Source organism: Gymnodraco acuticeps, unplaced genomic scaffold, assembly GCF_902827175.1.
Source record: "Gymnodraco acuticeps unplaced genomic scaffold, fGymAcu1.1, whole genome shotgun sequence".
NCBI classification, from domain to species: domain Eukaryota; kingdom Metazoa; phylum Chordata; class Actinopteri; order Perciformes; family Bathydraconidae; genus Gymnodraco; species Gymnodraco acuticeps.
In genome coordinates, this window is record NW_022992232.1 from 1,335,193 (window position 1) to 1,407,281 (window position 72,089).

Sequence of the window (72,089 nt, forward strand, 5' to 3'; positions counted from 1 at the left end):
CTCTGTTGCTTTACATCAAAAACATTGTCAAAAAGAAATTTAAAAAAGGCAAACGAGCACCACATCATGTTCACACTCCCACACCCACACTACTGATCTTACGGATTAACACATCCCATTGTGGTAGCTCTTTAGTTCAGTTGAGTTAATATAATAAAGATCGTTCCTTAAACCGTGTCCTTTCCACATTCTTTGTTATGGCCAAGAGCCAGGCCATGACATCACAAACACAGACCCTTAGTGGAGATTTGTGCAATGGACTGCCTTTTCACTTCTTATTTGTACAATTAACATTAAGATGTTAACATGTTAAGACATGTGCTGTGCATAGTATAAACCACATGCGTAACTCCACAGAGCATGCAAAAAAAACAACTTGATTAATTCTTAATTTATGCGTTTCACATTTTAAGTTTCATATTTTATTTGCTACTCCATATTTATAGTAATCTGCTCTGTGTGTTGGACAATTGTATTGCCCGGGGGGGGCGCCAGAGAGCTTCAGGGGAGGCGCAGCGTAAGAAACAAATAACGAGAAACAGTGAAATCTAGCTAGTTAACTTCAGCTAACTTTATGCGAGCGGCAACATGGATCGATTTTCTGTGAAGTGAGCTAAAGTGAGAGAGGAGACAGCATCTGGCAGAAAACGTCACTTGCACACTTTTGGCTGTCTGTGGAGACCGAGTTCCCCCACCTCGCCATGTGCTCATTCCCTTCACCTCCTCCACCTACCTGTGTGAGTGCGGGTTTTCCGCATTGACTTTGATCAAAAGCAAGTGCCGGTCAAGGCTGGAGCCAGAGGATGATCTGCGTTTATTCCTGTCTACATTGCATTCCCTCATGACCCGCCTGTGCGCATCAAAGACGCAGACTCATTGTTCACTAAAGTAGGGGTGAGTGTAATAAGGAGGCAAAGTTGACGTTCAGTGTGTTGCTGGGAGCATATAAGGATTTATCCACGATGTTGAAAATGTTAAAAAAAAAAAATTAAAACATAAAGATAAAAAGGTTGCAATCAGTGAGTCAGCACGGTAGATTCAAACACACACCGGAGACGAGACAAGAAGAGAGAATCAGTCGAGTCATTTCAAATGGCGTGCTCAAAAAAGAGAAAGGTAGACAGCGAAAACAGAGCATTTAATGACGTTTTCTCTTACTGGACCTATTTGAAATGCAATTAAATACCCCTGCATTATAGCAACAGCAACAACAACAACAACAACAATAATAATAATAATAATAATAGCAACAATAATTGTGAGGGGGGGCGCGGCTGTTCTTATGTTCTCTGAGGGGATGCTCACCTTCCCACACTTTGAAAACCCCTGCTCTAAAGGGATGCTATCCTAAATAAGTAAAAAAAACGCAATATCAAAATAACTATCTTCCAGGTTTTTCCAACAGTTCATGCATTCCAGGCTTTGGCCTCAGAAATAAAGATACATGTGAAAATTAAAATGTAAGACTTCCAGCAACCAAGTTGTCGTTTCCATCTCTACAACTGAGCTTTTCCTGTACGCTTTACCCGAGTAGATGCAAGATGATTGTACTTGCCTGTATTGAATCCTTGGTGTCAATTAATAAATGTAAACTAACTATATGCACTCCTTACCAGTAGATTTTGGTCCGTCAGTTGTCTTCTACACTCATCCACGCTGGAGCCTTCCCTGCATGAAAGTGGTGAGAGGTCTTAAGAAGTGCGTCCATCACAGGAAGATGGACAACTGAAAGCAGAAATGAGACAAAATCTAGAGGGGGAACTTTAAGGACACAATAAAAAATGTGAAAGGTTCATGTCCAGAACACAAGCCAGAGTTCAAGTCATAGAAACACTTTAAAATGCTTTATTTTACATATAATGAAATAGGTAGTCTTAGGGTAGCTCCCTTCTTATTTCTCAGAAATACTTTACTTTAGTTATTTTCAACAAATCACAAAACATTTTTTGACTTGAGGTTTAGAATTACAAACCATGAGTAGAAATATCTAGCTACTTTTTGAAGGAGTATTTACGGAAAACGATAAGGGCCACTATTTTTTCTCAGAATTCTGACTTTAATCTCAGAAAAAAATATGTTCACTCTTGGTAAGATCTCATGTGGTCACACGTGGTCCTAATTGACCTTCATAGAAATCAATTGCGAATTTTTGAAACTTTTAAAAATAAGTTGCTGTTTTTTTCCTGGTCGGGTCCAACATTTCAGAAGCTGTTAACTCGAGCAGCAGAGAAGAAATGCAACAAGAGGAGTGGAGGTTTGTGGCGGGGGGGGGTGTAGTGGAGGGTGGTGGGAACTGAGAAACGAGCGTAAATCCAGTAGGGGCGATGGAGCCTGGCTGGCCACAGGGGCTGTTGTTTTAACCGTCAGATGCAGGAGGGGGTGGTGCAGAGGTTGTAGGTGGGATTTGGAGGGGAAAGGGGGGGGTGTGTCCCTCTCGGGTTGCTGCTGTCCCCAAGCTGTCCTGAGGGAGCACCCCCAGCCAGCCTCTCTGTCGCTGTCTGCCCCCCCCCCCCCACCACCACCACCAGCACCCAGCATGGGGCCCCCACCATCCCTCCACATGAGGGGCCAGAAGACAACCTCACGCTGGCTTTACTCACCCTCCTTTGTGCACTTTCAACACAGGGATACCAGACAAATTATGCTTAATGACCGGCGGTGGTTGCCAGAGGAATGGCTGCTTTGTTGCCAGTGCCAAGTGTGTAAATGTTAGAGTGCAGCCTCATACAGCCACCCTGGTCCCACTGAGCAGATGCCCTTTCTGTCTCCACTTAACAGGCTGGACCGGGACTTCGAGTGCATCATGATGATCCTGAGTATGTTTCCAAAATGGCTGCCTCTCAGCTCAGCTAACCAGTGTGTGATATTTACAGCCAAGAGATGGGGCATCTTTTAAACCTACTCTTAGTAATAGTTTCACTCCTTAGACTTTAGATACAATTCATACTTACAAACATAAAATAAAACTCATCTTCACTCATATCACGTACAATGTGTTGGAACTATAGCCAATAGAAGCGCAAGTGTTACACAATGATGTTACTACGTTATGGAAGTAAACAAAGCAGCTAATGAAGGTGTTTCAGGCAGGCGGGTGGGGGGGGGGGGGGGGGCGGGGGGGGGGGGGGTGGGAGAGAACCTCCTTCTCGAGGGAACTTTTGTGTGCATGTAAATGGTCTGCAAAGGCTAAAATCTCAATAGGCGCATTCACACTGCAGTACTTTTCCCACAAAGGTTCATGTGAACTTAGTTCATGTGAACTCTTTTATCGCGTTCACACCAAAAAGAGCCGGTACTAAAATTAGTTCATGTGAACCTTTTTACCCCCTCGAAAGTCCCTGCTAGAGAGCAGGGACTTTCGAGCGGCTCTTTTGTGAGAAAATAGCTACATTTCTGATTGGCTGGAAGGATTGCAAACCACGCCCCGCAAAACTCCCAAAAAGTTTTGTGAAGCCGCCATTTTATTATCCTCGCATTAGCATTATTAGCATTAGCATTAGCCCAGCGCAGAAACGCAGAGAAACTAACTTATGGCAACACAAAATAAAACATGGGAGTGGTGGAAATGAGGAGGTGTCGGCGTTCTGGCGATTTACTCGGAAGGCTTCAGTAGAAGCTGCTGGGAGTCCCAGCAGCTTCTACTGAAGCCAGTCCCCAACTCCGGGGACTTCCGGCCGGGGACTTTGGGCGGCAGTATACGCCGTGAAGTGGTTTGCGGCCTGCCAGTAAGCCCAAAGCAGAAGAAGAACAAGTGACGTCAGCGGCTTAATTTGCCTAATCCACCCCCAGGGACTTTTTCCAGTGTGAACGCGATCTGTACTTAGTTCATGCGAACTAAAGAGTTCACATGAACTAAGTTCACATGAACCTTTGTGGGAAAAGTACCGCAGTGTGAATGCGCCTATTGAGATTTTAGCCTTTGCAGACCATTTACATGCACACAAACCTACAGAACACACTAAAGGCAAGGGAAAACCCCAAAGAGCTTTAAAAGTAATACCTAGTATATGTATTGATTATTTATCCTTGAATTCTTGAGGAAAATTGTGATTTTCACTCATGCTGCCTCTGTTGTTCATTTACATACAAATAATCCTTTCAGACAATATGTTCCAATTCAGTGAAGGTGTTGTTGTTGTGACTACGCTGCCTTCTTGATGTTTTGAGCTTAATGGTTTCATTGTGACTCACTTTAACTTTTGTTTTAGTACTACAGACTATGGTTGATCTCACTCACTTATGGGGATAAAAAGACATTAACGTTCCGCCTGGATGGTGGTTGATGGCTATTTGAAACTGTTTGCACATTAGAAATCAGGAGGAAATCTGTTGTCTGGAACAAAGACAGACCGAGCTAGCAGATTAAGTTTGTTTTGCTTCGATGTGCCTTAATATCAAACACATTGGGAAAGGATTACTACTTTTACTACATCTTAGCTGCTTGCTATTTGGAGTCTGTGATGACGTAATGTGGACTGCTTGTAAACAAAACAGAACAAATCATATTGAGCCATAAAGCTCTATTGATGTCACAAAAACTATTAAGAACACATCAATGAGTCACACTTTTGCACTCGGTGACGTCTTCCTTCATTACCATGAACACACACTACTATTTATTTATATTTGAATCAATCACACACATATCGTCCTGCTGCCATAAATACTCACCAGAACACCAAATGTGGATTCATCTGCCGCTGAAAATAGCCCCGAGCAAATGGTCTTTTACTGTTGTTTTTGAGTCAAACGTACTAAAAGCTACAGCGCCTATCCCCACTGTGATGGGATAACCGTGCCTTTTTCTAAATAGATTTATTTGTGAGCAAGTTTTAAATACATTTGTCTTCAGTAAAAAAAATATTGGGAGTCGGATTGAGAGAGGAACTCCTTTCGTTGGCTTTGCTCTTTTTATGGGATTCGTTGACAACAGGAAATATACAATAACACCAACTTATTTTACTTTTTGTTATCGTTTGTTTTTTTCCTAAAATGGGGAAAGGTAAGCTTTATAAGTCTGGTGCTTCTTGACCTCTCCTGTCCCTTTTGTGTTCACTGTCTGGATTAGACCAGTCTTGTGTAAATGCAAATACAATTTAAATAAAAACGTCATCCATTAAAGAATTTGGAAATGTTTGCAAAAAAATAGGTGCAACATGTTCAAATTCTGTATATATATGTTTCAATAAAGAAATAAGTGTTTTCAATTTGCTTAATTCGAATGACTGCTTATCCATATATGTAAGAATTGTCACTCTTTTACTTAATTGTGTTTTAAATTGTTTAATGCAAAAACATGACCTCCTTTGGGACAATAAAGATATGTACTGAACTACTATTTTGCTTTAGTTGTTATTTGTATTCAACTTTAGAGCAAACCAAAAAAAAGTGTTGCAGAGTTTTCCTGAGGAGAAATGATCCGAGTTCTGATTTATCTGCAGTGGAGTTAAATTACAAAAGCGACTCTCAGAACAGGAAAATGTGAATGGATTTCTAATCAATGTAACTGAGCTGTGTGGGGAAGGCAAATGCTGCAAGCTTGGATTTCGCCTAATTCCAGGAGTCTGAAAAATGAGGAGTGACAGAGAGGAGACTTTTTTAAAAGCTGGAGTCAGTCTGATTGCTCCCCAGGGAGACATTTCCACCCCAGTGTCCCACAAATGACATGTTTGTATGTAACGTAATACGCTTTCTTTAAGAGGTGACGCTTTAGTGGGAGACACATTCTTCCCAAGGGCCCTGCAGTCAAACACTAAAAAATGTGTTGCTTGTTCTACTTTATCCGTCTTTTGTCACACATAAAAATACTAGTGAGAATTCATACCTGCTCAGGTAGCTGATTAAGTTTGATTTATCGCCGTGCAGATTCCCACAAATCCCGGATAGTCTGCAAGAACAAGAAAGAAGGCACAGCTTGTAGAAATGTAAGAAACAATAAACTATCTTTAAAGTGGAATTCAAGCACATTTTTGAAAAACTTTTTTTTAAGTGATAATCAGTGTAGTGTTTATGGATGTTTGTCAACTTAATCTCTTCTTATAGGCACCTAAAAGTGTTAAACATATTGAAAATGTCTTCATAGAACTTGTTATTGTTGAGAAACACTGCACCTTAATGTGCTTTTATACATTAAAGTGTGTTAAAAGGACCATGAATCAAATGTATACACTGCTTATACATTTTTTATATCAGCACTTTAGTTTAAGTGTTACCCTGATTTTTTTCCCGCAGGATTCTTGTGGGCAGATGTATTGGACTATGATATCGTACATCTGTTGTGCACACAAGCAAATTAACAGGCAATTTGTACCAATGCGATCTGTTTTAGTTTAAATTAGACCGTCACATAAACACAGGCAGAAAGACATTTCCCACTGCTGTGGGCTGTTTGTTTTCTGAAGCATTTTTCTCACGCAGAATGAAATATAAAGACTTCCACAGAGACCCAGCATGGCACCTACGACGCTCAGCAGCAGACTCAATAGGCGCGTTCACACCGGAGTACTTTTACCCGTACTTTTCCCGTTTAGTTCCGTTAGTGCCTGGAATGTTGCGTTCACACCAAAAAGAGTACTTAGTTCAGAGAACTGTTACTCTCATTTGTAGTGCCTGCTAGAGAGGTGGGACTATCCTGGGGAGAAAAAGTACCAATTTCCATTGGCTGGGCGGATTGCAAACCACGCCCCGTAAAACTCTGAAAAGTTATGTGAAGCCGCCATTGTATTTGCCGCCATTGTATTTGCTGGCATTAGCATTATTAGCATTAGCATTAGTCCCGCGCACCAACGGAGAGAGAATAACTTATGGCAACACAAATAAAAACATGGGAGTGGTGGAGATGAGGAGGCAGGCCCGGACTGGCCATCGGGAGGACCGGGAGGTTTCCCGATGGCCTGGCCTGTTAAGTGGCCTGCTGGCCTGAGGAATTTTTTTTATGTATTGTGAACGCAACGCTGCGCAAATGTGGGTCTGACTCTGCCTCACAGAGGGTGACTGGCTGTCTTCATGATGTGGCCTGCCGACATGGCCACTTTCATACAGATCATACACTAATGCCCTTGATTGGTCTCGTGTCATTCAAGCTCGGGAGGGTGTGTATGTGTGGCGCGAGCAAGCGAGAGAGAAAGCGCGTGCACTGGTTACGTGTATTGTTGTTGTTAGCATCCGGTGCTAGCTAGCGGCGCTAACGGAATGAGCTGTCAACAAGGTGGAGGAGAGTCCTCTGCTGTCAGACTGAGAGGCTGATAACTACAGCTCAGGTGAGGTAAAGGACTTTAGAGTGTTTAGATAGTTAACTTAGTCTAAGTTCACTGTGGGTCTCAAACGGTTTGGTCACCATTTATGTAAACACATATTTCCATTTGAAGGGGGAGTGATTAGTAAAATATAGATGAATAATACAAAAAAAAAAGTTAACTAGGTGAAAAAAGGTAGGATAAACTTTAAAAACTTGTTGAGAGCTAAAACTAGTCTTTGCTGCTGCCTCAAAGAGGAGCAGGGGGAGAGGAGGGAGACAGGAGAGGCTGGTTCAGGAGCACAGACACACTATGCCATGCTAACTATAAATGAACCAAAAACAAATAAATAAACAAGTTTCAATGTTTTTCCATATTGGATATGGTATGTTATTGGTTATGGCCATGTTCTTATGATTATTTAAATGTATACAGTTCTGTTTCATATGGGTGTAGTCTCTTTATTTCCTCCTCAAAGTGCACCAGATTGATGCATTTAAGTCCAACATTTAAAAAAAAATCTTCCGCGGGGAGCATGCCCCCGGACCCCCCTAGAGGATTTGAGGTCCACCTCCACTTAAAATATGTTCACATGGATAGGTTCCTAAATAGATTTGCACTTTTAAAAAAAAATAGTAACCCATGTCCATATGTTTATTCTGGGGTAGTTTTAAAGTTTAGGGCTATCACTATGGGCAGCAACGCTGTAAATATTGACAAATAAATCCAGGAAAATTACACAAAATAAAACTGGTAGTGGCCTGGTTGGGTGTATAATTCCCGGCCTGACTTATTGTCCCAGTCCGGCCCTGTGAGGAGGTGTCGGCGTTCTGGCGATTTACTCGGAAGGCTTCAGTAGAAGCTGCTGGAAGTCCCAGCAGCTTCTACTGAAGCCAGTCCCCAACTCCGGGGACTTCCGTCCGGGGACTCCGGGTGGCAGTATACGCCGTGAAGTTGTTTGCGGCCTGCCAATAAACCCAAAGCAGAAGAAGAAGAAGTGACGTCAGCGGCTTCATTTGCCTAATCCTTGTGATCTGTACTTAGTTCCATGGGGGAACTAAGTGACTGGCACTAAGTGCTGGGCACTAATGCCCCGGCCACACGAGGACGAAAACGGCTAAACGCATAGGATTAACGCAAACGCAAAAAAGCTTACGTCCACACGCAATAGTTATCCGGATAGTGTCTGTCCACACGAGACAGCTCCGTTTAGCTCCAACCGCTGGAGAAGCTGCAGTACATATGCAGGAGCCTGTACGTGGCGCTGTAACTTCCTCCACAAAAGCAGCGAAGAAGCATGGTTGTCATGGTTGCCCTTCTGTTTATTCTCCGCGGTGGGGGCCGAGGGAACCGGGCAGAGTTTCTCGCCAGTCAACGTGTATTAAAGTTTAAATCTTCCGACAAAATTATAAAAGTGCCGGTCAAAGGTCTTCTTTGTTATTTATTGAGCTTTAAAACAAATGAATAACGACTCTATATATTATAATAATAAAATACACGGAGCCTCTCTTTTTCCACCCTCTCTTTGGACAGCGCCAGTGTCTGTTTCATGCAGCAGCTGATCCAGTAATGAGTGACCCGGCCGACAGTAAAAATAAACATATTTATAACTAGGTAGTTTGAGAGGTGTCTCCGTCCTGTCAGATTAGACTTCACTCGCGTTTATGTCCATATCGAGAGAAAGATAAATAATCTGAATTCAGTGTGCAGTTTACTTTGACGCGGGGGTGAGCAGCAGAGGTGGGGAGAGGCGGGGCTATTGCCTCATCATTATCAGAAAATGATCGTATAGGGCATACACACGGAGCCGTTGGACCCCCCAGAGCGTTGCGTATGCCGTTCTATCCACCTTGGGACCCGTTATCGTTTCCGCTGTCGTTTAGTGCCGTATTCGGTCGTCCTCGTGTGGCCGAACGGTCTATATGACACTAAACAGTAACGCAAACGACCGTTTTCGTCCTCGTGTGGCCGGGGCATCAGTGCGGCAAAGTACTTGGTGTGAAAGCGGTTATTGCTTCCCCAAACCTCAAACAGGAGCAGAGCAGATAATAAGAAGTGAAAAAAACAGAGGAGAGTAGCTCGTCTTTACATTTTTCTGAGACATGATATCCACGCATGGTAAATATTTAAGCGTTGGATAAGATCAAGTATGTGCTGTTTGTTGATGTGTGTTGTTGTTCATTTATTGTTGAACTGTAGATGTCCTACTTGAACTCGGTCATTCATTTTCAGGAGGAAGTTTGCGTCAGAATTTTGTCACTAATTAAAAAATAATAATTTCAATGTTCAACCCTTTTTGCAAAAATGTATCTACGAAGTAAAAAAACGGAAGAAAAGATGACTTGTAAAAGGAATGTCAATCAAAAAATGCATCACACAGTATGTATCATTTAGGGTTGCATCATTATATATTATCATTTCTAAAGTGTGATGAATAATCCAGGGCTCCCAAACCTTTATAAACATCAAATTCATGGACGTTTTTGATACGTCTCAATTTCCTCAAATTCAAAGACTCGCGAGATGTTGTTTAAGACATGGATGTTAGTTTCTGTATCAACATTAAGAATTGTTCTAATGAAAAATAAAAGGTTTTACTAAAGCTCACAGGAGAAAATATACAAATAACTTGAAAGAGGACATATAATGCTCATTTTCAGGTTTCATGATTGTATTGAGTGTCTCTACTGTGACATGTCTCCATGCTTTAATGTTCAAAAAGCTCTTTATTTTTCTCATACTGCCTGTGCTGCAGCACCTCTTTTCACCCTCTGTCTGAAACCAGAGCCCAGTCTGCTCTGATTGGTTAGCTGGCAGACTCTGTTGTATTTGGCCAACCACTTAGAGATGTCCCGCCCCTTAGCAAATCATGTACAATGTGTTAGAGCACTAGCCAATAGAAGCATGAGTTTTACACACAAACCTAAAGCACAGTAAAGGGGGCCTTATTATGCCTGGCCTCTTTCATTTAAGTATAAACGGGAGAAGAAAGATAATTAGCAACCCAGTGAGCACGTTGGACCCTCAATAAACCCTAATATGGTTCAATGTGATATTTAACCTGAAATTGTAATAAGAGATGTTGGCAGTGTATCAAAGAAAAGACTCATTAAACTGAAATGTAATAATGGCTATGTTAAAAGATTAAGACGTTAAGATATTCTTTCTTTCAAATGACCTAATTAGTTATTTGTCATCAAAACTGTTAAGAAATCTCTGTATTTACTAATAAATGATTGGACTAATGGTTTAAGCACCGTTTCTAAACACACGTGCCGCAGAGCTGCGTGTCTTCTAATGGCATTTGAAATGTGCTGCAGATAAATGTTGTTTCTCAGGAGGAAAATCTAGATTGATAGATGGTCTGCCATGTTGTGGCATGGCAATTTGGCATGGAAGGGTGCACTGTCACCAGGGTCCAGTGATCAAAGGGGTCACCGAGTTCAGCAGGACAGTTCACAGTCTCACACCCAGACCAGAATCACTGCAGACCTCTGCATCGTATCCCCTGCCGTGTGAACTCTGGAGATCTGACTTTAGGCTGCCAGACAACCCATTTCTGGAAACACTTTAAGCTTTCTTTTAGTGTCCATAAGTTGTATATAAACATTTAATAAATAGGGTAATAACAGAAATTAAGTGTTAATTAATGTATTTGTCAATAACTCCTCCTGTGGGGATTCATATGTAGAGGCTTGTTTAAAACAGAAACCGTGACTCATGACATTTCCGTAAAACTAAACCGCATGAGTTTATAGCGATAACGGTACTAAAGACGTGGTTAAAGTTGTACAATTTTAACAGATTTAACCCTAACCCTAATAACAAAGCAATGAACCCAACAAAACGACTTGGTTAGGTTAAGGATTTAGATCGTGGTTTGGCTTCAAATGTGTTATTTTAATTCATTGTTAAAAGGAGTTTTCAATGGAAAAATGCAGTTTTCAGCGTCTGTAATATGGAGATATCCTGCTTCCCCCTGTTTTATGTCATATTAAACTGAGTATCTTTGAGTTTATGACTGACAAAAGATATTAAAAGACATCACCTTTAATTTGGTGAAACTGGGGTGTATATTTGTCACTATTTCCTGACATTTTGTAAAACCGAACATTCAATGGATGAAAAAATCATTATTTGAAACCCTAGTTGATATTAATAAAGATCATGTTTTAAAAGTATATATGCTGCTTATAAATGCTAAATTAGGGGACTTCAAATAAAGTGTTCAGTAGTTGTATTTTTGTTAAATTCTCCACGTTGTAGGATATCTTCAGGATAGGGGGTAAAGTTGTGTGCTATTGTAGCAGCTTAACAGATACTTGGCTATTTAAAACTATTGATTTTTCCTTTCTTGATGTTAGTTTTAAGTTAAGTGCACGTCATTAACCTGGCAGAGGGAGGTTGTTCAGTAGCTCCATCAGATACGAGCTCTTTGGGGATCAAAGAGATTCTCAGCCAGCATGGGTGCTGTTTGACTGTGAAAACTCAACGTTGTGCCCCTGACGAGAAGGGATTCACTGCCAGATAGAGACAAAGAGGGGATCAGTGGCCTGCCATAGGGGGGGGGGGGGGTTGAAAGCAAACAGCCTGCTGCCAGTGTGATATATGTTTAAGCCCACTGGGTGGAGAGCACAGACACCCAGCTTAAGATCTTTAACTCGTCTCAGTAGCCGGGATGGTCGATCCTGCCGACTCTGCAACTCAAGCTGCTGCTTTATTAAAGAAAAACACAAGCTGTGCTCAAATGCCCATATGAAGGCAAAGACGAGAGCATTGTCTCCATTTAAAAGTGGTTTTATTCTAGAAAATAAAACGTATTGTTGGATACAAGTATAAGTTTGTACAACCTTTTTTATTCTACCCTAAAAACTCAATTGAGTCTCTTTGAAACTATAAAATAACTTTTACCAGGCAACATTCCTTAGAGCATTTGAAAGGGTTAAATGATGTGACTTCTGCAGAGGGATTTTACTGCTAAAAAAGTCCTACCTCTAAAAAAGATATTTTCAGACTGGAAAAGAGTGTGCTTACAAAGTAAAAATAAAGCATGTTAAGGTTTCAGTGAGTGTGTATCGTGTGGAGTTATATAACAAATAATATAATGGATTTTAGGATAGGACTTGGCAAAAAGATCAAATCCTTTATCATAGTATTTGCAATTATAAATCTTGTTGTTATATTTCATCTTGTCTTGCTTATGTTTATGGTGTCGTAACTGTAATCGAGACGATACAACTCCATAATAAAGACTGCTCAAATGCTCGTTTAGCTGTCAGACAGAAATAATCTTTTTGGTATAAAATTAATAAATTCCTCCGGAGATCAACTGATTCAGTTTCAATGCTCTTTAGTTTAAAGTGTTGCACGAACAAGTTTTAGAACAAGTTTTAGAACAGTGAGTAAACACGCCATATAATGCTTGTGGTGACGTCCAGGTAAATGTATAATTTGTGGGTTTGAAATATATAGTGATATTTCATCAAAGCATATCAACTGTTTTATGGTGTCATAACTGAGAAATTGCTATGAATAATATACTCAAATTACAAAATAGTGGCTGAGTGGAGGAAAAGAAAATGCCTGGGGTTACATTAGAAGTATAAGTTATGAACTAAATATGATTAAATATATATTTGGTGTCATATGGAAAACTATATGATGACCAAACAATAAAAGGCTCAGTAAACTAGGAAAATTATCTTTTGGTCAAGATGGTACAACATTCTGGACTTAAAGGTGGGGTAGGTAAGTTTGAGAAACCGGCTCGAGATACACTTTTTGTTATATTCCATGGAATGCTCTTAACATCCCGATAGCAATGAATATCTGAAGTGCTTTGACAAAAAATCCATAAAAAAATGTCACTGTGGAAGCCGTGGTACTGTAAAAAGCACGACCAATCATTTTAGCCGGCCCGGCTAAAGTAACTGGATGGCCTACCTGCCTGTCAGCCTTCCATCTGTGCACAAACTTATCTTGTGCCCTCATTGGTCATGTGCGCGTTCGTGTGTGTTGGAGGAGGGGCTCTGTAAGGAAGTGGCAGATTTGTTCCGGCTGTGTATTTTCTAATTCTAGCGCACTCGAGCTGGTTTCTCCAAAATTACCTACCTCACCTTTAATTCCTCCTTCTATTCACTAGGTTGATGACATTTTAAAAAGGGTCCCTATTCTCTTTTTTGGGGTTATCCCATTTGGGTCGTGTGTTATACAGTAGGTTTTGGTGCATGGGGGAGTTTCTCTCCCCCACCGCCCACGTGAATCGCCTCCAATGGACTCCTTTGTTTACTATTGACATCACTACGTAACACTCACCCTTCTATTGGCTAAAGCACATTGTACGTGTGAAGGGGCAGGAAATCTCAAGCGGTTGTCCAATCAAGCCAGAGCCGGCCAGCTAACCAATCAGAGCGGACTGGGCTCTGGTTTCAGACAGAGGGTGAAAAGAGGTGCTGCAGCACAGGCAGTATGAGAAAAATAAAGAGCTTTTGAACAATAAAGCATGGAGATATGTCACAGGGGAGACACAAACTACAAATATGAACCTGAAAATGAACTGAATAGGCCCCCTTTAATGTCCCCTAGTTAATCATTGTAAACTGATGGAGAAACTGTACATTTATTTGACAAGAAAGACAATGTGTCTTTGTGATAAATACGACATGAATCCACCATCATCAGCCTGCATCTGTTTTTACATTCAGCTCTGTCCAGCTGCTCTGACCCGTTTTAAACTGCGTCTATGAAACATTTACTGCTCTAATTCAGCGTCCCAGACACTGAAGAATGAAAATAGTGGCTCTGAGACCCGACCCTGACTCAGTTACAATTTTCTACTTTTCCCTCTTCTTTAAATGTCAGTCTGACGCCAACCGAGGTCTGCAAGTAAAGACGAGGGGGGACCGCTATTTGCCATGCTGTAACAATTAATTAGGAGTCACTCAAATTACCTAAGGAGTCAACCGAGAAGCTCCCACAAAGGAAGAAGATCAGCTCAGACCACCCAGATCCCTCGGAGAGCACTGCTGCAGCCAATGTCAATCATTTTTGGAATAATAGCAAATAATATTGTGACAAAAGCACGCAGCTTGAAAAACCCTAAAAAAAACTAGCTAATGCGGCATTAAATCCAAATATAAGGGGCTTTGAGATGATTTAACAACAATTTGAGCAGCTTTTGATACATTATAAGCATAGTAAAAACTTGCCTTCTTTTCCCTGAGGAGTTTTTTTAAATAACAATGGGACTGGGTCTTTGCTGAGTGTGCAGGAGAATGATGACGCTGAAGACAGACAGCAACGTGACATCCTGGTCTCCAACCCAGCTGATTTATTTAATATTGTAAACCATTTCACAGAATGTTCTGCAGCAACAAACAGCTGATGGGGTGAGGTCGGATAGGGAAGTGTTGACAGTGAAAGCTGAGGAGTCTGTGGTCGGGTTGTTTTTAGTGTTTCTCTGATTCTGCTTGGCAGGGAGCCGGCTTCTGTACGGACTGATATGTCTTCCGCTGTGCTTCTCTACCCTTGCATGGCGAGGTAAAGTCTGCACACACCGTTACACTTTATCCATTCAAGGTGTTTTGAAGGTTGATTTCATGACCACCTCAGGTCACAGAGAAAACATTTAGTTTACAACCTATGAATTTATATCTTTACGGTCCAGCTCATGAAACTCGTGTCAAATAGACCGACGGCTTTGTTTTTAAGGAGCTCCGACGTGGCGTTGTTGTTTACATCTGCGGCGCCATCTTGTATACTGCATGTTTTTGCGAGAATTTATATATCTTATACAAGATCAGCACCCTCATACTATAAAACCCTGGATAGTTTATATTTCTCAGAAAACTTGACAAAAACTAAAGAAGATTCTCTATATTTTGGTGTTGGTTTAATTTTGTTGAGAAAGAGATCTGGCTTTTGGTTTGAACTATATAATATTATGTATTTTACTAATTCATCTGACAGCTAGTTACAAGTGAGTTATCACACTAATGCCTCAGTAATGGAACTCTATAAATAGTACATTTTTGAATGCTTCACTTTTGTAGCTCAAGTAGTACTGAATAATAGTTTCTTAGCTTAATTATGACAGGCAAAACCCACCAATTAACATCAAATGAGAATAAGTTAGCATTAAACACTATTTCATCTTACTATCAGAAAGTTACAGCATTGAGTGCTTCAGTTCTCCTAATCAAGTTACATTTCGACAGCAGAAGTTTTTTTCATAGTGCGCTACCTTTACATGAATGAAGGATCTAAAAACGTTACACACTGTTGCAACATGGCATCATTTGCTATAAACACTTCCTGTCTGATGATGACTTTAATATCTGAGATATGAAACCGATATCCCACCTACAAATACAAGCACAATTTACACAATCACATTTTGTGTCTTTTTTGTATACTTGTATTCTTATTTTTATTATATCCCATTCTTTAATTTTGCCAACACTATTACGTTTTGTAATCTTGGGTATGCCATTACAATGCCATCGGCCTCTTCCTGGGTATATATATGATTTGTTATATTTTGTTTTATTATGCATTTTTAAACTGTGGATGTACGTACAAAGTTGTTAACCACAACATTTTAGAGATGTAAACTGTTAAACTCCATTTCAGAATGATGGTAAGTCATCAGCCAGAAGTTAGAGCCAAATTGAATGATCATTTCTTCTTAATAAATTATCAAACCATTCTTAAAGTGAAATGTCTTCAACATGAAGTGAGGACGAATTGAACCAGATGATGCCGCTATAAGAGCAATGTCTGTCCATGGCTGAGGGTTATAGGACATTGTCGCTGGTGGAGAGAGTATAGATAAGGCTGTGCGGAGCCGACAGTGAGTGATGTGCTGCCGGTCATTCAGACACTCGGAGATTGGCGTCTCCAAAGGCTTAAGGAGCAGAAGGAGCACGCAGGGGTTAGACTAAACAAAGCCCTGTCCACCCCAGGCCTCTCTGGGGACTACAAAGCTGAAGCTGCTCCTCTCAATACTCCCAGAATCCAGAGCAGCGCTCGGAGTAGGAGGCAGGTAAAGAGTTCAGATTATAAACTAACACGTATAATCACTGCCGTATTTTCTTTGAGGAGATGATCAACATCCTGTCACTACAAAGAGGGACTGATCCCCCACAAACTAGTCCTGATTAAAAGCAATCCACTAAAGCACAAATAACTTATTCAACATCACTTACTTGTTTTCACCTCACAGTATTTCCATGTTTTTACCTTACATCTTTTGGAAACTTTTCTTCTGGTTATATTTCAGTAAAACATTGATTTTTATTTCCAAATGCCTTCCTGGTACTAATACAAAGATATCTCTAGCATCTACATCAATTCATCTTCACTCATTCTCTGATCAGATCATGTATTCATATTAACCAAGGCAAAGTTGTTGCAAGCTTTTCTGTGTTAAGACATCATTTTGGAAAATGTTGGAATCTTTTGACGAAAAAAAAACAAGCTTTGTAGAAATCATCCATTTTTTTCCGCAAGGTAAGGTACGGAAATTGCTAATATTTTCTATCAACAAAAACCAGGCATGTATTTGGCACCAATATGAAACTAAATGTAAAATGATACTTAGCCCTAGGTATGTTTCTTGATAATAATTGACTAGTGTGAGAGCCAAAAAGGGTATCGTATAAATTGAATAGACTTAAAAAATATATACATGTTGAGATTAAGGGGCCGGTTTTGATCTACACCATGCAACGGTGAACATGGTGATGTTATTACTCTTTAAAAAAAAGTGGGCCTCAACAAAAGTCTCCATCCAAAGTCCATTTAAATGTTCTTTAAACAAGCTGATATTTTAGATCAACTCATTCCATATATCTTGTGAAGATTGGTATTCCAAGGTCAAGCGTTTTCCTCTCACAATATTTGTACAGTTTAGCCTGCTATAGTGATTGCATACACATCTTTATTGTGCAGTGTGTGTGTGTGTGTGTGTGTGTGTGTGTGTGTGTGTGTGTGTGTGTGTGCGCATGTGTGTGTGTATGCCACTGACAGTTTAGAGCCGCAGAGCTAAAACAAACTACAACATGTGGAATCATCTCACGTAAGAACCCGTGGCACCAGACTCATCCAGACAAGCCTGAATGGCGAGCTCTGTGAGAATCCGGTCTGCAGCTCGAATTCCTTTCAGTATTTGTGAGACGGCTTAATAACTGTAGAATTAAACTAATTACAAACACAAAGTTAACTCTCAGGCTCGGGAGACCCTGAGAGTTTGGATGCCGGCCTATCTTCTGCCTCCCAAAGCATGCAAACAAAATAACCAGATTAAATGGAGGTAGATTGAATAATTTATGTACACGAGTGTTATTATGTTAACTCGGTTGTGCTTGTGGATGCAGGTTGCGCTACATTACAGAGCCAAAGTGAAATCAATCAAAACAAAATGCGGGGATGCTGCTTTGGCACTAACGCCAAGTGTGCAGTGCAGTCGATTAAGATGCATTTCTCCAGGAGAAAGTGAAAGAGCTTCTGTTGCCATGGCTGCTGCTGCCATCAAACACTTCTGACTCCTGCCGGTATGTGTGGATTCCAGGGCAAAGCCGTAATGAGCAGAGACATTAATGATACTGCAAGATTTGCTCCCACTACAGCCCGGATTACTGCAGTTTACTAGCTTTGTATATACTTTTTCAAGCGTAAGTCAAGAAAAAATACAGATCAGACAAAGAGTCAATCAGAGCATTACTGGAAAGCAGGGAGAGGATGTGCAGTCATGACGTCTCATAACACCCGTTGTGTTCAGAGATCAGGTCAGGTTAGGTCTTCCAACAGGTTAAAAAAAACTAAGGTTCACCCTCAGGTTGACATTTTGCTTTTTATGGATAAAGCACTGCATTGTGCGCATTCAGGAGGCAAACCATAAAAAAGGGACGTTTCTAGCAGCAGCCCATGAATTATATCCATTACCATGGGTTTGATAGTGTGGAATGAACAACAGAAGAATGATAATAACTGTAATATTGTCACAGCCATTGTGTGTCCTCCCCCGACTCCCACTTTGTTTGTGAAAGGCGACGGTATGAGGGTGACTGGCCTTTGATTCTGGGAATCAGTAAATCAGTCTGCAGGCTACAATGAGACATCTCATTTGAGGTATTTGTGTATTTTGGGTTTATTGGTCCCAAAATGCCCCCCATCCATCTCTGACCAACACTTTTTTTTTTACTAGGGAATACACTGTTGAGAAGTTTATAGAAGAGCACTTAAGTTCACAGACGGGTTTACTGCTGGCTCCGTGCGCTCGGTGTGAAATAACAAACATTTCTCTTTAAACTGTTTTACTGCTCAATAGAAAGTGTGGGGTTACTGAAACCCACATAGCAGCGAAGACACACCGATCCATATCTATATTTCATCAAAAGAAAACTCTTCCTCCCTTGGTGTCGCTACATACTGCAGCACAATGCCATTATTAGTTAATTTGATCATTATCAAACCACAAAGTGCTACCTAAGGCATTTAAAGAAAATTAGGTACAAAAATGATTAGTATGTCAAAACATTTAGTCATAAATATTTAGAGCTTCTAATTGCAGTCAAAAAATATTTATAATTACGGGCTATGGGGATAAACATTTGGTGTTAAGAGTTGTCATGTCAAGGACTCAGATCATTGGTGGTTATTGGGGACCATTGAACAAATGCCAGAATAAAATGTTTTAGAATACAATTTATAAGGGATTAACATTTTAACATAACCTAGCAAAGAGTCCGGTGTTATCTTCATCGACACAGGCTTTTGTGGGGGGGATTATGTGCCTTTACACATGGGGGACTTTTTTTTCTTTAAACCCAGAATATTAGTGGGGAAAGGGCAACAAATAATTTTCTGTATTTTTTTTTTAGCTTTTACACTGCCAAAAAAGGCATCAACCAATCACGTCATTCGGAATACACATATTAAACATGAGGTATACAACAAACAAGGAGGCTATTTCGTCCCAAATATGACAGCACTCAGACAGACAGCAGATCTACTCCTTCTGTTGCTATTTTTCACAATAAAAAGCCCTAGAGATATAACATTGTAATGACGTTTATTGGTCACACTCCTGGTGAGAAAAGGCTTTGAGAAATGGAAAAATCATCACGGAAAGAATGCCACAGACATGATGGGAAGCTTGGAGAAGATCCAGTTTGTTTAGTCAATGTACACACAACAACTCCTCAAAAAGTGTCTTCAATCAACACATGGACATATTAAAAGTGTCACTACTATAGCCAAAGCTGCAGCAGATCCATGTTGAAAATGACAAATACATCGACACTAGTGATGATTTGGTCAAACATACCCAGTTTCTGCTAATTTGCCAATGATGACTGAATATTAAACTGAACATAAAAGGAAGTTTGATTATCAGATTACAGTTTAAAGCCATTATGTAGACCAGGGGTCGGCAACAGGCGAACCGCGGTCCGGATCCGGACCCAGACGCCGACCTATACGGAACCGGAGCTAAAATCAATACATTAATAGGGGATTTTTCGGCGCCTCCCGCTTTTTTAACGCTGATTTGGGTGACTTGTGTAATTCGTGGAGAACCGAAGAGTTTTCGTCAGTCTGACTGACGGACAACTTCTCACTTCAAAAAATAAGAAGAAATCTAGACCGCAAAAATAATTAAACAAGCGAGTACCTGTTTTTCCTGGCCAAGGACAGGTTCCTTGAACACAACATTACATTACATTACATTGCATTTAGCTGACGCTTTTATCCAAAGCGAAAGTACATTCGACCAGGAAGACACAACCTTGAAGAAAACAGAATCATATAAGTACATCAGGTTTCATAGAGCCAAACATTTCAAGTGCTACTCAACTGGCTTTAGGTAAGCCAGTCCTTTATTAGTATAAAAGTGCTTCGTTAATAGTTCTAACGCTCGAAGTGGAGTCGAAAGAGATGAGTTTTCAGTTTGCGCCGGAAGATGTGCAAGCTATCTGCCGTCCTGATGTGAATGGGGAGCTCATTCCACCATCTTGGAGCCAGGACAGCAAACCCACGTGTTTTCGCCGATGGGAACTTGGGTCCCCCCTCGCAGCGAGGGCGCAACGAGTCGTTTGGCTGATGCAGAGCGTAGTGCACGCGCTGGGGTGTACGGTTTAACCATGTCCTGGATGTAGGAAGGGCCAGATCCATTCGCAGCATGGTAAGCAAGTACCAGTGTCTTGAAGTGGATTCTAGCAGTTACCGGAAGCCAGTGAAGGGAGCGGAGGAGCGGAGTGGTGTGGGAGAATTTAGGAAGGTTGAAGACCAGACGAGCCGCTGCATTCTGGATGAGCTGCAGAGGTCGGATGGCACATGCAGGTAGACCAGCCAGGAGGGAGTTGCAGTAGTCTAGGCGTGAGATGACGAGAGCCTGGACCAGAACCTGAGTCGCTTTCTGTGTCAGCTGGGGACGTATCTTCCTGATGTTGTAAAGCGTGTATCTGCAGCAACGGGTTGTAGCAGCGATGTTTGCAGTGAAGGACAGGTTGTTATCTAGGGTCACACCCAGATTCCTTGCAGTCTGAGTCGGGGAAACAATTGAGGTGCCGATGTTGATTGTTAGGTCAAGAGTGGGACAATCTTTTCCCGGGAGGAAGAGCAGCTCAGTCTTGTCAAGGTTGAGCTTGAGGTGGTGAGCAGACATCCACTGAGAGATGTCAGCTAGACAAGCAGAGATGCGTGCAACGACCTGGGTCACGTTACGCAACACGAGCGTAACGTGTCTTCACGTGGTATATGTCTCGTCTGAAAGGAGTGCTGACAGAGAGCACCGGAACGCCGCTCCAGCCCTTAAAATATTGCAATACCCATAAGGAGCCGTACATATGCCGCAGTGTTTGCGTGGCTGTGTCTTTAGTTGTAAGCACAGTGGCGATCTGTTGTTATTAGCATCTGGTTAGCTAGCTATGCTAACGAACTTTTCTACAACTAGGTGGAAGAGAGCTCTCTCCTGAGAGGCTCAAATAACCTCAGCTCAGTGAGGTTAAGGCACACCTTGATATGATCAATATAGTTATTAATGAGACTAAATGAAAAACAGGTATAAAATACTATATGACAGTAACAAAAAAGTTGTTAAAAATAACAAGAATAGAGTTTAAAATGAGAGTGATTTTTAAAATATCCAAAAAGAAAAATATGCTTACAGTTCTGTTTCATATGGGTGTTGAGAGATGTATCCATAGATTTCTTAATGTTGCTCTCAAAGTGTACCAGATTGATGCTTTTAACTTCAATATTTAAAAAAAAAATCTTCCCGGGGTAGCATCCCCCCGGACCCCCCTAGGGGAGGTTAGGTCCCCCCCACTTAAATCATGTTCACATGGATAGGAGTCTAAATACATTTGCACACATCTTGTGTCCATATCTTTCTGTTTTGGTGGTCATGCCACACCGTGCACGTGCATGCGTGAGTCATGGTGAGATATCTGGATTAAGAGGTTGCTTTTTCTTTGCACAGCATGAAAGAAAGGTGAAATGAATGGGCTGTGATTTTAGTTTTTTGAAGCAGAGGTTGAGTTCAATAATTCGGAGGATGTTGTAAAAATTGAAAGGAAAAAGGTTCCCCACCCCTGCTGTAAATAATAATAAAAACCCTTGATTTATAACTTAACATCTCTGTCTCCTATTGATCTGAGTATATTATAAAGAATAGCAGTTCATTGAAGCATTATAGCACAGGCCTTTGTCAGATGGTATATTACGCTGTTTTTTTTCTGCTTCGAATAGTTCTCTCTTTTTTCACCTACCTGTGTTTGCATCACTGTAACCAATGAGCACCTGCATGTGTATGAGAATGGCCTTGACACCATTTCAGCCCAGATTTACAAACTCCTGGCAGGACAAGCTCCAGCTCAATTCTCGCACGGAATTTAAAAAAAGCGAGTGAGGGACTGCAATATAAGAGGGAAAGAAAGAGAAACTTTAAAACTGTTAAATTGTTATGATGTGTAAAGACTGATATTGTTCTATAATCGTCTGAAACTGTTAAGTCATGATGTGAAACGGTTAACAAAGAAAAAGGGACACTCAAGCTGCTGCTACACTTTATTTTATTTATCTAAAATTAAGCATTTTTAAGATGCACATATTTTCAAAAGCTATTTTATTTATTTTATTTGTAAATGCAGCCCGAGAGGAACATTACACATAGCCACAGTATTTACTGTATATCTGTATAGTTCAATGTTAATTGACAATAAATATTGTTGTTTTTGAATTGTACTTTCTTTATTTGATTGGCAGTCAGTTGTTGATTACATGCAGACGTTGATAAAGCTACAGCTACTTCAATATATATCACACTAATTCATGAAGCAAGTTAGACATTTTGATGTTCCGGACCTTTGCATGGGGAGATTTTCTCTAACTGGACCTCGTTGAATTTGAGTTGAAGACCCCTGATGTAGACTCTGACCTCCTTCGGTTTCCCAAGTGGTAAAAAAGAAAAGAGCTGATTTAACCCCGCTTTTTCTCATTTTAACACAAACAAAAATAATGTTAAGTTTTATTAATGCTTTGACAGCTTCAGTACAGGAAGTGTGCTCCACAGTTAAAACCACCTACTAAACCTCTCATGATAATCGGTTTGCGATTATCATGAGACTTCTTTGCAACACGACAAGTCACAGGTCAAAAGTGTGTTTCGTTTTTCAAAGAGAAAAACGTCACATTGTTTTACTGCAGGTCGAACATTTCTTTACTGTTTCTTGAGGGGTATTAGTGTGATTTAGTCTAATCCAAATAATCACTGAAGGCAAAGCAGCACTCCAAGAAAAGCACTTAGGTGGTGCCAGCGCAAATCATGCTATTTATCATTCCTTGGTAAACATGTCTCTGCATTACATGCATTTCTAACCAACACCCTAATTTTCTGGATGCTTCACACCTTATTCCATTTCAATAAGACATTTAGAATATAAGCACGTACTTTGGTTGTATGAGCATGGTTCAGCAAAAGAAAAGAAAAATCATTTGCTTGAAAGGTAATGGCATAATTAGAGGTGTGGGATCCTGGCGAAGAATCAACCCAGGAGCCAATTAGCAATCACACTAAATCAAACAGTGTAGCAAGAGATCATGGAGAAAACATCCTGATATTCTCAAGACAGTGCTGGGTGTTTAAACAAAGTGTACGACACGTTGTGCTGCGTGTTCCACTTCTTGGAAACTGTGCATGCCGCACTTTTTAACTGTCCGTTGATGACAACGAGCGGAAAACTGAGAAAGCTGAGAGAGAAAGCACAGATCCCTCCTCTGCGTATCCCGCTTCACCTCCTTTACGCACAGCCATTCATGCTGCTTTGTTTCAAGCTGCTTGGCTGACTGCAGGTCTGGCCTGCTGATTACAGTGATAGACATGGAGGAATCTGGCGCTGGCTGCCAGAAACCACAGAAGAAAAAGGAGAGGACCGGTAAGGAGAGGTAAACACAACTAGTCCCTCCTTGGTATGCAGGGCTTATGTTGGCCCGGAGAGGAGCTGCGACTCAGAGGAGGTGCCAGTCTGTGGTATGCTCAGTAGAAAACACAATTATTTTTAATGAACGCAAAAAAAACACCAAAGAAAACAAATAGCAGCGATTAACCGTGCAGTCTGAGCAGCCTATGAGCATTTCTGTTATGCAATCAAACCCATACTAGCACAGACAAGCAGCAGAGTTTAGCCTTTTAAATTAAGTAATGTATTCATTGTACATGAACTGTAAAAAGGTGAATTTCCTAATTGTCCTAATCTGCCTTCCACTGTATTTTGAAAACTACTAACAGGAATTGATGCACTGTTGCACTGATGCACTACAAACTTTACAGGATAGACGTTTGTGGATGACTAAGTCATTATAGGTACCATTTAAGAGTGCTTCATGTCTCCAAATTGCCTTTCGCAGCTTTTAGCTCCATTGTTACATATTTTTTTCTTGTAATCTGTTAGTCCACCATACGTCCGTACTAAACCAGCTACAATTAAACATTTTGTTTTTTTCACATTCCCATTAATACGGTAATTTTCACTAAGAACTGAGCTTTCTAAAAATAACCTTAAACTTCTGCCTCGTTTTTTAGAGTGTAGTAGATGATGAAAACAGAGCTTTTGGAAAACAAGGACGTAAACCTGGTCAGTGATTCACAAAATTACAAACACCCAAGTTTTTTGTTTTGCCTTTTTAGATGTGTTTTTTTTCTTAAAGATCATACAAAAATGATCCCATCACTGGTTAAACATTTATGAGTTTAAATCAGTATCAACTGCTTGTTAAAGAGGACATATTATGCTCATTTACATGTTCATATTTGTATTTTGTGCCTCTACTGTGACATGTCTCCGTGCTTTATGTCCTTCCCCTTTGCCTTTTTAGTACAATGTGTTGGGAGCGCTAGCCAATAAAAGCTTGAGTCTGACATAGTGATATCAGGGGGGGGGGGTGGTGGTTGGTGACCACCACTTAAGTCAGTGGTCACCAACCAGTCGATCGTAATCGACCGTGTGGTGCGGGTAGATTGCGCACCGTTAAAAAAAAGTAACAAAAGAAAGAAAAGTAAAAAACATAATAATAATGTTTTTAGATGTAAACCTATCATCCACCTGCCCGTTAGCAGGTGCCACTTGATTGACGTATCTTTGAGACATTCCCTGTCGCTCCCGGAAATAATAGACTGACTGAAAGTGATGCTGCATATTTTTGAACTCACTGCACTTGTAGATACCAACTACAACAAAATGAACATATTTCACCGTGATTTAATTGTAATACATGTTTGAAAATGATGCCGAAGTAACTACATACTGATACCGGTTAGTAAAAACCATGGATTAATGCTGTGACAAGTGTGCAGACAAGACGGCAGGCGAAAAACCTTTTGAAATACGTGTTTTCTGAATGGAGATCTGATCGATCAGGCTAAGCTAACTGTAGCTGCTCCGTCCACACTCACAACAACATGTTACAGACACAGATACAACAGCGACAGTACAGCTAACAGCTAACGGATGCTGTTTTGGTTTTCTGGTTCAACGTCAGTGACGGCAGGTTGAGATCCTCACCACTGATTGGCTACCGCGCGAACGCACCAAATGATTTGATGTCATTCAGATGCAATTAGCCTACATAAAAGGCCTCAGATTCCTTTTCACTCAATACTGAAATAGTAGATCTCGCCTTTCACTAAGGCCTGCTTTAAGTGTTTGTACACAGCATTCAAAGGTTCATTAGAGTTTGACTGGGTAAAATGCACAGTAAAGGTGATCACACAACACGAAGAATTAGAATCAGCAGTCTGTCAAACTGCTTATCACAAGTTAGCGCTGATGCACAGTTTTGTTGTTTACCATCCACAAGAGAACGACGAAAAGTGATCCTGTTGTTTCAAAGGAGATCGAGATTAAACAAAAAACACATGTAAAATATGTATAAGTATCTTTAGTCTGCCATTCATATTCCGTGAGTGGCTGAAACAATACTTCCAAAAGAGAGGCCTTTCATTAACCAGGTACAACACACTGGCCCTGTGAAAAGTTCTTCCAAGAAATACGATGGAAAAATAGCTTCCAAGATAGAGATACACTTTAGATCCCAGATGTTTGTTTTCCAATTGACCTTTGAAACCTTTATTGAGATCTTAAAACATTAAGATGGTCATTACAGAGGTGTAAATGACAGCTGTTGGTTACTATTTCAAAAAGGAGAAATACAATAGAAAGAAGTGCAAGTTGTTAAATAAACAGCATTACTCAATAGATGATATCCAAACTACTTCACCTAAGACTTCTTTTATAGAAAACCACTCATCTGACTAACCACCAAAGCTTTGTACAGTTTGATGATTTATTATTCACTGAGGTTGAATTACCTCCTAATGTTCCGTGTTTGATTTACTCCACTGATTTACTAGAGAGAAATACAGCTGTGCTGCAGATACTAATACTGACGTCTATCTGAAGACTGCATTGAGAACTGCATTATGCAACGTGTGTAGCCTGAAGATTAATGATAGGAAGACATTAGGACATTATCAACTTTTTTTCCTCTTGGTTAAAATAACTTTCATTAAATGACATGCAAGTAGACCGGCTGACTGTATCAATGTTCTTTTTCTTTTTCTGGATTCAGCGGTAGGACTGGAGGTTGAATGTTTTATAGTGAAAATAAAAGAAACACTGAACCGAGCCAAAAAATATCTCCAATGAAACTTAAGTTTTCTTATTACAATACAGTTCAGTTGTTTTTATATGGTCAAAAACACTAAAGAAGAGTGGGAGGCACTAACCACTACTGTTAGAGTACACAAAGATACCCATGACAAGGAATGCATAACTTATATCATATTTAGAACAGAACAAAAACTTAAGACTATTTTTATTTAGTTTTTCTATAAATATTAATGCATTTAGCATGTCTGTTTTGTTCAAAAATAATGTTGTATCAGTACCAAAACTCATTATACTAGAACTTCCAAAATCAATACACAGCACTGTGGTAGTTTTCTATTGATGAACGGAAAGCAAAAAGCAACAACATTCTGAGAGCTACTGCTAAGTCGTAGAAAGTGCCATTAGATGCACACAGAACGGTCTCTTGAGTTTTAGATCAACATAATGATAAACACCTTCCACCCTCAGTGGTATATGTTGGCGCAGGGGGGCAAAAGCTACACAAATGTCACACTTTAAGGCAAGTTACAGCCAGTACGTTGGCTGTGTTATATTTTTCAGTGCTCCTGGCCCCCCTCCAAACATTGGCTTTGCAGATATTGCAAACAGCCGTAGAACTTGTTGGCGTAGAAAGCGTGAAATACCTCCAAACAGCTGACATGTTTGTTGTAAGCTCCCTCAGCTCTGGGCTTTGCACGAGGATAAGGAGTAGCCAGCCTGGGAAATCCGTGGGATAGAACATTTGGCTGTAAAAGCCCAATTTTGGGTGCGTCTGGTATGATGTAGAAAAACATATAAGCTTTGTTTTCTAGGTTGCATAACTGCAGGACGGTCCATTACATCATATTGTATTTTTTAAACATAGGAATTTTGTATTAGATTGCATAATTGGTCAAAGGTTTCTTATGAGTCGAGTGCAAGCATTGATTTGAAGCAGACGCTAGTGTGTATGTAAACTGACAAATGTGCCTTTAGATGGGTACACATTGACAGTATAACCCTGGCTTAACCCTCCTAATGTCTTTGTTTCCCCCCCCCCTTACTTTGGTGTTCGCGTTCAAATTTAACTGGTCCTGTTTTAACTGCTATTACATTAACACAAAAACCATTAATCATCACCAAATTTCATTTAACACCCTTTCAAACTGTACATACTGTATCAGACTACTGGTACTGGTATACATGAAAAACTGCAGTAAATATACAAAGAATAGACACTGAACATGTATTGCGTGTGGCAGGTGTGATCCATGTGGGGGGATGGGCACATAAGTATAAAATTGCTCTGTGTGTGTGTGTGTGTGTGTGTGTGTGTGTGTGTGTGTGTGTGTGTGTGTGTGTGTGTGTGTGTGTGTGTGTGTGTGTGACCGGGAACACCATGGTGTTACAAAGTTGACTAAATCATCCAAACTTCAATGAAAGTGGTGTTCAGCGATTGCATATGTTCAAATGTCTTCTGTGAAGGATATCATGAAGCCTTAATGCAATCGAGTGTAAAACAAAAAAGTTATGATTGATGAAAGTAGTAAATCGGTCAGATTTGACCCGAAGACAACAGGAGGGTTAATGGGAAGAATTGACAATACAAATATCTCTAATTTGTAATAGGTGAACTTATGAGAAATGTGCCTTATGTAAACTGACGGACTTACACTATGACACTTGTGGTTAAGAAGAAAAAATGTCAGCCATTAGTGACCATTAGCCATCAGAGGAAATAACTTTCATTCTCTGATGGAGGAGAGAAGAAAATAAATTCAAGCACTGAAATTGGTTCCCTCCAATTTTCCTTCTCTATAAAATGGGCTCACGTTGAGCTTTCATGTGAATCTTCATGCATAATGGAGCAGAGGGCCTACCACCAAAATAGAGCTCATTTGCACAGAGTGTGTGGAAGAAAAAGGAGAAGAAAACACATAAAAGCCCATTCAGGGTCAAAGATTCCCTTGAGTACACCAATATCTCTAATAGCAATCTATTACAAATCACTTTGAAAAACCACGTTGAAAAATAGACTTCCAAGCGGGGCCATTACTTTGTTACCTCTGGCAGACAGAGAGGCACCTGGGAAATCTGAGCTGACGTTTAAGGGGGGCAGCAGTCCAGCAGAAAACGATATCACTTTCTTAAGCTAATTAGCCCTGTATATTACCAATCAAAAGAACCTCACTCTGAAACACAACGGCTAGCCAAGAAATATATTTGTCTTCCATTTGTGGAAGACTGGCAGTGGAAAAACTCCAGGGTTGAATATTATTCACCCAAGACATTCCAGGGGATAAAATGTTGCATTCAAGCGGGATTCAAGCGTCTGATTCCTGTCACTGCTACCACTGTTATTCCCAAACAGACGGATGAGAGCTTTGTTGAAACTTGATCTCATTATTTCAGATCGAATCAGTTAGTTCAAAACTGGATTCAAGCTATGACAAAGGCACTGGAGTCTGATAGATAAGGACTGAGGACAGTGACATTTTACTATTATTCATTACATTATTCTGAAATTAAAGCTTTACATATTTTTGAAATAATACTACAAAAAGGAGCCAACTCTGATAATAATTGATTTGTTCAAATGTATTTCATCAGATTTGAACTTTAGTTGATATGTCGATACATGCTGAAAGAGTCACAGCAGTCTTAGAATTGGTTTGCCATCTTGCTTATACTACTTAAATGTAACAAGTATTGCAGTATTACTGAAGGCACTGAGGTGTAGAATGATATTACTTTATATGAAAGGAAAATAGCATTTTCTATTTGACTTCCCATACTTTCCATGTCTTTATTCATATCATCTAATATAGAGAAGTTATTTTATTTAAGTAAATACTCTAATTTTGAACAGTATATTTGAAGATATGTTTGAAGATAGAGTGTTTCCCCTCTTGATTAAGGCTGTATCCAACGTTATTATGCATTTATTTTATTTTTTTGATGACTATATTGCCTTCAGATTTATTTGTGTTGTACTTTATGTATGCACGCCACGTTACCGAACAAACTAATGTAAATTAAGGCATTGAGTGATTCACCGGAGAGTTTAGGGTTATAGTCTTTCCTTCATAAAGTGTAATGTGATGGTCTTAGTAAATAATAAGCAAGATTTTGACCAGTCAATGACAACTTCCACCAGCAGAGGGCGTAAAAACATCAAAAATCTGTCTGAGCTGTCAGCTGGTTACAGTTTGGAGCTGATGCATCCTTGAATTGGTCTGCTTTGTGTAAAACAGATACATATTTAATGCAAAATCAATTTGACAAAATAAAAACAAATGTATCTCTTTCTAGTCCGAAATTGTATTTGCATCATATACTTTACTAGGGTGTTTGTTAAACATTATACACCTGATTCACCTCACGTGTTGTATAAGCAGTTTTATAAAACACATGCTGACTATACCATAAAATTAAAACTATGAGGCCACACATTACAAAAAAGAAGAAATCGTAAAGGATGTTTTCCCAATGTAACATGTTCAATTTCATATGTGGCATAGTCTTCATTATCACCATTTGTTTCTCCATCTCTGACTTGATCAAATTCATCTTTAAAGTGAGGACGTCATTTCACTGAACAAACTAAAGAGAAAACCGTAAATGAACTTCAAATGTTTGAACATCTCAGTGTTTGTTTGGTGGGAGGACCTTGGATAGTCTTAGAAACCTATTTCAAGTTCAATTCAGCATGCTGGTGCACTTTAAGAGGAATATCAAAAGTTACATATAAAGAGCCTTCAACATTTGTAACCTTTCAGCATTAAGATGTATAAATAAAGACTAAACTGATAAAAGTTGTCGAGTAGCGAACTTGCATTATTCAAAATAGATAAGAAATAATGTCGAAAATGTATATTCCCTTTGAGAAACTGTCAGTTATGCCAGACGTTGTCACAAGCTGACCTTTTATCCGGTATAAACTATTCTTTCAAATACAACTTTCCAATTGTCTCACATTGTTCTCATCATTAACTCTATATTTTAAGGATCATTTAGTTGCCAAATATGTCGGAATCTTAAAAGAACCACAAGCTGAGCATACGTTAGCAGCAAATAAAACAAAAGTCACAACCTACTGTACCTGCAACATTATTTGAAACCTAAAACAATGGTTAATGTGGGGAAAACTTCTGTGTAGCAATGCAGGAGGAGTCACCGACTCAAAGGAGACACGGGGAGAGCTGGAGCTTTGATGTCAAACACTGGTGGTTTATTAGGAGCTTCGGCCGGAGAGTTCACAAAACAAGTCAAAGAGCCAGAGGTTCTGAGTTCACGGTAGAGTTGCCACGTCAATTCTGAAGAACTCCACCCCAGACCCATGTATTTAGCTAGTTCACAGAGAATAATCAACATTGTGCATAACAAGACAGAATCATAACACCTCTATCAGCTGACGCCAACAGGCAGGAACAGGGAGACAAAACACTGAGAGCACAGCAGCCAAGGCTACAGGTGCGTGTGCTCAGTCAGGACAGTTTGAACTGATACACTGGGTCAAAGTTATGGGCCTTGGGAAATATTTCCCCAACAGTTAACACCATTAACTTCGATGAAGGCCAGGAGCTGTCTCTCTTTTTAAATGTCCTTTAATAGTGCTAGGACTCTCTTAGGGTGCATTCACACCTAATAGTCCGCTCTCTGGTGCGCACCAGACCACAGTTTGTTACATTGTTTCATTTTTCAGAAGGTTCGGTTTGCGTTCACACGGGCAAAACTCAAACGGACTATAAACTTTAAACACAAGTCATGTGCACGGAAATGCTGTTCAACCATTGGTCAGACATTAAGGGGGTAAAAACAGAAATCCCGGCAATTTCTACCGGAGCCTCCGCCATGGAGCATCGGCACTTTCGGCAGGTTATTATCATGCTGCTGTTAATCTGCAGATCAACAGACACTAGCGGCCCGCGCATATGATTATATAATCAGACAACGTCCATTAAAAAACATTATAGCACATATAATGAGACGTTCTGCAGCGTTTCACCGACGACAGGTGTTCTTACTTGTATGTAGTTGACGGAGAATTTTTACTTTACACAACACTGTTAAACACTTCATTCTGCTTCACTCTTTAACTAAACAACCGCGGATGTCTTGAAAGACTCTTTCGCTAAAGATTTTTGAAGATATCCGCGTTCTTGTGACACGTAAATACTACGCTTCCTATGTTTTGGTGCGGACTGCGTTCACACCAGCAATGAACCGCTCCAGAGTTCACTAGCAAGCGTTCCGAGACCACCTATTTTAGCGGACCAGAGTCCGGTTGTTTAGTTCACTTAAGAGGTCTCGGACTGTGTTCACACCGACCCAAATGAACCGCACCAAGCGGATAAACGCACCAGGGTTCGATTCAACCGGACTATACAAGGCAGGTGTGAACGCACCCTTAAACCACAACAAATGCTTATCTGGATATAACCACATGAATAGAGTCAAAGCAAAGACTCATCTCCATTATATTATGCCAGACAAACAGTATGGAGGGAAATAAAATACAACAGTCCACCAACATCTTGAAAACGACCCCGGCAACATGACCTCATAGGAAACAAAGGGCATCTTCTTCCCTCAGGAAACATCTGGGCCAACACTTCATTTCCACAACTGATCAAAAGAGACAAAAAAAAACAGGGCGTGTCACCGCATGATTTGACTTTTAAGTCTGTGGTGGAGAGTAATCAGGAGGATAATAGGGGCAACAAGGAAATGACCCTGTAATTCATTGTTTCCACTGAGCACTCCTGTGAGGCAGCAAGAAGTGCAGGACCTATACTGTGTATATCATACCTAGTATAACAAATAATCTACCTCTAACAGATATGATGCAGTGTCATAACATAATATGATCAAAACTTTACTTTATAGAAACACTGAACTTCAATGTAAGTTGTCTTTCTCAATCTGAAGTGCTTTATCAAACCAAAACACTAAACAATATCTGTTCAAATGTGAGGATTTGCAGCTTTTCTCCATTTAATATGGCTGGAAATTGAATTTCTTTGGATTTTTGACAGTTAGAGACGTCACCTTGGTCCTGGGGGAAAGTGATCATTCTGACATGTAAAAGACCAAACACTTACAACTCATCAGATTTATTGACAAAAACAAAATGGTGGACGAAGTATTCAGATCTCTAAACAAAAGACAACTAAACAAAATGCTTGAAAGATTTGACAATTACAAAATAATGTATACATTATTTGGCCAAATGTATATTGTATTTGGAAGCTTTCTCCACACATTTGGTCTAGTGGTTGATTTTCATAGTTTGGGTTTTCAAGTCTTACAGCAGCAGCTCATTGAGAACCATGGTTTTGGAAAAATACATAATATTACCTCAAATTGCTATAGTATTATATGTTCAGTTTATAGTCATAACTTTGTTTTTTAGATTATAGTTGCAACCAGGGAAACTATGAGAAGTGTCTCATAAATACTCGTTACCTTGGAAACAGTATTCAGTGTAGTTTAACAACATTTTGGTTGTCAGGAATTTATCTTAATAAACAGGCATAAACTGGAGCTAAACTAACACCCCAGAAGCTAACATATAAAGTAATATTTCCTAAAACGCTATAAATTGATTCATTCATTTCATTCCTGTTCACACTCAAAAGTGATCAGTTTAACAACATAGCAAGTAAAACTTTTTTTTTGTAATTATCTAAACAATTGTTGTGCTATTTAGAAAGCTAAATCAAGCTAGCTCTGTTTGCATCTGTCAGATTCAAAGTGTATTGGAAAGCTTTCTGGCTATCATTAGCAGGCTCTGAATATTTGTCATCTTGACCTCAGCTGCCTTTCTGCCTCAGGTATAGCCTTCTCCTGTATTGACTAGACAGAGGGTTTTTGGAACTATTTTCTGTCACAACCAGCAACAAAAATACAGAGTAGCCACTAGTCAGTTAGCTAGCTAAGAGTGGGCAGGTATAGCTAGCAGGCTAACGTTTAGGTTTAAAGTTAAACAGCTAGAAAATAAACAATTCTCATCACAAACTAATTATCAAAAGAGTATACAACCCACATTTTTACTGTAAGCATTATTCCATGAACATATTGTCAGTTAACATAATACAGGCAACATTTGGTTCTTACCTGCAGCAGCACCTCCACCTGGTCAGGATATGTGTACCGTGAAAGGCTCGCGCACGCTAAGGGGCTGTCTCTAAATGTGCCTGCACGCGAATGCAAAAAAGTAAATACAGTAATGCAATACGTTTGTTTTAAATATTATGTATTTCTCTTAAATGTGAGAAAGCGCTAGAGAAAGTAGAAAAAGTTATTAATTATTTTCAGTATGATGAATGAAGGAAAATAATCCATAGATGTATTATTTGTTCTCGAGTGTCAAATGTAACTGTCCATATACTCAGTTAGCGTGATTTTTGTTTCTGCAGTTCATATTATAAAGGGACAATTTTGAATGCAATTGAACACTATACATATTGTTCGAACTTAATTGAACCAAAGTCATTCACTTGCTAAGAAAAATAAGGCTTTAAACATTTCCAATCAATACTCAGTTATTATAATGTCCACCCCATTTATATCAATGAAGGCTCAAAACACAAACACCAGCCTGTATAACAAATACACCTCAAAAGCACCACAAACCACATCTTACAACATTTTTGTGAAAATAACATCAGCATTATACTGTTTCACACACTAAATCAGACCGACTTTATGCAGGTATAATTTGTTGCAGGTCTGTTGTATTATAGTGAATTAGTTTCAGTAAGTAACTAATAAACTGGCAACTGGGTGTATAAACGGTATTCAAAATGTCAATGGCAAACACTATATTGGTGATTAGTGTTGCTAAGGAGAACATAATGTGCTAAGGTTACCATTTACTTGTAAAGCATCATTGTGTGGTAGTGGATGTAAGATAATGGAATGCTTCAGAAAAACAATAGACAGTTAACTACATTTAAAATGAAAGTTTATTTATTTCAATCACATCAATATTACACAGTAATAGGCCTTAATTGTGTAGATTAAACCATATTCACCTCAACTGTAGCACTGAGGTACAGCCTGAGTATTATCTCAGATAGTGTACCTTCGATCATTTGCGCCCAAAATCAGCATAGAGTATCACAAAATAATTTTTGCATAACAAATAAATACATGAAAATGAATCACAAGAAGCCCATCGAGTGGCATTCCTCGAAAAGTACAGATTTGTAACTTTCACTACATTATAACTGATGAATGAATTACAGCCAAATGAAATTGTCAGGGGCAAGATTGCAGTGTGACTTAATCATACAGTACAAAGAATCACATTATATTGCACATGTAGAGTTAAGAATCTAAAAATAGGTTAAAGTTAAAATGTCCTATGCAAGAAGCTGCAACCAAAGATTCAGTTTGTCCTGTGCATGGTTGGAAACTCTTTTCCAATAAAGGTAGCTAGCACTAGCTCAAAAAGTTGCTAAAAGTCACCACATGGAGCTTACAAACAGTGATTGCACAGAAAAGATAATACAGTATTGATCAATACAGTACAATGACACATAATTGATTTCCCAGCAGCCTAATGAGTGTGGCCGATCATGCCTGAGTCAAGAGCACGCTACAACAACAAGTAGTAGCCCACATCATGCCAAATTCACCCCATACGGAAACATCACATTTGATCATACAGCATCAGAATACCTCCCAAGACTGAAACAAGAAAAATAAAATGGAGTCCTTGTGCATGAGCCATTGTGCCGTCAGTTGCATTCATTTCTTCGCGCAGAATTTGCTGTAGTTGCTACAGGCCTTCTGCATGTCTGTTAAGAAACCTGGAACCCCAGTCTGTTAAAGACAAACAGAAAAAGAGCATCTTTCAGGGAGTATTATGAACAGATGTGCAGAGAAGACACACCCAGGTGGGGCAACAAAGAGAGGAGCTTGTTGACATCATCCTGGAACACATCTGCTAACAATAATGATGGAAAACCATAAAGCAGGCCGAGGGACGGAGCTCTCAGAGGCCTGGGAGAGAACCCTTTAAACACCCTCTTTAAAGTAGATCCACGACGAATGTGTTCAACATACAGTAGTGACGTATTGCTTGAATGAAATGGTTTCTTCAAACTTACATATGTCAGAGAAAGTATAAATTACATTTATTAAGATGCTTAAAATAAAGTTTCCCTGTCACTTTTAGGCTTTTCCATGTCATGGCTTTTATTGTTAGCAATGTTGTCCTCTTACTCTGAACAACAACAGCAGCAGCATTAAATGCTGTATATTTGTATGATGAGATATTCTTTGGTTGGAACAAATGTGAAATTCCACTCATAGAAGCAAACAATCACCCTAAGGTCCGTTACACACCAGAAAAGAAAATACTTACATCTGGCTAGATGCATAGAAACTCTTATTTTGGTGGAAAAGGGGTATTAGACATCAACATTTATAAATATTTCACTATTTTGTGGCCTTCTGGTGTGTCGAAAATGGTCTCAAGAGTGGATTAATCTAGAAATGGCTGAAATCAAACATTTTATTTCCAGTTTTTTCAGCTAGGTGTGTTGGCTGGCAGTAGAAACATATAATATGTAAATGACAACAGATGAGTCGCAAGTTTGGCTGAATAATTAAAGAGTAAAGTTGGCCATGGAAAACAGGATGGTACAATTGTTTTTCCCCAGTGTTGTGGATATTATCACATGTGACATATTATAAAACAAAGTTAGATGTTTTATTTTTTCCAAATTTGTGTACAGCGAACAGATCTAAGGAAGCAATATCTCCATAGGCAACCATTCAAATCCGCTTCTTTGCAAAAAAATATCTCCAAACAAATCTAGTGTACATAAAGTAAACTCACATCTTCTTAAAGCTTAATTGTTTATTTACTTCCAAAACTTGAAAATGTAAACAACTTACAGACTGAAATGCTCCAACCAGTCATGCTAAATTACCCTTTACTAACCCCAATGAGGAAATTATTTGCATGTAATCCATTTCAGTTCAGTTCAGCGAGGCCAAAGCCCCTAAAGCTACTTATTACATACATACAGGTTTATAGCTTCTCCTTATTTTATTCTTGCATTGTTTGTATTCATTTCAGGAATATTAAATTAAGTAAAAGAAACATGTGTGCACTGACCTTCGCTGCCCAGTTCACCAGCCAGGTGGGAATCATGCCACCAGGGTTGTCAAAGTAATTCATGAAAACTGAAGAAAAAAAAATATTTTCATTTGACAGTTTTGACATCTACCATTAATTAATCAACTGTTTTTTTCATTGAAAGATCTGACAATATCACGTTTTTTTTTAGTGAAAAGCAAATACATTTCACAAGAGCTTTTCCTCCCAAATACTTAGATACTTCTTTTAAAAGTTAATAGGGTTAGGTTTTGTTTTTTTGCATACATTTTCCCTATTAGTATTTAGATTTATATCAAACATGTTTTCATTGATATCACAATATGAACTTCAGACATATTGCCCAAGCTTATCTACAAATATTCAATTAATAATTAACTAATCTGAAAATGCCAGACACCTTTTTGCAGCATAAATGGCTTGAACAAGTGATTAGTAAAGAAATGTCCGTCAAACTAATAGTATACACGTTTTAACTGTACAAAACACATACACTGTTGCTGCGACATCTGTCTTTTGTTTTCAAATCCATTAAGTTGCAGCTCTGACAAATTACACAATGAACACAATGACGTCACGGACAGACAAGGAAGTTGTAGTACGACCGTCTGGCCACTACCAAAGTTTGTTTCAATGCCCTGCGCACTTCCTGGTTACTTGTTACTTGGGTACCTTTGGTTCCACAGCCTCCGTCGCTCTCCAATGCCACGCTCTGCTTGTAGTCTTTGACCCGCAGCACACCGCTCTTTTCGGCACATGGCGTCTCTGGAGCACTTCTGGCCAGGATCACCCAGATCTTCCTGCCATCCACATCCAGGTCTCTGCTCTCCCTCATGTACACATACTGAGGGTTCAGCTGTTAGGGAAGACTTTTTGGGGAAATATGCTCTCCATTACAGTATGATTTCAACTATATAAACTATACTTGATGCTTAAAAAGGGAAAACCTTTAGTGTTCAGACCAGTTTTGTTTGTTTAGACCAGAAGGATACATCTCTGTTTGACATAGGAAATGGGTATTTTACTTCCCAGTAGATTGCATTTTGTCCACCGAAGTCCTTCTCAAAGAGCTCTGAATACAAAAACAAGAAGATCAATTACTCAAAATGGCTGTTAAAGATGAATTAAATATGTTTACGCTGCTTCAATCTCTGAGGTTACTCTGTAATGTGTTGTTTTTCATCTCTTTTGGTAAGGAAAGGAATTGGTAAGGACATTTAGATTTTTTTCTTTGGGTTAGGGATAATCTGCCCATGACCAAATTATGGAAATAGAAATGAACAATTAAAAGCACACAGTAGGATACATGTGATTCAGTACAGTACATTTGTACACCTACTAGATTATAAATACAATGGGGAGAACCCCATGTTGAGACTTCAAATGATCTAAGCCATCACACGTTATACAGTAGTTCTTGACTATTTAATGTAGGAATTACAAGTTACAAGAACATTTTACTGCAGAAATTAACATTACAAAAATACATATTACCTCCTGCACAATATTGTTTACAAACATGTAAATATGAGCCACAGTTTCCCCTTTATAGTCATTTTGTGCATTGTTGAAACATGGTTATTTGTGCATAGTTGGCTAACAATTGTGTGCAACTGACTGCTGGTCGACTTTATTATAGGAGGGGGAGACACCATAGCAAATACAAGAAGACTCTGCTACAACCATAGACAACAAACTACCCCAAAATACCATTTTAGAAGAATAACCTACTTTAACTTCTTATAATATCACGTTGGACAAAAATGTCTTACTGTTTCTAACAGACTAGGGAGATACAAAAGGACAACAACATGTTACCTGCAGGTTACTGTAGAGTTGCATGGAGACAAGGATAACAGATTAAGCATGTTATTTCACTGTATAAACCATATACAGAACACTCGCTCTAAGAAGACAGATGGTTAAAGACTGACAACAGAAGCTAACGTGTGTTACAGGCTAACAATAATGTGTGAATGTCAGTAATGTACTGAGGAATACAACCAATTATTATGAGGGAAAGTTGATTTGGATGGAAAGGAGAATGACAGTGAGAACCTCACTTTATTTTTGTTTTTTTATTACCTTTCACATATGTATCCCAATGTTTCCGATACGTCAAGTCCATGTAGACCTCTGCACACAGCTCTGCATTGCAGTTGTTGAGCACACCAAATACTTTGTACTCATAAAGTCCAGTTTCCTGAAAACAGCACATTAAATGTCTCTCTTCCAAATGTTTGCTACACGCCACAACCACAGTATGTGACCAATCCCATAACCAAACAACTCTCATTAGAGTGGTGTGTGCATTACACCCTGTCACCCAAAGTGTGTTGGATTGATCCAAAAGCATGGAAACCGTTCTGAAGACACACCTTTCACAATGAAAATTGTACTAAACCTGACAAACTGCATTTCTAGGCACATATTTTGCGCCTGAACGTGTGTCAACATGAAGGGAAATATAATTTGTGTTGTGTTCCCTTGGCAGAGAACAGCACATTAAGGGTGTAATCCAAATAATTGCAAAAGATTATCTGGATTATCTCCAATGAAACTACAAAAAGTTTAAATTACTTTTGTTTTTCAGACTGAAATGTATGTGTGTGTAGGCCCTATTGGAGTCAATGAGGTATAGTTCAAACACAGTGAGTGAATGACGATAACTTGGGTAGCTGCAGTTTAACATTTAAAATGTGACTTTTTTTTAAAAAATCATTCAAAAGCTGCTGCCTTGATGGGCCAGATGTATACCGAATTTACGGGTGGATCTTTATAATTTACATATGCATTAAATCAGGTTTGACAATATGTGTATACGTGTCCAAAGAAGGCAACTTTAAATTGCCACATTTGTAAATTGAGTTTGGTTAGACCGGTCCAACAGCTCTCAATTCAATTCCCGGATAGTTCTCATGTTGGCCGCTAGGAAATCACTGCAGCTGTTTTCTTTTTACCAATGTTGTCATCAAATGTATCGCTCTAAAGATAACAATCTTATCAATTTTGGATAGACAGGAAGTCGGTGATGATACCGATAATACACAAGGAAAGCCGATACGGAGTCATTCATTTAGTCACGAGCAACCCTCTTCCTGTTGTAAAAGCAGCAGTTGTATTTTAAATTCTTATAAATACCTTATCGTGGAGCCGGTAGATTTTGACTCCCATGGTCTCGGTGAAGAGTTCCCATCCTCCCTCCAGCTGCGGCTCATCCAACTCCTTCCACGCGCTCTGAAACTCCTCATCTTTAAACTGCAGCGACATGACGGCTCGCGCTCGATCCGCTGACAACAGACACCTTACCTGTCTGTCACACAAGCGAGAGCACCACTTCCGGCTATGGCTTTCAAAATAAAAGAGCTCGCAGTTAATAAATGTGTCAAACTGGAATAACTTGAACTACAGCAACACTTCCATTGGTAGAAATGTAATTTGGGAAGCAAGTATTTACAACTATAAACAAACAAATATAGCATATTGATCATGTAGAAACAAATATATGACAAAATGACACATGCCAAAAAGATATGCCACTCAATGTATATTTAAAACAATTAAATAGTTGTTTAATTACATGTAGCTCACTTCTTCCCAACACAGGATTTTAATCATTGTTACATACTGTATGTATTTTACATTACATTTAGCTGACGCTTTATCCTCCAGCTCCCGGCTCCCGCGGCTATATTATGCACGAGTCAACAGCAGACTCACCCACAGTTTCCACCGGGGCCGTCTGCGCCGCGCTGCGCCGTGTTACGACTGCGCCGCATCGGTCGTAACCCCCAAAACACACCAGGAGCGTCTGCGTCGTGTTACGGCCGCGCCGCGGCGGTCGTAAGGATCGCGGCCACTCTAGTCAATGGGTGCTATTACACCACACGCGCCGTGTTACGGCTCAGACGCGTCCCAGAAGCGGCTCGGCGCAGCGCTTCTCTAAAATTAGGATGAATCCTATTTTTGCCGCGGCGCAGCCGTAAGGTAAAGTCGGGCAGGCAGCCCCCCCCTCGCAGGAAGTGGAAAGTTGAGCATCCGGGCCAGGCCCATCCCCCACATATACTGATTTAGCAGACCCCACAACACCTCCACTCCCATAACCGGCTCCTTCTCCTCCCCCCATCCCCCCGTAGTCTTTCAAGTAGGAGAATACATGCCAGCGTTCTCCTACGGTTTACAGGCACTGTAAATGATATATATATATAGAATAATTATGATGATGAATGCATATTTTTTTACCACTAAAATACAGCAACACATCTTTGATTCATGTCGTTTATAACTGGAATATTACAATTATTATTAACTGTGTCTGTAGTCTACAACACAACAAAATAGGAAATAACAACAATAAACACGATTTAAACAGACACAAACATAAACCATTTAACTACGTATAGCCTACTTACTTGTAGAAGTACAAATGTCCAGGAAATATTCCAAAATCAACAACAACTACAAGGCTGCACACACGACGCTCCGCTTCCGCAACGTTTTGAAACGCGTCTGGTGTGTGTTGTCGCAGGAGGAGGTCGCAGCGTGGCGCAGCCGCAACGTAACGCGGCGCAGACGCTCCTGGTGTGTTTTGGGGGTAAGGATTGCGGCCACTTTAGTCAATGGGTGCTATTCCACCACAGGCGCCGTGTTACGGCTCAGACGCGTCCCAGAAGCGGCTCGGCGCAGCGCTTCTCTAAAATTAGGATGAATCCTATTTTTGCCGCGGCACAGCCGTAACATAAGGTCGGGCAGGCAGCCCCCCCCTCGCAGGAAGTGGAAAGGTGAGAATCCGGGCCAGGCCCATCCCCCACATATACTAATTTAGCAGACCCCCCTCCTTCATCACAACACCTCCACTACGATACGCACAATGGACGACGAGGTTTTCATCATGGAAGTGGAAAAACACACTATTTTATATGATGTAACCAATGCTTACTACAAGGACAACATCAGAAAGGACAAGGCCTGGTTTTTAGTCGCTGCAGTTTGTGGAGTGGAAGGTAACAACTACATATTAATGTTTTAAAGTTAATTAATACTTGTAGGTACCGTACAGAGCCATTCAATAAACACAATTTAAACAGACACAAAAATAAAACATTTAACTACGTAGCCTACTTACTTTCTTGTAGAAGTACAAATGTCCAGGATGCCCGAATCAATAACAAAACTGTGAGCCTGCACGCACGACGCTACGCTTCTGAAACGCTTCTGGGACGCGTCCGGTGGGTTATGGCGCTAGAGGAGGTCGGACCAAAACCGCGGCGCAGCCGTGACGCGGCACAGCGCGGCGCAGCGCAGACGGACCCAGTGGAAACTGGGGGTTATGGCACATTTCCACTGCAGCGGGGTAGCCCCGTTTAAACGTCCCTAAGCGTCCTCGCTCAGGCCTCGGGCTGCCTCGCTGGCCGTCCGAGGCCGTGGCGCATTTCCATTACAGTTTAGGACCTGGGGTAGCAACGCAGTGTAGGCGAGGCATCTGTGCAGAGACATCCTGGAAAACTTTCACATTTTGAGTTGTCCCGTCGAGCTCCTGCTGGATTTTATCATCCCCAATGAGATGTAGGAACGTCGTCACCTCCTCGGTTGACCACGGTGTGCTTTTCTTTGACGTTGCCATTTTTGTAGCTCCTCCGTTTACAAAAATGCTGTGTATAAAAATGCTGCAAGCTTGCTTCTAGATATGCGACGCTAGGGATGATCTCGCGCGGGATCTTGTGACGATTCTCTCTGACCAATCAGCAGTCGAGAGTGTTGACATCACTAGTTCAGCCCTGGCCCTGGCCTGATAGAACCACGATTTTATGGGGCCGGAAAAAGTGGGGAAAAGTACCCGCTAGCCGGTGTTACGCTATATGGAAAGGCCACCAAAAACTGGCCTGGCCGCTTGAGGACGATTAAGGACGCTTAAACGGGGCTACCCGCTGCAGTGGAAATGCGCCATTAGAAATGTGCAAATCCTGACTCACTGTGCAAAACCGTGCAAAACACAGCACACTCGTGCGGACTCAGAGCCGTAACCGTATAGCAGCAGATCCAGAGATCCAGCAGACTCGTCGTCATGCAGGAGTCAACAGCAACAGGACCCTTTTATTTGTGATCAACGTGTTTTATTAAAGCAAAAGACACGACTTTACACACATTTAACACATACAAACACCAGTATTGCAATGATTACGCAGTCCATGAGAAAATAGGGGGGGGGCATATGATTAGATCTACATACACACTGTTTTCATGACCCAAATATGTATATATGTTCATTTTAATTAATTTCTTATTTTTCATAGTTATTTTATCATGGGTAGAGATATATGCTTGATTTTTTTGTGTGAGCATTTTACAAAAATAAGTGTTTTGCATTATATGTATATAGTTATTTTAATATGTTCCTTTACTAAAGCAAATGTTTGCACAATTGTGTTTTAATTTAATAATAATAATTGTATAATTAAGACATTTTATATATTCTAACTGTTTTGCAATTTTCTATAATTTGTCATTGTTTGTTTCTTTTTGTGTGCTTTGTTCAAAATAAACATTTTGCCAAGTAAGATCCTTATTGGAAATGCAGCTATTACACGCAGGAGACTGTTGCACAACATGACAATTTTGTTAGAAGTCTACACTGAAATGTCATTTAGAGCCGGGAACATAATGGACTTGGATCCGTGGATCCAGGACAATGACAGTAGACCAGTAGCCTACGAGTTAGTCAGCGGAACTTCACAGACTCAGATTCGCAAATCCTGACTCACTGTGCAAAACACAGCAGACTCGTGCGGACTCAGAGCCGTAACCGTATAGCAGCAGATCCAGAGATCCAGCAGACTCGTCGTCATGCACGAGTCAACAGCAGACTCGGATTCGCCAAATCGCAAAATAACCCTTTTTTTTGTGATCAAATTTTTTTATTAAAGCAAAAGACACTGTGTAGCGGAGGTTAATATAACGTCAGTTTAATATGCTCGTGAAATGCAACAAGTTTTCGGTTTCACCGATAGGATTTCTACGGTCTTGGTGATGCTGACTCATATGACTCAAATGACTCGTATGATCCGGATCTCTTCAATGACTGACTCACAAGACCCTGAGTCCGTAAAAGGATCCGGATTTGCCATCTCTAGAGCGTAGCAGTATGAAAAACCATGTGGGCTAATGACCGATCCGAGCAAGTTTGTGTACAAGGAGAAGAGGAAGGGACCAAGAACAGAGCCCTGAGGGACCCCTGTAGTTAATTGACAAGGGTTGGACTCGGACCCTCTCCATATTACCCTATAGGTACGGTCGTTGAGGTATGAGGTGAGGAGGGAAAGTGCAGTGCCTGAAACTCCAAATTATTGGAGAGTGTGAAGGAGGATCTGATGATTCACCGTGTCGAATGCAGCAGACAGGTCCAAAAGGATGATGACAGAGAGGGAGGCTGCTTTAGCAGTGTGCAGTTCCTCAGAGACAGCAAGGAGGGCAGTTTCTGTGGAGTGACCTGCCTTGAAACCAGACTGGTGCGGATCCAGAAGGTTGTTCTGATGGAGATAACCGGAGAGTTATTTAAAGACAGCACGTTCAAGTGTTTTAGACAGGAACAGGAGGAGAGAGACAGGCCTGTAGTTTATAACATCAGACGGGTTGAGAGTGGGTTTCTTTAGAAGAGGGTTTCCTCTTGCCTCCTTGAGACTGTTTGGAAAGTGACTAGAAGTTAGAGAAGTGTTGATGAGATGGGTGAGAAGGGGTAGAATATCAGGAGCGATAGTCTGAAGGAGGTTTGAGGGGATAGGGTCCAGAGGACAGGTGGTAGGGCGGGCAGAGGTAATGAGGGTAAGAACCTCACTTGGAGAGAGAGGGGAAAAGGAGGTTAGTGTGTGGGTGAAAGGAGGGTCTGGTGACCCAGCGGTGAGTAAAGGTGAGTCAGAAAAAGAAGAGCGAATATCATCAACATTTTTTAAAAAGTGGTTAACAAAGTCGCTTGACAGAAGGGAGGAGGGGGAAGGGGCTTTGGGGGGGTCCAAGAGGGTGGAAAAGATGGAAAATAGTTTGTTGGGGTTAGAATAGGAAGAATGGATCTTATCTTGAAAGAAAGTGCTTTTTGCCTGAGAGATCGAGGCAGAGAAAGAGGAGAGGAGAGCCTGATAGGTTAGGAGGTCGTCATGGTGTTTGGATTTCCACCGTTTCTGCTCTGCTGCCCGAAGGACGGTTCTATTAGCACGCAGTGCATCATTTAGCCAGGGAGCAGGAGGGGACTGACGAGCCTGCCGAGATGTGATAGGACAGAGAGAGTCCAGAGAGGATGAGAGAGTAGAGAGGAGAGTTTCTGCAGCAGAGTTTGGAGGCAGGAGTTGGAACGAGTCAGAGGAAGGGAGGGCTGAGAGCACCGATGAGGCAAAGGTAGAGGGGGAGAGGGAACGAAGGTTACGGCGGACAGGTGCAGGATGAGAAGAGATTAGTTTGTTATGTTTGGAAAGGGGTAGAGAGAATGAAATGAAGAAGTGGTCGGATGTGTGGAGCGGGTTTACAGAGAGGTTAGAAGTAGTACAGTTCCTTGAGAATATGAGATCAAGGACATTGCCAGCTTTATGAGTTGGTGGGGACAACATTATACCATATAATATGTGATGTGCTATTACATTGTATATTGCTTTTTTATAAACCATCACACATTATCTTATTTATAAGATAAGATAAGATAGAAGTACCGAAAGTATAACACAATAAATCTGGGAGGGCTGCTTTCTGTTTTTATAGCCCCAAACTGTGGAACAGCCTCCCATTGGATCTTAGAATAGCAAACTCCATTGGAGTAAATTGAAGACCCATCTTTTTAATTTGGCTTTTAATTTGGTGTAATTGTAGTTGTATCACTGTTGTTCATGTTTTATTGTTTTATAGTGCTGTGATATAATTCTTTCTGTTATAACTTGTTTTTAATTATGTTCCTCGCTCTTTATTTTGTATCCGTCATCTTTATTATCTTTTCTTTCATTATATCTGTGCGCCCACTGCTGCTGTCACATCCATCAGTCCTTGCTGTTGCTCTTAGATTAGATGAATGCAATCCTTTGACATGAAATCCTTGATTCATGATTACCGTTCTGCTGATTTGATTTGAAATAAAAATGATTGTGCATGGACATAACAAGCCAAAATCCCTGTTGACATTCGTTTGTGTGAGATAATCAGTGTTATGCAACAGAGAGAAAATCTCTCATCAAAAGGGAAAGATCGGCTACAGTTTAAATGTGTCAGTGTACAGCAATAGGTGTGTGTGTGTGTGTGTGTGTGTGTGTGTGTGTGTGTGTGTGTGTGTGTGTGTGTGTGTGTGTGTGGTGTGTGTGTGTGTGTGTGGTGTGTGTGTGTGTGTGTGTGTGTGTGTGTGTGTGTGTGTGTGTGTGTGTGTGTGTGTGTGTGTGTGTGTCAGATCGTAAATCAATGGGTGTTGTTGAAGAGAGGGTCACACACAGGTCTTGAGTACTGGGAGAATGTAGTCATCACAAACATACAAATGGAAGACAAAAACAAAAAGATTGACGACATCTGTTTACTCTTCTCGTAATTCATCTGTGATGGATGAATTTGCTGGAGTGGCAAAAATGTATATATCTCTAAAAATAATAAGCAAAGAAAAAAATTAATATAAAGAGAAATTAACAAAACAATAAAAAGTAGATTAAAACATTTAAAATATAAAGAGAATCCCATGTTTTTAATTTGTTGATTTATTTCCCTGTAAATTTGTATTTATTTCCAAAAATGTGTCTTTAATAGAAATAATAGGGTCTCCCTTGAAAAAGAGATCATTGATCTCAATGGGATTTTACCTGGATAAATAAAGGTTTTGAATTGAATTGAATTGAATATCGTAACATAATTTCGTATAATATATTATAATTGTATATTATGTAATATGATATCATATAGTGTAATATAATGAATATAATATTCTATAATATCATATGATATAATAAAATGTAATTTATTATAAAATAATTTTAATATAATGTAATTTACTATAATATAATATTATTAACATAATATTATATTGACATAGTATAATATTATATTATACTATGTCAATATAATATTATGTTAATATGGCCAATTGTGAAATTGGTCTGTGCGTATATTTAGCCACTGCAAAAGAGTTCTGTTCGCTATAAAACTACATTTCAGTGATCAATTCTAAACAGTAAGGGAAATAAACAAATGTTGATTTCAAAATAATTGTATACAAGGGAAATCAATTGCAATCAATGCTCGCTACAAAAGGAGATTTATTTTGAAATAAATGACCGGAAGTGGTCTACCCCTTGCTGCGGTGGGTTTCACGCTGCAGTCATCGATACTTGAAATAGTTGTACTGAATGGGGATGGCAGTCCGAGCCGCAGCCCTGAACCTGAGGACTTCACGGGAGGACGCCTTTCATGAATGGGAGTCATATTCCAGCCCGGAAAGAGAAGCTGTTTGCGGTCGACTTCAACACAGAAGAAATCTTTTAATTAGATGAATCTGACTGAATATTTTATGAGCGGGTTTCCACTGAGGCGACGCTTCCCTGCAGCAGAGGAGCACTTTGTGCGACATGGAAAACTGCTGTGAGGCAAGTAACCTTTCTTCTGTCTGTACTCTGCTTTGTCGAGCTGTCAAGTAGATTTACCTCATTACAAATAACAAGCTGAAGTTTAAGTTTAAAGGTAAGTTATTTTTCTTATTACCAGGCTCCAAGTCAGTTTACATTGCCGTGGTTGCAGATTACTTTGCTAAAAAAGTATGTTTTTCTGTATTTCATTACTTTTTTTTCTTATCGCTAATTACAGTAGCCTTAGCAAACATGCTTATTATTACACACCTATCAGACATTGTAAAATACGCTATACTGGCTGTAATTTCATTTAATTACGTCTTATTTTATACTATAACTTGTTTTTTTATTAAACTGTTTTTGCTTCACATCTTGGACCCTTTTTCCCTGGTACTTTTTTTTCGAGTAACATTTCAAACTTACATTTTATGAGTACAAGGGATCAAGTGTGATCAAGAGCATTTCAAACAAAGGCTGATTTTCCTTCACATATGGTTTTGCTTTATAGTTGGCTTTAACGATAATAGCTTTACGGTTATTTTATAGAGCAGAAATGTTTCTTCTTCTTCTTCTTCTTCTTTTTCTTCTTCTTCTCTTTCTGATACTTGGTACAGATCTGGCAACCACTATGTTCGAAAGAAAAGTCCAGATTACTTCACAAGTATAGCATTATTTACATTCTAATAAATACAAAAATGTCAATCAAGTGTCTAAAAATAATGCAACATTTATTTTATGATTTCCCACGTTCCAATAAGATGTCCAATAGTCTTAACATCAAAGAGGTTTTTACAATCCTACACAACAAATAAAAGCATCAAACACTCATATTTGAAGAGCTGGAAAGAGCGAGTGATTTGCATTTTAGCTTAAAAAATGACTAAACAAAAAAGTTAGATATCTTTATAACCGTGGAAACTTTGTGATTGGAATTCTCTAACTAAATACCCACAATGATGTTGTTTTTTAAGTAAACTTTACCAAGCTTAAATTCTCAGGTTCTCCATCAAATTCAGCTGACACCTTAGTTTGGGAACGACATGTCAGACTTCTAAACAACCTTATACAATTCTACAAGAGATACATTTGGCCCTCTTAATAAAAAAAGTAAGCATTTTAAAGATAGCATACCTGACACTACCCATTTATTGTCACTGACTCTTGACGCGATGGAGGAAAGAATGAGTGCTTGGGAAATTGCTGGTGATTTCGAAGCTCCTCGCATTTCACGGAGCAGTTTGTAATGCCATATCCTGCGCTCTCCAGGGAATGTCTCAGCTCGTGCAGGGCTGAGTGGTCCTGCGTCATTCAGACAACTCCTCTGCCGGGGTCAGGGGGCGGCGGCTGGGATTGTGCAAAGAAGTTACATTAAAGCAGCGTGTGGGGGGGGGGGGGTCAGAAAAGTGTTGCTGAATTGTGAAATGTGGTGTCAAAATCTACCAAAAAAAACAACTATTTCTGGAAAGTCTTTGTCATGTGTTGAGTAACAAGTATGACTTTTGCAATTTCCCCCCCACACAGACTGGAACACCCTAGCAAGGAAGGGAGGTAAAGGGGCGACAGCGAAGGAACCATCTGTGGTTGGTTAACAGAGGGTTTCTAATTCCTGCAATGCCAGAAGAAGCTAATGAGGACGCCATGAGAACGCCAGTGACCCCAGAGAAGGCCAACAACACCGAGAGTCCCGCAGCCACCCAGGTGAACATCCCCCTGGTCAATGAAGTGCAGCTGACCGCAGCCACGGGGGGGGCCGAGCTCTCCTGCTACCGCTGCACCATCCCCTTTGGCGTGGTGGTCCTCATCGCTGGCATCGTGGTCACCGCTGTGGCTTACAGCTTCAACTCGCATGGATCCACCATCTCCTACTTTGGCCTGGTGCTCCTCTCGGCCGGGTTGGTGCTCTTGGCGTCCAGCGTGGTCTGCTGGAAGATGAGACTGGAGAGGAGGAAGAAGGAGAGGCGGCGGGAGAGCCAGACCGCCCTGGTCGCCAACCAGAGGAGTATTTTTACTTGAACTAGAAGTTGGACACCTGGTTTTCTGGGTCTGAAAAGGCCTGGTTTTGAGAATGAGTTGGAGAACCATGGATAAAATACATCAAAAAAGACAAGAACCACAATCACTGAAGACAATATGTTCAGGACGCTTTAACTTACATTTTAATTTCAGGATTGATTTATGCACATAAGCTTCCGTCTATTAAATCGTGGGACCCTGTATGTCCAATTTGATGGTAATAATTCATCTTCTGTTTTCTGGGCATGACCAGCTGCATACAGATGTTGGCTAGCCTCTTCCAACCTATAAAAACTTTTTTTTTACCGCAGACTCTATACGCCCAGACCTTAATGCTTTGAAGACATTGTAAGGGATTTATTTGTCAAACAAACGTCGAGCATCTGGCCAACTGGGAACACAGCCAAGAGGAATGGATCACAATTAAGATGAATTACCACCGTGTAGAGGAAGTCTCCCATTAATCTGCTGTTGGATGTGGCGGCTTTGATTCTAAAGAGAATGTGTGCTTTGAAAGGCACAGGAGAAGGAAAGGGAAACTGGAAAATCCAGGACAATAATTCATCCTTCATTTACTTCTCCTCAACTGTTTATGAAGTGTCAGCGTTCATCTCACAAGGATTGTCTGCTATGGAAGTTTATGGTACTCAATGTGAGGATTTTCCTTCAAATCTGCAAATATTTTCTCAGCAAATCGGATTAGATGGCACACGATATTTTACTCAGAGAGAATGTTTAACGTTAAATACGTATTCTCTCAAAGCACTTTGATTTAGGGCTGCAACTTACATTTTTTCTACCTGTCCATACATTTCTCAGTGAATCGTTTGGTCTATAAAATATCAGAAAAAAGGGGAAAAAAAATTCTCAAAGTCTAAGGCAATGTCCTTAAGATTCTAAAACCCAAAGAAATTCACTTAAATATAATATAATACAGAGAAACATTTTTCATGTTGGAAAAAGCATTTACTAGCACTATTACATTAAAACGTACTTTAACGATTATAGGGATATCAAAGTAATTGCCAATTATGTCAATCGGGTAATCTATTATTCAACAAAAACTATTGCAGCTCTACCTTGATTATCTTAATCATTATACTCAGTATTAAACAAAATCTATAAAGTGACACTGAGTAGATTTGGCAAATTGTAGACATCAAAAGGAATATTGTGTATAGTGTTGATTACTTATTTTCCAGTGTACTTCCATACTGTAAGGAAAGTATCAAATGTAACATATGTTTTTTTGATGTAATCATTTGCATGTATTAACAGGACGTGATGAGGTTTAATAAACTCATTGATACTCAAATGTGTCATAGTTTCACAGTTGCGAAGAACGATTTCAATGTTAGCTAGAACCAGATAGATGCTGGCTTATTGGGTCGTGTTTTTGGTTAGTTAAGTATCATAATGTGTTTGCGACAGAGCTTATTTTCTGCAATATATCAAAAGGCAGTGAAAAATTCCCTTTGTTTTTTATCAAGGGACACATTCTGTCAGCCTACACTAATACGTCATCACTGCACCACTCTTTATCTGTGTTGTTCTGGAGTCACAGCAAGATTAGCCTAGCTTGCTACGCTAGTTGCTATAGTTCTCCCTTTCTCTTGTCATCTTGCTAAGCTAAACTTAGCTAACTACGTTGTGACTTCAGCTCCGTACATGAACAGAGGTGAAATTGATATCAATGTTATTATTTTTACTCTACAAGAAAGCACATAAGCTCATTTCCCAATATGTTGAACTGTTGACATTTTGATAATGTGACAAGATCTTGCAGTTCCATTCTTGAAGGTAAACTTCACCTCAAAATTCAAGGAAACACTTGGTCAGTGGTGGAATGTAACTAAGTTATCAATTGCTGTACATCATCAGTAGTATTTTGTCATACTTGTACTTTAATTGAGTAGATCCATTTTATGCTATACTTCTTTTTCACTACATTTTGGAGGCATATATTGTTTTTACTCCATATAACATTTATTTACTCCTAGTTACTTTTTACATATAAAAACAAGATATGCTGATATGATAAGATTCAGTACTGTACTATTGATCTACCCAGTATTTGAAAAATCTCTAAAATTGACAAAATACAATATTGTAATGCTCTTACTGCTTTCTGTACTTTGACTTAAGCAACATTTTGAAGGATCTGAGTACTTCTTCCACCACTGCACTCTGTGAGAAGTTGATAAATGATAACTTTGAGAAGTGAAGTATTCCTTAAAGAATCACGTTTTGTTGCTATTTTTTAATTTTTTATTAAGATACAGTACCATATATTGAACAGTAGACCAACGGTATAATGATGAAACTGTCTTCAAATAAACATCTTCAGCATTTCTGTGCTGAAATGTAACATTATTACTGGCCGACATAAACTGATACTGTCTATGAATCTGTGCTTCTTTCAATGTTTATAGGAAATATGAATCTTGATGAGTTGACGTCAGTGTTTGTATTAGGTTAAGTGTTGGAGAAGTGATGAATTATTACACAATCAGATCTTTGCTTTCATGGCTGAATATAAGGAAGTGTGTCTTTCTCTGATGACGTACATGGGTTTGCCTGAGTCTTAACACACATAAACATCTGATTGCTTAAATAATCAAACTGAATATAGCTTTTTTTTATACTTTGAAATGTAATTTCAGTTAAGTGAGTTCCCGTAGTTTTCAGAAATGTCATCAGCAGGGTTAATTTAAAGGTTCAGTTCATGATGATGGAGCGTCAGCTTCAGCGTCAGACAGGCTAAGACTGACAAAGACATTGGAGTCCTGCGGGAGTAAGACTGACAAAGACATTGGAGTCCTGCGGGAGGCACGTGGGAGGCAAAGAGGAGGCAAATCCTACTTTGATTGAGCTAAAGTATCGCTGGTGTTTTATTTTATTTGGTTGTTTAGCCCCTCATGCTATAATCATGTGTATTTTCTCCATTCCTTTTTAAGTGTCGTAATCGATATAACCGGCCTGCTCTCGTCTATCCCACATGCTCCACTGAGATCCAACATCTAGTTTCAGGCAGCCTGTGGAACTGCCAGTCAGCTGTTCCTAAGGCTGACTTCATCTCTGGCTACGCTTCCCTGCAGTCTCTGGATTTCCTTGCTCTCACTGAGACGTGGATTACTCCATCCAACACATCCACCCCAGCAGCTCTCTCCACAGCATATTCCTTCTCCCATACACCCAGACCCACTGGCAGAGGAGGTGGCACTGGTCTCCTGCTCTCTCCCAAATGGAGCTTTTCCCTCTTCAAGCTACCTAACTTCACTCCTTCCACCTTTGAATTCCATGCCGTCACAGTAAACCCATCCTATACAATTAACCATTGTTGTTCTTCTACCGTCCACCAGGCGCCTTGGGGGACTTCTTGGAGGAATTAGATAATCTCCTCTCACACATCCCTGAAACTGGCCCTCCCGCTGTACTTCTCGGAGACTTCAACCTCCAGACAGGGAAGATAGACGAACTAACATCTCTGTTAACCCGCCTTTGCTTTCTCACTGTCTCCGTCCCCACCAACTCATAAAGCTGGCAATGTCCTTGATCTCATATTCTCAAGGAACTGCGCTACTTCTAACCTCTCTGTAAACCCGCTCCACACATCCGATCACTTCTTCATTTCATTCTCTCTACCCCTTTCCAAACATAACAAACTAATCTCTTCTCATCCTGCACCTGTCCGCCGTAACCTTCGTTCCCTCTCCCCCTCTACCTTTGCCTCATCGGTGCTCTCAGCCCTCCCTTCCTCGGACTCGTTCCAACTACTACCTCCAAACTCTGCTGCAGAAACTCTCCTTTCTACTCTCTCATCCTCTCTGGACTCTCTCTGTCCTCTCACATCTCGGCAGGCTCGTCACTCCCCTCCTGCTCCCTGGCTAAATGATGCACTGCGTGCTAATAGAACCGTCCTTCGGGCAGCAGAGCGGAAATGGTGGAAATCCAAACACCGTGACGACCTCCTAACCTATCAGGCTCTCCTCTCCTCTTTCTCTGCTTCGATCTCTCAGGCAAAAAGCACTTTCTTTCAAGATAAGATCCAATCTTCCTATTCCAATCCCAAAAAACTATTTTCCATCTTCTACTCCCTCCTGGACCCCCCCAAAGCCCCTCCCCCCTCCTCCCTTCTGTCAAGCGACTTTGTTAACCACTTTGAAAAAAAGGTTGATGATATTCGCTCTTCTTTTTCTGACTCACCTCTACTCACCGCTGGGTCACCAGACCCTCCTTTCACCCACACACTGACCTCCTTTTCCCCTCTCTCTCCAAGTGAGGTTCTTACCGTCATTACCTCTGCCCGCCCCTACCACCTGTCCTCTGGACCCTATCCCTTCAAACCTCCTTCAGACTATCGCTCCTGATATTCTACCGTTTCTCACCCATTTCATCAACACTTCTCTAACTTCTAGTCACTTTCCAAACAGTCTCAAGGAGGCAAGAGTAAACCCTCTCCTAAAGAAACCCACTCTCAACCCGTCGTGATGTTATAAACTACAGGCCTGTCTCTCTCCTCCCGTTCCTGTCTAAAATACTTGAACGCGCTGTCTTTAAATAACTCTCCTGTTATCTCCATCAGAACAACCTTCTGGATCCGCACCAGTCTGGTTTCAAGGCAGGTCACTCCACAGAAACTGCCCTCCTTGCTGTCACTGAGGAACTGAACACTGCTAAAGCAGCCTCCCTCTCCTCTGTCATCATCCTTTTGGTGCTGTCTGCTGCATTAGACACGGTGAATCATCAGATCCTCCTTCGCACTCTCCAAGAACTTGGAGTTTCAGGCTCTGCACTTTCCCTCCTCACCTCATACCTCAAAGACCGCACCTACAGGGTTACTTGGAGAGGGTCCGAGTCCGACCCTTGTCAATTAACTACAGGGGTCCCTCAGGGCTCTGTTCTTGGTCCCCTCCTCTTCTCCTTGTACACAAACTCGCTCGGATCAGTCATTAGCCCGCATGGTTTTTCATACCACTACTACGCTGACGACACCCAATTAATTCTGTCCTTTCCCCGCTCAGAGACCCAGGTCGTCGCACGCATCTCTGCTTGTCTAGCTGACATCTCTCAGTGGATGTCTGATCATCACCTCAAGCTCAACCTTGACAAGACTGAACTGCTTTTCCTTCCGGGAAAAGATTGTCCCACTCTTGACCTAACAATCAACATTGGCACCTCTGTTGTTTCCCCGACTCAAACTGCAAGGAATCTGGGTGTGATCCTAGATAACAACCTGTCCTTCACTGCAAACATCGCTGCTACAACCCGCTGCTGCAGATACACGCTTTACAACATCAGGAGGATGCGTCCCCAGCTGACCCAGAAAGCGACGCAGGTTCTGGTTCAGGCTCTCGTCATCTCACGCCTAGACTACTGCAACTCCCTCCTGGCTGGTCTACCTGCATGTGAATTGAATGTGCCATCCGACCTCTGCAGCTCATCCAGAATGCAGCTGCTCGCCTGGTCTTCAACCTTCCTAAATTCTCCCACACCACACCACGCCGCTCCTCCGCTCCCTTCACTGGCTTCCGATAACTGCTAGAATCCACTTCAAGACAATGGTACTTGCTTACCATGCTGCGAATGGATCTGGCCCTTCCTACATCCAGGACATGGTTAAACCGTACTCCCCAGCACGTGCACTCCGCTCTGCATCAACCAAACGGCTCGCTGCACCCTCGCTGCGAAGGGGACCCAAGTTTCCATCAGCAAAAACACGTGGGTTTGCTATCCTGGCTCCAAAATGGTGGAATGAGCTCCCCATTGACATCAGGACAGCAGATAGCTTACACACCTTCCGGCGCAGACTGAAAACTCATCTCTTTCGACTCCACTTCGAGCGATATAACTATTAACAAAGCACTTATATACTAATAAAGGGCTGGCTTATCTAAAGCCAGTTGAGTAGCACTTGAAATGTTTTTGCTCTATGAAGCCTGATGTACTTATATGATTCTGTTTTCCTCAAGTTTGTATTTTGTTGGTCGAACACACTTATTGTAAGTCGCTTTGGATAAAAGCGTCAGCTAAATGCAATGTAATGTAATGTAATAATGTAATGATGAAGACAGAAATACGCCTGAAACGCATCCATTGGACTCCTTTGTTTACTTCCACGACAAATGGCACATTTCCACTGCAGCGGGGTAGCCCCGTTTAAGTGTCCCTAAGCGTCCTCGCTCAGGCCTCGGGCTGCCTCGCTGGCCGTCCGTGGCCGTGGCGCATTCCCATTACAGTTTAGGACCTGGGGTAGCAACGCAGTGTAGGCGGGGCGATCAGCTTTTTTTTCACATTTCGAGTTGTTCCGTCGAGCTCCCGCTGGATTTGATCATCCCCACTGAGATGTAGGAACGTCGTCACCTCCTCGGTCGACCACGGTGTGCTTGTCTTTGACGTTGCCATTTTTGTAGCTCCTCCGTTTACAAAAATGCTGTGCAAGCTTGCTTCTAGATATATATGCGACACTAGGGATGATCTTGCGCGGGATCTTGTGACGATTCTCTCTGACCAATCAGCAGTCGAGAGTGTTGACATCACTAGTTCAGCCCTGGCCCTGGCCTGATAGAACCACGATTTTATGGGGCCGGAAAAAGAGGGAAAAAGTACCCGCTAGCCGGTGCTACGCTATATGGAAAGGCCACCAAAAACTGGCCTGGCCGCTTGAGGACGATTAAGGACGCTTAAACGGGGCTACCCGCTGCAGTGGAAATGCACCAAAAGTGACCTCATTATATAACACTCGCTTAGGCTAGCGCTCCAACACATTGTATGTGATAGGCTAAGGGGTGGCACATCTTCAAGTGGTTGGACATTCACAACAGAGCCGGCCAGCTAACCAATCAGAGCAGACTGGGCTCTGATTTCAGACAGAGGGTGAAAAGAGGTGCTGTAGCACAGGCAGTTTGAGAAAAACATGTTCTTGAACATTAAAGCATGGAGATATGTCACAGTAAAGATACAAAATACAAATATGAACCTGAAAATATGCGTATTAGGGCCCCTTTAAAGTAGTAATCCGAAACGCTACAGTCAAAACATTGTACTGAACCGTTTTAAGCTATTTGCTTTCATTACAAATAGTGGAAAGAAATAATCAAAAATACATCTTTATTTGACTAACTTTGTATCTGTAGATTTCTCCTTAATGACCAAAAGTTATCAATAGAAAATGCTTTATTTGCACACTTAAACATAACATTTCAGAGAACTTGCAACACAAAAAACTATTCTCTTAGTGGCAGTAATTGATGAGGGAAGTTTCATGCTGACATTACTCTTCTTGTTTTTTATTTGTTATCAAATTTTCTCCAGAATCAACCTTTAGCAGCAAAACCAAAGCTATAGCTAGACATTTCTAGACTTAAAGTGTTTTGGTTTTCTTATCATTGAGGTGAACTGACCCTTTAACCACATTTCCAGGATGTTTATTATAACACATTTTAATGCAACCTTAACATAATAGGTTGTAATTGCTCTTTGTATCATTTATTTCCCCCAGTTTATATTATTGTCTAATTATAATCATCTTCCCATTTTCTTCAATCTTCTGCAGAAAATTAAAGCTATACATTCTGTGCGGTAAAAGGAAGTTGAACTCTCCGGTTTGACCCTGTTAGGTTTAAAATAGCCTGGACGTGTATTTATAGGTAGCATTTGCGTTGTTATGCGTCCCCGTGACACCAGACACTACAACTAAATGGTTTTCTTGCGTCAGAGGAGAGCCGTCAACACACTTTGTCACTTTTGGGAGATCACCACCACACAAGCAATCATCCTGTTTGGCCTACAGTGTGTGGAGATGCGAGTTAGGATCAGTAACATTTATGGGACACATGACACGCTGAGGGGTCTCCTGCCTGCTTGTCAGGTTAGAGGAAGGCAAAGTGAAGCTGGAAAAACGGGTGACTTGATATGAAGTTTGACAGGTGCTCTCCACCGGCGTCTTTAGCCTCTTTACACACTGCTGGCAGGGCTGTGTGCGTCACTTTCTGTGCCTCGCGGGGTTGTCATTCCACTCAGTGCCACGCTGCCTGAGTTAGTTTATCAATAAACAAGAAGGCCATGAAGGGGAACTAGTTACAACACAGCAGAAGAAATACTATATTTGAAGCAGTGGGGTAAAGTGACTTAGTACATTTACTCAAGTACTGTACTTAAAGTGGACCTATCATGCTATATTTGAATAATATATTGTAGGACCATACCTATATAAAGCATGTCTGTGAAGTTTTTTTTTCAAAATACCAAACAGATTATGCATTTTAGCCATGCCTCATTTCGCTCTATTTGCTCTATTCCAGCCCTGTTTTTGCAAGGGCTGATTCTGTGGCAAATGAGCTGCAGCTGACCACGCCCCCCTGCAAAGGAGGGGGGCGAGGCACGAGCGTCATGTTACCATGCTGTTACCATGCTGTTACCATGCTGTTACCATGCTGTTACCATGCTGTTACCATGCTGTTACCATGCTGTTACCATGCTGTTACCATGCTGTTACCATGCCACGGCAACCTCTCATTCCCCTGATAGGTGGAGAGTTGCCCATATAGGCGGAGCACCCAGTTTCTAACGTCAGAACAATTTCAAATCTGTATCAGATCCATTGCAGCCCCGTTTCTAGAGATTTGGGTATGGAGGAAAAGAGAGAGGGTTGTGTTTTCTGACACTTGGTGAGTTCCCTGACACACCCGGGACACATATTCATGTATAAAAGATGTACAAAAGTGCATTTTGCATGATAGGTCCCCTTTAAGTAACATTTTGAAGGACTTGTACTTTACTTGAGTATTTCCATGTAATGCTTCTTTATACTTCTACTCCACTACAATTCCGGGGTAAATCGTGTACTTTTACTCCATTACATGTATTTAATACCTTTAGTTACTTTGCAGATGTGGATGAATGATGTGAAATATAATCAAGTCTTAAATCAGACTTTAGTTCCACCTGGAGTAAATTCACAAACTACCCTGCAGTATACAAAGTCATTAAAACTAGCTGCACCTTTACCAGCTTTGAGAACACTTTAATGATCAATCAATATAAAACATGTAATATATATTATTCTGAAATGGACCAATCTACAGAATGAGTACCTTTACTTTCGGTACTTTAACTATATTTTGATGCTAATACTTTTGTACTTTTACTTGAGTAACTTTTTGAATGCAGGACTTATATTTGTAACAGAATATTCCTACACTCTGGTACTTCCATTCATACGTATTAAAGTTTCAGAGGGAAATTCACATGACAGAATGAAAACACAGGAGAGGTGGGAAAAAAACAGCAATATTGAGAATAAAATATATTTTAATAATTCTTTCTTTCTTTCTTTGATCAAAGATGGAAGAAAATAGTGATGTAAACAACATTACTAACGCTGCTCCGGAAGTGAAAATAATTGAAGTATCTGTTTATGTACATTTATCATTATTTTCCATAATTTTTCTTCCACTGCTTCGTCTGTTTTTTTATTTGATCTCATCAAATCTTTTAGCTTGAATTTTTCTTGTTTTGTATTCCTTGAAACCATATTGGTTCTTAAAATGCAAAAAAAATAAGGATAAAATTGAAATAGAAAACAAATAAGGGTACAACCACAAAAGGATAATAAGTCATAAGTAAGTTAATATAAGTAAATATTAAAGTAAAAAATAAATAATGTATACCAATGAATACCAAGCCCCCTAGAAGTCTGCACTTAATTTTGTACTTCAAGTGAATTGGTAAACATATTGTACAGTGAGTTATAACAAAGATACAATCTTATATGTACAGTGTAGGTACAGTGCATCCGGAAAGTATTCATACCCCTTCACTTTTTTCACATTTTGTTATGTTACAGCCTTATTTCTAAATGGATTAAATTCATTTTTGTTCTCAATATCCCACACACAATACCCCATAATGACAAAGCGAAAACGTTTTTGAAGATTTGTTTGCAAACGTGTTAAAAAGAATTAAAAGAAATATCACATGTACATAAGTATTCACACCCTTTGCTTTGACACTGAAAATTGAGCTCAAGTGCATCCCGTTTCCACTGATCATCCTTCAGATGTTTCTATTACTTGACTGGAGTTCACCTGTGGTAAATTAAATTGATTGGAAATTACTTAGAAAAGAACACACCTGTCTATATGAGGTCCCACCGTTGACAGTGCATATCAGAGCACAAACCAAGTCATGAGGTCCAAGGAATTGACTGTAGACCTCAGAGACAGGATTGTATCAAGGCACAGATCTGGAGAAGGGTACAGAAAAATGTCTGCAGCATTGAAGGTCCCAACGAGCACAGTGGTCTCCATCATTTGCAAATGGAAGATGTTTGAAACCACCAGGTCTCTTCCTAGAGCTTGCTGCCAAAACCAAACTGAGCATCGGGGGAGAAGGGCCTTAGTCAGAGAGCACTCTGGACCTCAGACTGGGGCAGACACTCTGGACCTCAGACTGGGGCAAAGGTTCACCTTTAAACCTTTAAAAAATAAAATCACCTTTAAATTCAGCGACATGCTTCCTCGTGGAGAAAGTTAAGGCATCAATGGACAGGGGTGGGGTTGTGGGGGCCGTGTTTCTTGACTTACGGAAAGATTTTGACACTGTTAATCACAACATCTTATTGCAAAAAATACTTAACTTTTTTTTCTATAGAATTCACCAACCTCTTTAATTCGTATCTTTCATCCCGCTCCCAATGTGTTCAAATTGAGAACCATAAGTCTAGTGCACTATGTTTGTCAACTGCAGTACCGCAGGGCTCTGTATTGGGCCCAATCCTGTTTAGTATGTACATAAATGATCTGCCTTCTGTGTGTGGAGAATGTGATGTATTAATGTATGCTGATGATACAGTTGTTTTTACTCATGGCAAAACCGCAGAAGAGGCTGCTACCAAGGTCACTGATGTATTGGAGAATATTAGATCCTGGCTTAACAATAATTGTTTGCAACCAAATATCTCAAAGACAGTGTGTATGTTCTTCTCCAAGGGCCAAAGCATTATAACAAAACAAGATGTTTTATTTTCTGGAAGGACACTTCAGGTTGTCTCGGAGTACAAGTACTTATGAGTACATATTGACACAAACCTCAATTTCAAAAAACATATCAAAAAAGGTCTGCAATAAAGTAAAGTTAAATCTGTCAAATTACAGATACATTAGAAACTTCCTAAGCTTCACTCAATGGTCCTCTCCCACATCAACTACTGTCTGATAAGCTGGTCTAATGCACACTCTACAGCTCTAAAACCACTGGAATCACTGTATAAACAAGCACTCAAAACACTAGACAAAAAGTGTGTATGAGTGTGTATTGTAAAAACATTTTTTATTTATTATCATGACTTGCTCTTATCTATATTCAGTGATGTCATCTATTGTAAATATGTACAATGGTATAACAATGTTGTGGTATTTTTATTATTGCTTTTAGGATGTCTATCACCATCTGGCAAAGGGACTATCGATGAAAACTAGCCTTTTGGCTAATTCGAGTACTTTTACATGTTTTTAATATGTTGATAAATGTACACTGTCCCTTGTTTTAAATAAATCAATTCAATTCAAAACAGGACAACGACCCTAAGCACACAGCCACGATAACAAAGGAGTGGCTTCAAGGTTCAAGGTTCTTTATTTGTCAAACGAACATAGCTACAGTGTAGTTATGTCGATGAAAATCTTGTGTCACAGGCTTCTCCAACAGCTCCACCAGCTTCTCTATGGTGCACCTGTAGAAGTTGAAGAGTATCCTGGGGTCCATGTTGAACCTCCTCAGCCTGCGGAGGAAGAAGAGCCGCTGTCAGGCTTTCTTGGTGATGGTGGTGGTGTGAAGAGTCCGTGTCAGGTCCTCAGTGATGTGGACCCCGAGGAACCTGAAGCTGCTGACTCTCTCCACCGTAGTCCCATTGATGGAGATGGGGGCGTGTCCCTCTCTCTGCTGCTTCCTGTAATCCACAATCAGCTCCTTTGTTTTGCTGACGTTGAGATGGAGGTTGTTATCCTGGGACCAAGATGTCAGGTTTTCGACCTCCTCTCTGTACGCCGTCTCGTCACCGTCGGTGATCTGGTGATGAGGGTCGTGTCGTCAGCAAACTTCATGACAGTGTTGGAGCTGTGTATGGCCACGCAGTCGTATGTGAACAGGGAGTAGAGGAGAGGGCTGAGCACGCAGCCTTGAGGGGCTCCGGTGTTGAGGATCAGGGTGGAGGATGTGATGTTTCCCACCCGCACTGCTTGGGGTCTGCCCGTCAGGAAGTTCAGGATCCAGTCACAGAGAGCACTGTTGAGCCCGAGGTCTCTGAGCTTGATGACCAGCTTGGAGGGCACAATGGTAGTGAAGGCTGAACTGTAGTCAATGAACAGCATTCTCACATAAGTGTTCCTCTGGTCCAGGTGTGAGAGGGCAGTGTGGATGGTGAGGGCTATGGCGTCGTCTGTCTTCGGGACAAGTCTGTGAATGTCCTTGAGTGGAACAGACAGAGCCCAGACTTGAACCCGATTGAACATCTCTGGAGAGATCTGAAAATCGCTGTGCACTGACGCTCCCCATCCAACCTGATGGAGCTTGAGACAATGAGCAAAGAAGAATGGGAGAAACTGCCCAAAGATAGGTGTGCCAAGCAGTAGTGTGGCATGGGAAAAAAATTAGGGGAAGCCAATAATACGTCCTTTTTTGGGGGTCGGGGGGGGGGATGTGGTGGTCAATGTAACGCTGTAACCAGATGAGTGATTACAGCGCCCGGTATCATTTTACACATATATCATACAGATGCAGGATTTACACATGCCTGTTATCTAACCGACAGGTCCGCACGCACTCTCCAGCCGAAACTCTAATAAGCATTCATTCACAAACTAAATCAGGAGACCTTTAACGTTTTACGTCCGATTCGCTCCTTTTTTCCTCGCTGTACACAGCTTCAGTTTGGGCATTGGCCTGTCATCAGATTTATTTTGAGTTGCTGCTGTAGCGGAAGTTTAGTAAACAAAATGTAGATTAAATACTCCAAATCTCCACCCTCCATAATTGCACTTGCTTCAGTTGCTTGCTACTTTCTAACGGCGGTGAGAGTGGTGCAGTGACACTATCTATCTATCGATTAGATTTATGATTATAAAATTATAAAAGTACAGTAGACATGTGGATATTATCCGGCTGAACAAAACATGCATTTATCTAACAGGTTTGTTTTCCACAGACCTTATTTCGAGCTATTTTCCAAAATCCTATGGAGAAATCCCATTGCTTTTTTGTCGAGGGAATGCGAGCGCAGCTTACTTCTGGGTTTTAGGATGCGTCACTGCACCACCAAGTTGATGTCATTTGATTGGATTGTGAGGCAAGGGAAGCCAGCCGCCTCTGGCTTCCCTTGGCATGGCCCTGACCAATCACAGGTTGGCAGGGGCATGACGTGAGACTTGTCTGATTGGTCAATCCCTCCATTTTTTTCACCAAGGGAAGCCAATTTCGGCTGGCCTCCTCTCGTAACAGTGAGTGCAATCTACTGTTTTACCATAACATCTAGAGGGGCGCTGTTTCACTCTTTGTAAAATACTCAATGAGAATGGGGGAGAGACGGGCAGGCAGCAACACACAGCAAAGAAGAATTTCCAAAACTAAACAAAGTGTTTTTATTTATTTATTAAAATTATAACTACAATCCGAAAAAACAGGGGAAGCCTGGCTTCCCTTGGCCTCCAGGAGAAAACGCCACTGGTGCCAAGCTTGTAGCATCATACTCAAGAAGACTTGAGGCTGTAATTGCTGCCAAAGGTGCATCAACAAAGTATTGAGTAAAGGGTGTGAATACTTATGTTTATGTGATATTTGAGTGTTTTATTTTTAATTCATTTACGAAAAATATTTTAAAACCTTTTCCACTTGGTCATTATGGGGTATTGTGTCTCGAATGTTGAGGAGAAAAATGAATTTAATCCATTTTGAAATATGGCTGTAACATAACAAAATGTGTAAAAAGTGAAGGGGTATGAATACTTTCCGGATGCACTGTATAAATGTATATTGATGTAGCAGTTTGCTTACAGTATGAAAAGTAAACCTATTGACTTGAGTTTTCATTGGTGTATACACATCTTGTTTCCAGTTGTGTATGTTTACAGATCAGATAGGGAAGGTAGGGAAGAAGACGAGCAAGACAATTAGGAGAGATAGGACAGAAGGAAGGAATAAAGTAAATAAATAAAAAGGCACTAGGAAAGGGAGAAAGAAAGAGCATGAGCAAGGGAATCAACAAATACAGAAAAATCGGCAAGAAAGAGAAGCAAACCTTTTTATGAAGGACATACGGGAAAGATCGGAAAAATGAATATGAGATAAGAACAGGTGGAAGTAAGCAAAAGGGATAACATGGGAAAATGATCAAAACTAAAAGCTTATTTGAATAAATGTTGTAATTGTCTTTTAAATGTAGTTACATTATACTGTCTGCAACCTTGAGATTAATGTTGCTTTAAAAACTTTACACAATGCACAGGGAAGACAGCTAGAAAGTCTCTTGACATGGAAAATATCACAACATAAAGTACCTGGGTAAAAAAAAACTCACTTTCTACCTTTCTCAACTTCAGTCTAACAAGCTGAAATTCCTCAACCCAATCCATCCCACATTGTTCGAATCCAAAACAATTAAACATAATGAGCTCAGCATTACAGGGATCCTGGTGCAGTCTCATAATGCAGGTTGAGGCAGACCTGACCTGACAGCCATCACACCGGCTCACTCCATCCAAGTGACCTTCGATCATTTTTCTCCAACAACGTGGAACACAGAAAAGCCAAATGTTTTAACCTGGGTCAGGTCATTTGATTGTTAATGTTATTCTACAGCACTATGCAGCTGGAGAAGGAACAGATAAGATCTGTTCCAAGAAAAGGCTCTGAGTTCATGTACTGTATCTTGACAGCAAAAATAAACGTTGTGGGTAATAGGAGATGGATATGGCGGATAAAAAATAATCTGAGAAGATCTTAGGCATCAGAGTTTATTGTTAATGATTCAGATTGAATATTGCTCATATTCAGAGGCATTTTGTCTGTAGCGTTTTATAGCACGACTGCTGAAAGACTGAATTGTGAACAATGGTGCTTTAAAGGTAATGTGTAACATTTCAGCATTGTCAAAAGAACACTAACGCTATGCAGTTTATTTGCAATACATTTATTATTTTTTCAGATATTTAGCTCAGAACCGATTCAGAGATGGTGGGGATAGAGGCCAAGCCAGAGAATACTGTAACCAGCGTTCTTAGGATTCTTCCTCTGGGGATCATGAATGTCTGTAGGAACTTTTATGACGGCTGTGAGGTAGTGCGGTCACCTTTCAATCAGAAGGTCTATACAAACGTTATGCAAAATCCACTTTTTCATGTCTTTCATACATAAATAAGTGTTGCCAGTGTGTAAAGAGACTCAAAATGATTCAGGAAAAAACAATCTCTCTCTTTTTGTCCGGATCCATTTATATAAAAACCTATCTGAAAATGAGCTGATCAGATTTTGGCCACTTTGTGATTTCACAATGTTGTTTTGGGTTGTGCAACCATTAGCCAATAACCAACCAAGGTAACACCCGTACCTGTGTTTTTTTAAACCAATCATGTCGCAGATGGGTGTGGCCAGCAGCAGTTTATTAGCATTTAAAGCTACAGAATCAGCACTTTTGAAACAGGGCTGAAACAGAGGGGTTTTTGGCATGCTACAATGCATGATCTGTTTGGTATTCCAGCCAAACACTTCAGAGAAATGGTTTGTATATATATGAAACCTTTAATATATTGATGAAAAACAGTGTAATAGGGGACCTTAAATTACTGGCTGTGAGGTAATGCGATCATCTTTCAATCAGGTTGTGGATTCAATCCCGGCCTTGCAGTCAACATGTCGGTGTGTCCTTTGGCAAGATACTTTAACCCGAGTTGCTCCTGATCGCGTGGCCAACAGTGTGTGCGAATGAAAACTTATTTGAGCAAATGGCACATCGCTCTTTATGAATGGGGTGTGAATGGGTGAATGATGACTTGTAGAATTTAAAGCGCTTTGAGGGGTCGTAAAGACCAGATAAAGCGCCAGATAAACACAGTCCATTCACCATACATCTGATAGTTGGTGAAATGTTTTACTGCCCGTATCAAACTTGTGGACAGACTAACCGACATTGCCATCCCTGGAGTCATGCGGTCAACATGGCTAAAGAAACAAATAGTCAACACTGTAGTTTTCTAACCTGCTTTAGCAATGCAGTATTGAGAACTGTGGATCTTCTCTGAGGTCTGTGCACATGAACAGCAGCTGTCCTGTTGTGGGTGTCTCTGCTGCTGGATGGGACACCGCCCACTGGAAGGAAGTTAAACTCAAAGCTGGGCAAGAAGGTGAGCCAAGCTGTGAGCATGAAGCTCTTCTCACGCAGCAGCTCCGCTCCTTCCTGCCCACAGAGGTGTGGCTGCACAGGTTTGGATTGAGGTAATGAAGAAATTCACAATACACCATTACCCTGAATACTAAAACAAGTTGACATAGAAAGCTGAAGACTAAGAATTCCATTGAGGTTGTGACTGTAAATACTTATGCCTCCTTTAAAAACAAATAAAACATGCTAATGAATGCTAATTAGGATCAAATGCAAAGTAAAGTTCATGCTAATGGAAATCCCATATGTTTATCAGGTTTACATTTCACGAAAACACCCAAGTGATTACGATTCAACCCAAGGGTGAACAAGAATCTTTCTGCCAAATTTCAAAGCATTTAATTGAATAGTTATTACTTCAGCCTGGACCAAAAGATCGTCCCTATAGAGCCGAGATGCTATAGCAGCATAGTTTGTTTGGGTCTTTTAGAAACCTTCCATCCATTTGATCGTTTTCAGTCAGAGTTACAAGCATATGGCGCTTTCAGCACCCTTTTTTTCACCAGCCGTTCAGTTTTATTGCAAAACCTCTCCATAATAAGATCCAGAAATGTTTTACAGTGTGACAGTGGCATTCACTGACTCTGCACGTTATGCTCTTTCTTTGATTATTTCATGTGCCGCCAGTGTTTCTCGAGTGTTGGCTGCCCACAGTCCCAGAGGTTCTGCAGCCTCGTTTCGCCCTCCTTCCATCACATAATAAAGAGAAATCTCTTCCTGAACAGGTCCTCCCATTTTAACAGTAAATTCCTCTTCATCAGAACTACCTTGTCCTCTCCTATTCAACAGTACAAAAACACAAATTTAAAGAAGGAACGTGACCTCAACGAAAGAATATATAGTTTGCCAACGATTTTTAAGAACAATATATGATCCATAGAGAGTATCAGGGGCTCATCTTGTCAAAAGGTCACAATTGAAAAAACTAAATTACTTTAGGTTTTAGGCAACAGAATTACTTGATTAGGCTTAGGTAAAGTTATAGATTGGGTTAAAATAGGTATATTTGTCACCCAAGGCTACGTACGTATGTTACATTTGTTATAAGATAACGTAGGCAGCTTAACGTAAGTCAACGTTGACTTTTGATTAACACGGAACAATAACACCGGATTTCAAGATGAAAAACCTATGTTTTGTTATGGAGCACAACAACAAGGTGCATATTAACCGTATTACCTTATATTTCATAACATTAAGTAACTACTTACTTTAAACAATAACTTTAATAGCAAAGTGCTTGTTTTTAAAGCAACAACTGAAAAACATGACATGAATAGACCTAACACTTAAAATAATACCACGCAAACAACTATGCAACACTCTGTATTTAGCTTTTAAGCCTTTTTAAAACATTGTTTTAGCAGAACCTTGTTCAGTCTCAGCGCTGTTGTCAAGCATATTTACAGAAGTAACTGTTTTTTGCAGACAGTCAAAGTTAACAACATAGCTGGTGAACACAGAAGCACACTTAGCAGCTAAACCATCAATTATTTCCTCAGGAACTTGTGGAGACAAAAACAGAGCTAAACAGAAAGTGAATGTTTGGCTTCTAAAAAAAATTCCAATACCAAAATACTGCATTGTCAATTTCATAAGGGGAGTAACTTATTTCTTCCAGGTTACATTTCATTTTGACTTGTAACTTTGATGTTCATTTTCGTCAATTTAGATTTTTTAAATATATGTCTTAAAAAACAATGCCTTAAAAAACAATGATTTATTTGAAGATTTTCAGTCTGGCTTTAGAACACATCATAGCACAGAGACAGCTCTGGTTAAAGTCACAAATGACCTTCTAATAGCCTCAGACAAGGGACTTGTCTCTATTCTTGTTTTGCTCGATCTCAGTGCTGTATTTGATACTATCGACCATGATATCCTATTGAAAAGACTAGAGCACTTAGTTGGCATAAAGGGAACTGCTTTAGGCTGGTTTAGGTCCTATTTGTCTGAACGCTCTCAGTTTGTGTGTGTCAACGATGAATCTTCCATGCAAACCAAAGTTAGCCATGGAGTGCCACAGGGCTCAGTGCTTGGACCTATTTTGTTCACACTATATATACTTCCGCTAGGCAATATTATAAGGAATCATTCTGTAAATTCCCACTGTTATGCGGATGATACTCAACTATATTTATCCATCAAGCCTGATGAAACCAATCACCTAAATAAAGTGCAATACTGCCTTAAGGACTTAAAAACGTGGATGACCTTAAACTTTTTGATGTTAACCAGTTTAGCCCTAAGCCTGTTTTTCAGGTCTCAGGCTCGAAAATGACATTCCCAGAACAAATGACCATATCTTCCCTTCTAAAAGGGTTAAATTAATAATCTTTTTTCTCAAAGTAATGATAAACCTGTGAGTTGGATATAGAAAAGTCAGAATCAATATAGATGTTTTTATTTTAAAGAAAATTCAGATTGAACATGGTAAAAAACTGTAAATTATAGTGTCCGTCCAAAAAACATGTTGTACTTATAGTGAAAATCAGTGGTGTAGTGGGCGTTGGACGCGGGGGTACGCCGTACCCCCACTTATTTGGAGCATGATCTTTTTTTTAATAGTCTAATAAATATAAAATCATTGCCAGTGTTATCAGTTGCAAGTGTGTATTTGTTGTAATAATGACAAAAACATAATACATTTCACAGTAATTATAATACAAAATAAAAACGATTTCCTAAAAGAATTATGATTCGTCATCACGCTCGTGACCCCACGGCGAGCCAGCTCGCCGCCTGACGATTTTGCGGCAGCTCTTTCCCTCAAGAACTCTAACGAAAAAGCTCTATAATGGCAGGCAAACGTTTTTTACTTGACTTATTTTCTAAAAAGAATATAATTCACAAGAAGAAAGAGGCTAGCAGCACCGAAGCTACAAGTGAAGCTGCTACTAGCACTACATCATCAGAAGAGCCGCCTAAAGACGTGGATAATGCTAGATAACGTGCACGTTAGCTGCGCTAGCAACGTCCCCCTGGCTAGCTCAAGCTTACCTTTCCCAGAGGTATGGACGGAGCAGATGAGATGTGGTGGAGGAAACAAGAGGAATACCCGTGGATAGACTGCAAAGCTGGGAAACTGGGCTGCAAAGTTTGTTCATCCATTTCGGATGTATCAGTCTTCAAAACGCAAGGTGTGTGTGTGTGTGTGAAAAGCAGCGCCATGTCTGCATTAGGCCTATAAATTGTTTATGTAACTTATGTGCCAGTGTGTCCATGGTTTTGAGTCTGTGTGTGTGTTGAGCGCCTAACTAAAGTAGGACTAAGCATACCGGTAGTTTCTGTGGACCTGTCTGCCCGTTTTGTGAGTGCACTGTGCGCATGCGCACTTGTATGGCATTGTTTGAGATTACCTAATTAAAATAGCGTCCCCCCAGTAAAAAAATCCCCACTACACCACTGGTGAAAACCGCGTTGGACGCGGGGGTACGCCGTACCCCCACTTATTTGGAGCATGATCTTTTTTTTAATTATCTAATAAATATAAAATCATTGCCAGTGTTATCAGATGCAAGTGTGTATTTGTTGTAATAATGACAAAAACATAATACATTTCACAGTAATTATAATACAAAATAAAAACGATTTCCTTAAAGAATTATGAATCGTCATCACGCTCGTGACCCCGCGGCGGGGTGGGGGTGTGTCAGTGAAGAGCTGCCGATTTTGCGGCAGCTCTTTCCCTCAAGAACGCTAACGAAAAAGCTCTATAATGGCAGGCAAACATTTTTTACTTGACTTATTTTCTAAAAAGAATATAATTCACAAGAAGAAAGAGGCTAGCAGCACCGAAGCTACAAGTGAAGCTGCTACTAGACTAGCACTACATCATCAGAAGAGCCGCCTAAAGACGTGGATAATGCTAGCACAACGTTAACTTTAGCTGCGCTAGCAACATTCCCCTGGCTAGCTCGAGCTCACCTTTCCCAGAGGTATGGACGGAGGAGATGTGGCGGAGGAAACAAGGTGTGTGTGTGTTCTGCTTATTTGCAATGTAGGCTAGGCCTAATCAGAATAATGTCAAGTCCAGATTCAATGTTGTTTGCATAAGTAGGCTATATTATATAGCAAGAGAAAGAGATGCAATACTGTAGCTTATGCAATTTAGGCCTATAAATTGTTTATGTAACTTATGTGCCAGTGTGTCCATGGTTTTGACTCTGTGTGTGTTGAGCGCAGCGCCGTCTGCTTTTTGCAGTACAGTAACTAAAGTAGGACTAAGCATACCGGTAGTTTCTGTGGACCTGTCTGCCCGTTTTTTGAATGCACTGCGCACGTGCGCACTTGTGTGGCATTGTTTGATATTACCTAACTAGCGTGCGTCCCCGCAGTAAAAAAATACCCACTACACCACTGGTAAAAATTAACCTTGGATGATGGGTTAGTAGACTAAAAGCTTTAGGAATCCAAAGTACAATATATAATAAGTACCCTGTATCAAGATTGATGCAAAACAAGTGATATTTGACCTTTTTAGACAGATTTAGCAAAAAAAACCTCTTCTGGGGCCATTTGGGTGGATTTTCCTTATCTCTGGCCCCTCTTGTTCGATTTTGAGATGTGACATCTCTTTCTGACCGTTAGAGCCAATAGAATCGAAGGGGAATCGTCCCGCACACACTCATGTTAAAAAAAAAATGGCGTCTTTGAGCAACCAGTTTTGCTCCATAGTGAAGCTGTCTCTAGGTCTGACATCTCAAAACCGAAAAGCAGATTTATTGCTCATGGATTATCAGAAATCATTCAAAGTGACACATACACATTGGATTAACCTATGGATTAACTTCAGCATCGTTTTTTATCGTTTTAATGCCATTGAAGACCACTTTTGACCAGACTACCACACAGGTGAGCCATTTTGCCGTTTTTGGCTAACTAGCTCCATATGTTTTGATGTGTGTTCTTATTATTATCTCCGAGAGTTTGTATGATTGAGTGATAATAAGGATAACCATCGATTATGTGTCCCCTCACGACGTGAAACGATGGGTTGAGATGTGCAGCAAATATAAATAATAAGGTTTTGTGAGTGAATTTCGGTGCAGTCATCTGTTAGCATTTTTCGCTCGTTGCTAATTCAGAGGCTCAGCATTAGCATTGTGTTTTTTTTTTGGAGAATTCTTTTTTAAATGATCAGTTAGATGAGTTTCTTTCCGTTACATGGATATAAAACATTCATAGTTTATTAAATGAACATGCCCTCAGACACTGTTTTATGCAAGATATTGCAGGAGGCCCCCGGAACCGGGGTCTCTCGGGTTTAACAGGTTTTAAACACGGCTAAAACTGAAGTTATTTTACTCGGCCCAAGGAATCTACGAAACAAACTATCTAAAGATATACTAATTATGGATGGCATTAATTTGGCCTCCAGTGAGACTGTAAGGAACCTTGGTGTTATATTTGATCAGGATTTATCTTTTAACGCCCACATAAAATCAATCTCAAGGACCGCCTTCTTTCATCTACGCAACATTGCAAAAATCAGGCATATCTTGCCTCAAAACGATGCAGAGAAACTAGTCCATGCATTTGGTACTTCTAGGCTGGATTATTGTAACTCTTTATTATCAGGGTGTGCCAAAAAGTCAGTTAAATCGCTTCAGCTGATTCAAAATGCTGCAGCTCGTGTACTAACCAGAGTTAGGAAAAGGGATCACATTACTCCTGTGCTGGCTGCCTTACACTGGCTCCCTATAGAACACAGGATAAAATTTAAAATTATTCTTCTCGCCTACAAAGCCCTTAATGGGCAGGCGCCATCTTACCTTAAATAACTCATTATACTCTACTGTCCTACTAGGGCATTGCGTTCCAAGAATGCAGGGTTGTTGGTTGTTCCTAGAGTCTCTAAAAGTACAATGGGAGCCAGAGCCTTTTCTTATCAAGCTCCACATTTGTGGAATCAGCTTCCAGTTTGTGTTTGGACGGCAGACACCCTATCTGTTTTTAAGAGTATGCTTAAGACCTTCCTTTTTGATAAAGCTTATAGTGATAAAATAAAATAATCTAATAAGGGTGCATTGACGTAGACACGTTGTGCCTCTTCACCTATATATTTTAGTTCTTAATCTTTCACTTAAATCCTAAAAACTTAGATCTTATATTTAAAACTTTATCCAAAACCTTTCCCCTCTCTGACCTCTCGAGGTTCTATTAGAGGGTAACAGGTTGCAGAGAGGCCTATTCCGGCCGGGGAGTGTGTAACGTAGTCACAGACCTACCTCTCACCAATTCCAATTAAGGTTCCAGTGGGGACCTTTCTCCCTGCGTGTGCCTCTCCACCTCTGTCTCTTACTTCTTACTTGCTACCCTTTTCCCTCAACCTATCCTAAGGGAGTGCATGTACGTAGACACGTTGTGTTCCTTACTTCTTACTTGCTACCCTTTTCCCTCAACCTATCCTAAGGGAGTGCATGTACGTAGACACGTTGTGTTCCTTACTTCTTACTTGCTACCCTTTTCCCTCAACCTATCCTAAGGGAGTGCATGTACGTAGACACGTTGTGTTCCTTACTTCTTACTTGCTACCCTTTTCCCTCA

At 40.4% G+C, this 72,089-nt stretch overlaps 2 protein-coding genes and 2 pseudogenes across 3 annotated transcripts; 2 read left to right on the forward strand and 2 right to left on the reverse strand.

Moving 5' to 3' along the window:
- Window positions 1-20,168: 20,168 nt before the first annotated feature.
- On the reverse strand, window positions 20,169-43,912 carry LOC117539845 (annotated as a pseudogene).
- On the reverse strand, window positions 34,336-39,867 carry pctp (phosphatidylcholine transfer protein). The gene is made up of 6 exons (XM_034206190.1): window positions 39,660-39,867; window positions 38,604-38,721; window positions 37,511-37,590; window positions 37,191-37,362; window positions 36,519-36,586; window positions 34,336-35,215 (listed from the first exon to the last, which is right to left on the reverse strand). The coding sequence occupies exons 1-6, from the start codon at window positions 39,786-39,788 to the stop codon at window positions 35,141-35,143; spliced, it is 642 nt and encodes a 213-aa protein (XP_034062081.1). The 5' UTR covers window positions 39,789-39,867; the 3' UTR covers window positions 34,336-35,140.
- A 2,951-nt stretch (window positions 43,913-46,863) lies between the features above and the next one.
- tmem100a (transmembrane protein 100a) lies at window positions 46,864-51,515 on the forward strand. 2 transcript variants are annotated; one of them, XM_034206191.1, is made up of 2 exons: window positions 46,864-47,113; window positions 48,617-51,515. In XM_034206191.1, the coding sequence occupies exon 2, from the start codon at window positions 48,707-48,709 to the stop codon at window positions 49,106-49,108; it is 402 nt and encodes a 133-aa protein (XP_034062082.1). In that variant the 5' UTR covers window positions 46,864-47,113; window positions 48,617-48,706; the 3' UTR covers window positions 49,109-51,515. The 2 variants fall into 2 exon arrangements, with proteins under 2 accessions (XP_034062082.1, XP_034062083.1); XM_034206192.1 differs by having other exon boundaries at window positions 47,095-47,207.
- Window positions 51,516-53,831: 2,316 nt separating this feature from the next.
- LOC117539842 lies at window positions 53,832-54,933 on the forward strand (annotated as a pseudogene).
- Window positions 54,934-72,089: the final 17,156 nt, after the last annotated feature.

What these genes read in the sequence shown, in the direction of transcription:
- pctp (XM_034206190.1), bottom strand. Translation starts at nt 39,788, where the DNA reads ATGTCGCTGCAGTTTAAAGATGAGGAGTTTCAGAGCGCGTGGAAGGAG. An exon ending in TCTACCGGCTCCACGATAAG is followed by an intron (nt 38,722 to 39,659) that starts GTATTTATAAGA and finishes TGCTGTTTTCAG; the next exon opens with GAAACTGGACTTTATGAGTA. An exon ending in CGGAGGCTGTGGAACCAAAG is followed by an intron (nt 36,587 to 37,190) that starts GTACCCAAGTAA and finishes TTTTTTCTTCAG; the next exon opens with TTTTCATGAATTACTTTGAC.
- tmem100a (XM_034206191.1), top strand. Translation starts at nt 48,707, where the DNA reads ATGCCAGAAGAAGCTAATGAGGACGCCATGAGAACGCCAGTGACCCCA.